Source organism: Anas platyrhynchos, chromosome 3 (genome assembly GCF_047663525.1).
Source record: "Anas platyrhynchos isolate ZD024472 breed Pekin duck chromosome 3, IASCAAS_PekinDuck_T2T, whole genome shotgun sequence".
Taxonomy (NCBI): domain Eukaryota; kingdom Metazoa; phylum Chordata; class Aves; order Anseriformes; family Anatidae; genus Anas; species Anas platyrhynchos.
Window position 1 is genome coordinate 121,392,334 of NC_092589.1, and position 55,167 is coordinate 121,447,500.

General features: G+C 56.9%; 2 protein-coding genes and 1 long non-coding RNA gene across 3 annotated transcripts; all 3 read left to right on the forward strand.

The window, feature by feature from the left end:
* Positions 1–638: 638 nt before the first annotated feature.
* Positions 639–9,463, forward strand: LOC140002309 (maestro heat-like repeat-containing protein family member 7). The gene is made up of 19 exons (XM_072036731.1): positions 639–1,525; positions 2,139–2,209; positions 2,352–2,480; positions 2,622–2,701; positions 2,861–2,984; positions 3,260–3,349; positions 3,436–3,540; positions 3,762–3,933; positions 4,746–4,852; positions 5,212–5,361; positions 5,583–5,737; positions 6,099–6,237; positions 6,512–6,649; positions 6,828–7,004; positions 7,361–7,516; positions 7,858–7,959; positions 8,169–8,271; positions 8,465–8,524; positions 9,184–9,463. Exons 1-19 carry the CDS (start codon positions 913–915, stop codon positions 9,309–9,311), a joined length of 2,799 nt encoding a protein of 932 aa, XP_071892832.1. The 5' UTR covers positions 639–912; the 3' UTR covers positions 9,312–9,463.
* Positions 9,464–22,832: 13,369 nt separating this feature from the next.
* Positions 22,833–24,106, forward strand: LOC140002310 (uncharacterized). The gene is made up of 3 exons (XR_011808660.1): positions 22,833–22,914; positions 23,108–23,167; positions 23,827–24,106. It is a non-coding gene; the product is annotated as an uncharacterized lncRNA (long non-coding RNA).
* Positions 24,107–29,924: 5,818 nt separating this feature from the next.
* Positions 29,925–38,759, forward strand: LOC140002311 (maestro heat-like repeat-containing protein family member 7). The gene is made up of 19 exons (XM_072036732.1): positions 29,925–30,821; positions 31,435–31,505; positions 31,648–31,776; positions 31,918–31,997; positions 32,157–32,280; positions 32,556–32,645; positions 32,732–32,836; positions 33,058–33,229; positions 34,042–34,148; positions 34,508–34,657; positions 34,879–35,033; positions 35,395–35,533; positions 35,808–35,945; positions 36,124–36,300; positions 36,657–36,812; positions 37,154–37,255; positions 37,465–37,567; positions 37,761–37,820; positions 38,480–38,759. Exons 1-19 carry the CDS (start codon positions 30,209–30,211, stop codon positions 38,605–38,607), a joined length of 2,799 nt encoding a protein of 932 aa, XP_071892833.1. The 5' UTR covers positions 29,925–30,208; the 3' UTR covers positions 38,608–38,759.
* The last annotated feature ends 16,408 nt before the right edge of the window (positions 38,760–55,167 follow it).

A 55,167-nucleotide genomic window follows, 5' to 3' on the forward strand; every position in this document is an offset into this window, starting at 1 on the left:
GAGGTCACCCAAAGAGCGTCTGTGATCAGAGCATGGCTTTGTGTGAGAAGGAGCAGCTGGGGAGGGTTGATGAGACACTGGTGAAATGATGGAAATGCTGGGATGAGAGCAAGGTGGTGAACAGAGACGGGTGTCTACAGTCCTCAAAGAAATAGGTGAAAGTCATCAAAGTCAACAAAGTGCTCTGCCGGGCACTGCCCAGCCCAGCCCGGCCCCTGCCCACCTCTCCCCACCACCCTGCCCTCTCTCCAGCCCAGCCCAGCCCAGCAGCCCAGGCTGGGCTGGCCCCAGGGCAATGCCCTCCACAGGCTGCTGCAGGGCTCTGGGCACGGCCACCCCAGCCCCAGCCCCTCACAAGGCACCGCAGCTGCTGGGACAAAGTGTGGTGGTTTTACTCAGGTGGGCAGCCGAGCTCCACCACAACCGCTCTCTCACTCCCCCTCTCCTCAAAGAGGAAGGGGGAGAAAATACAACACAGAGAACTCGAGGTTTGAGATGAGAAAGGTTTAATTAAATGGAAAGGGAATGGGGAGGAAAAAAAAAAGAAACAAAAGAAACAATCAGTCCGCGCGGGAGCACGGAGAGAGGGAAAAAAAAATTATTCTCTACTTCCCATCAACGAGCGGTGTTCAGCCACGTCCTGGGAAGCAGGGCCTGAGGGTCCGAGCCACGGCTGCGCTCGCGTCAGGCAGCACCCTGGGGTGTCACCAAGTGACGTCACAATGGGTGCCCACCCAGCCCAGGCACGTGTCACAGTGGCACCCATTGTGACGTCACTTGGTGACACCCCAGGGCTCCGCCTTATAAGAGCGCAGCCGTGGCTCGGACCCTCAGTGTCGGTGCACGGCAGTGACGGACAGGGCAGGAGCACAGGGCCTTCGAGGAGTCCCCGAGCATAGCCCACGTCCCACAATGCCACAACCGCCCGCCCAGAGGAGCCGCCGGTTTCTATCTGAGAACTCTCCCACTCCAGAGGCTGCTTCTGAAGGGGATGAGGAGGGAGGCATGCCCCCCAGGCAGCCCAGGCTGGCCTGGCAGGAGACCTGGTCTTCTAGGGGCAGCAACCGGCCAGCAGAGGACAGCTTGCTGGCAGTGGACAGAACCCCAGTCGAGGCCTTTTTGCCATCAGAGGACAGCAGGCCGGCAGAAGACAGCTTGCTGGCAGAGGACAGCACCTCGGTAGAGGACATTTTGCCGGCAGAGGACAGAAGCCCAGCAGAGGACAGCTTGCTGGCAGAGTACAGAACCCCAGTCGAGGCCTTTTTGCCATCAGAGGACAGCAGCCCGGCAGAAGACAGCTTGCTGTCAGAGGACAGCACCTCGGTAGAGGACATTTTGCCATCAGAGGACAGCAGCCCGGCAGAAGACAGCTTGCTGTCAGAGGACAGCACCTCGGTAGAGGACATTTTGCCGGCAGAGGACAGCAGCCCGGTAGAGGACAGGAGACCGGCAGAGGACATTGCTCAGGCAGCGGGCAGCAGCCAGGTAGAGGAGAGCCAGGACGACGTACAGTGGCTGGATCCCAGTGAGTCAGGGTCTTCGGGATGGGGTGGGGAGGGTTGGGGACACAGAGACCCCTGCCTGACTCCAGGACTCCTTCCCTGGGTAAAGCGGCGCTTGGGCTGACGGGGCCGAGCTTCCTCCGCAGCACCACAGAATCCCAGGACGCTTTGGGCTGGGGGGGACCTCGGCGATCACGATGCTTCCCCCCAGCCCAGGCTGCCCAAAGCCCACCCAGCCTGGCCGTGGGCAGTGCCAGGGAGGGGGCACCGCAGCCTGCGCCAAGGCCTCACTGCCCTGGGCGTGAAGGAGAGAAATCCCTGCCTGTCCGAAAGAAACCTGCCCTCTTTGAGGTTAAGGCCGTCACCCCTTGTCCTGTCGCTGCAGTCCATGATGAAGATCCCCCCCCAGCTTTCCTGGAGGCCCCTTTGGGCACGGGGAGGCCGCAGCGAGGTCCCCCCGCAGCCTTCTCCAGGCTCCACAAGCCCAGCTCCCTCAGCCTCTCTTCCCAGCGGAGCTGCTGCAGCCTCTGGGCATCCCCGCGGCCTCCCCACATCCTTCTGGGGCTGGGGCCCTTCCTCTCCTCACCCCTGCATTCAGCCCCTCTCTGCAGCACTCTTTGCTTTCCTCCTTTCCAGATAAGGCATGGAAACTGAGCGCAGACTCGGCCATGGAATTCATCGTGAAGTATATCAGTGGCACAGAAAAGGTAATGGCAGCCGCTTGCATCACAGCTGTGCTCCTGGCGCTGCCCTCCAGGGGTCCCACACAGCCCCAGACCCCTCAAGGCTTTGGTCCTGCTGGCCGTGGGTGTCCCCCTAATGCTCTGTTGGTGTCTTTGTGGCTGCCAGGACGACGAGGAGCAGAAGATGCTGTTCCTCAGCAAAATCTGCGATCTGTGCAGAACTGTCACAGAGAGGGGTGTGCTGATGAACTTGCGTGGCTTCTGCTGCAAACATAAGCTGGTGGAGAACATCATGGTGAGAGGATGCGCAGCGGGTTGGAGAAGGGGCAAGGCCCCCCGGCACCAGCCCCCTGGGAGGCGAGGGCTGGGGCAGCGCTGGCTCTGCTGCTGCTGTGTGCCGGCGGCTCCAAGGTCTCATCCTGCTTGTGCTCTGCAGGCGCTGCTGGAAAAGGAGCCCGTGGACAGCTTGCGCACAGCATTCCGGCAGAAGGCCATGGAGACTGTCGCCCTCCTCAGGTGCGTGCCCAGCCCCTGGTGGCAATGTCCTGGTGGCCCTGAAGCTGGCAGGGAGGCTGCCCGTCCCTCCCAGGGATGCCTGGCCAAGGGAGGTCCGTGTCCTCCTTCATAAGCCTCGAGGCACTGCGTCCAACAGGCTCCTCTCTCTCTTTTCTTCAGCAAGACCGTGCCAATAGTACTGCATGGCAAAATGGAGAGACTCCTGCATGTGTGCTGCAAGAGCATCTTCTTTCTGCCTCCCGAGTCAGATGTGCCAGAGACAGAAAGAGCGCTCTTCACTGAGGTATGTGCTGGGTGAGGTACCAGCACCCCCAGTCCTGCTGAGCTGCTGCCTTGCTTCCCCGTGCTGACACAACCAGAGACCAGTGCAGGGCCGGGGCCCAGATTTGCTTTCCCAGTCTCGCCCCTTCCCCGACCTGATCTTGTGCTGCAGGAGGTCTGCACGCAGAGGCTTTTTAGCCCCAAAGCCACCCCTGAACTCCTGAGGGGCTCAGAGCCAGCTCCTGGGGGTGAGGAGGGCCACAGAAATAATTCGATGCTCTTCTGTCCTCCCTGCAGACTATGAAAGCCATGGACACCATGCTGGCGGCCTTCATACGCAACTTCCCCATCGCCAGTTTCAACACAGAGTTGGAGAATATGTTGAAGGTTTGGCATTTGCAAAGAATTTCCAAAGAATCCTCTCAGGTCACATTTGCAGACCACTGTCAACCCAGCAACTTCTCTCCTCGCAGGCGCTGCTGCACTTTGCCCACTCCAAAAACCCAGCTGTGCGTGAGAGAGCTGTGAGGATGATTGAGAGGCTGGGTGATTTCATCCTCTTGTATTTTGAGGCCGAGGTAAGGCACAAGGAACCCTCCACCCTTTCCTGCATCCCAGAGCATCCTGCCACTCAGGGGTGCCTGTGAGGCAAGCCTCGATGCACGTGAGTGCCTCAGAACCGTGAATCGAGGGTCTTCGTCCCTTCTTCGCCCCTGCTCTCCCCTTCCCAGGCCGTGCTCTCTCAGGGACCGGCTCTGCCTCCACTAAGCCCTTTGTCTCTCGTCCCTTCCTCACCCAGATCACAGATGACTATGAAAACTATAGCGATGATGAGCCCACAGAGCCCTACATCCCCATCCTGGGACAGCTGCTGGGCATCCTCTTCATTTTCACCGGTGACAAAGATTCCATCAGATTCACAGCTTTAGAAACTCTTTCTCACATATACAAAATCATCAGAAAAGGAAGAGGTAAGAAGGTGTGGTGGGCAGCGTCCGTCTGCACACAAACATCTACTGATTTGTCTACTTGTTTTCCCCGAGTTTAGTGGGGACTGTTAGTGTTAGGTTAGAGGTTGGACTCAATGATCTTGAGGTCTCTTCCAACCTAGAAATTCTGTGATTCTGTGAGTATTGTGAAGGATTGTTTTTGTGCTTGGTGGAGGCTGCCCACGGAATTCTGCCAGGTTCCCTGGCCTCCTCTGCTCCTCACAGCAGCTTCCCGCAGCATTCTGGCTATCGTTTTCCGCAGAAGCTAGGCGCTCACCTGCCGTCCAGGAGCAGTTCTCTGCTGCTGTGCTTCCCAACCCTCCCCAGATCACCTACCACGCTGTTTTGTGGTGTCCCCCAGTCTAAGCCATCGATCGATGAGCACTTCCCAAACCGCATCTTCCCCGAGGAGTGAACAGCAGAGCCAGCCGTGCATCACCAGGGATGGTGACGCCCTCCAGAATGCTCCCTGACTGTTTGCTCCCTGCCGTCTTAAAGGCAGGTGTCAGGGGGCTTCCTGCACATCCTGACCCCAAGCAGAAGGGGGTCTGTGACACGCTGCTACCCCCACGGCACCCAACGCCATTGCTTCTCGTCCTTCTGCATCATCCCTGATGTCCCTTTTGCTCCCAGCACTCCTCACCTTGTGCTTCACATCCCTGCCCACCACTCTCCTCGCCGTGGGTCTGAGCCTCCCTCCTCAGCCATTCCTAGTGAAAGTGCTTTTCACCATTTGGCAAGCTTGTTGGCAAAGATGCTCTTCCCTACTGACTCTTCGCTGTTTCCCCGTTTAGAATGCATATTGACAGCGGACATGGTAAAATATGCAGAGAGACACAAGAAATTGAAGTATGCAAAACTTCCATTTTCTATAATATCAACTCCGTGTGAAATTGCCAAGGTAATGAGCTCTGGCCTTGCTGGGGATCTTGTCCGCAGCATCAGCAGGCATCTCGTGTGAGCAAAGGGGTCCAGAACCAGTGGGGCTGGCACGGCCTCACTCGCCCTGCTGAGAGGGTTCCTCTTGTCCCCAGGCTGGGGCTATGCGAAGGCTGCTCCCCTGTGTCCCGGCAGCAGCTCCAGCCCTCCTGGCCACCAGCAAGCCCTGGTTACCTGCAGGGCCAGCACTCTGGCCCCATATGCCCCATCCTCACCCCTTCCCCCGAGGGCCCTCTCTCCGGAGCTGCCCTTGCTGCTCAGCTAAGCAGCACCCTTGGGACACTCAGGGAGGCATGTCTTCGCTCCTCCTTCTTCCCACAGGGGTTTGGAGGACATCTCTTCCCTGCTGAGAGGCTGGACATCATCCTCACAGCCCTTGAAGCTTTACAAGACTCCAGCATCCATGACAAGCAGGGGGCCTGCAGCGTGCTCGACGCAGCCTTGGAGGACCCTTTCTACTGGCTGAGAGATGTAAGTGGCCTGTGGCCATGGCCCTGCCCTTGAGCTCTTCCAGGCGTGGTTCCTCTCTCCTTCCCTGCCTCCCTCCCTGCCTCCCTCGCACATCGGGGTCTCTTGGGCTCCAGAAGCCACCTGAAGCCAGCAGAGAGCAATGGAAGGGGCCAAAGTTTGAGTGGCAGCTGTGGCAATGGCTGCGGTCTGCTGGCAACACCATTCCCACTTTGTCCCCCAAGGTGCCAACAATCATGGAGTGCATCAGGAGAAACCTGGGCAGCATCCACACGGCATCGGCGCGGCAGTGCCTGGACTCCCTGCTTCTCCGGCTGACCAACATGATGCCCAGGGAAGAAGCCAAGAACCTGCTGCAGTTCTCTCCGCCACGTGACAGGTCCTGGCCTTAACATCCTTGAGGGCTTGTTCCGCGTCGGGAGATGCACCTGGAGACTCTCTGCTTGCCACACCAATGGCAAAGGGCAGGACATCCCCAAGGAGCACAGCCCTCCTTCCCACCAATGTGTTCCAGCCCTACTGGGCCAGCCAGGGCTGCAGCAGCCCAGCTGTCCAAGGCAGCCCAGAGTCCCCCTGCCCCCAGGGAACACCAGCTCAGCCCCCTCCTGCCTGCCCAGGCTGGGCCCTCAGTGCTCCCCAAGTCACAGGGGCTGCAGGACAGCCTGGGTCCTCCGGGGCTGGCCCAGTTTGTGGCCCTGCGGCTGAGGCAGCCTCACTGACAGAGTATTCTGGGCTTGCAGCACTGACCTGGCCATGTGGGAGGTGATCCTGGCCATGCCGAGGACCTTGGAGAATGTTTTAAACATCGTGTTGCTAGGCATCTCGCTGTGCCAGTGGTGCAAGGAAGTCACCGAAGACACCTGCATCCGTCGCTTGGCTGTGAGTTCCCAGATGAAACCTTGCTCCCAGCAGGGCTACGTGTGCCCCTTCAGGCACACAGGCACAGCCCTGTGCCCATCTACCCCCAAACTGCCAGCTCCCGCAGGACGTACGGACACATGGTCCCTGGGGCCGGGAAGCCCCCGTAGCTCCCCGCGCCTGGTGCCTCTTTGGTGCCAGCTGGCGCTGCCCCATCCCTGCCCAAAGGTGGGAGAAGAAGAGGCTGCAGGGAGCCCTGCAGGCCCTGCCAGGCTCTCACTGCTCTTTCTTGCAGATGCTGGGCCGGAATCACATTTTTTTGGAGGACTGTGTTAACCCAGTGCACCTCCAGAGCTACCTGAGGCACCCAAGACCAGAGATGCGCTTTTTGGTTCTGAAAGGGCTCTGCACCGTGTCAGAGAGCCCTAAGAAGGTGAGCGGGCCATCGTCAAGCAAAGCCATGTTGGCAGCCTGGGGCTTTGCTCTTCTGCCCTCCCATCCCTCCCCGCTGCCAGGAAGCAAGGCAGGAGGCTGGTGCTCAGGAACCAGAGCCCTTTGCCCAGGGTGGTCTCTCACTGCCTCACGGAAGGGAAATGGTGTCTTTCCTACAGGCAAGGAAAATTCAGGTCTTGCTGCCAGACATTGTGGAGGCCCTGCAGGACACCAACACAGACATGGTGCTGAAGGCCCTGCTTGTGCTGAGAAACGTGATGGCTCATGTGGAGAGGTGGAAGGACAGTGGCCTGGCTCTGCAGCTGGCTGAGAAGCTCCTGCCACTCTTTGACCACGTAAGTGTGCTGCGGGAGCCCGAGCCCTCAGCTGGGCCCCCTGTAACGAGGGCTGCCCTTCAGCCCGGCCCTGTGGGCAGCACTCAGGCAGGGCCTTCCCAGTCTCCTCGTCAGCCCAGGCGCTGGGGAGCTCTGCTTGGGCATGGCTGGTGCGGCTGGTGGCGAAAATGGGGTGGCTGGCGGGCAGCCTGCGATGGCAACCGATTGCGTTGCCCTTCACGGGCACCAGGCCTTGCAGCTGCCCCTGAGCAGCTCCTCTGGGAAGGATCCAGCGCTGAAGCATCTCACAGTGCTGGGAGCTCCCTTCACATCGGCCACGCTAATGCTGAAATTCCTCCTGTCCTCCTCCCTGCCAGGCGTCCAGCCAGGTGCGGGAGCACTCCATCTGCCTCTTCCAAGCCGTGGTGGAGGCTGTGCTGCGGCAAAGGACGAAGAAAATGAAGAGGACAGTTCACAGGAGCCTTCTCCCACTCTACGTTCATATGAGAGACCAGAGTGAGAGCGTAGCAAAGGTACAGATCTCAGAGCTGAGCAGTTATGTGGGCAAGGGTGTGCTGATGCCACAGGGTTGCTCTGGGGGATCACAGAATTTCTAGGTTGGAAGAGACCTCAAGTTCATCGAGTCCAGCCTCTGATCTCTTGCTGTGATCTCTGGGATCTCTCTCATTGTGAGCTGCCTCCGATGGTGGCTGTCCCGTGGCCTTGCCTTGGCCACTGAACCCAGTGCACGCTGCCCCCCACCACAGCCTCCCATAACGCGCTGGGAAAGGCTCGCAGCCCTGCCAAGAGGAGGGGACAGAGGGTCTCCTTCCCAAGGCTGTGCTGCTACCTCCCAAACTCTGTTGCTCCGCAGGCCTCTGGGGAAGCTCTCGCCGTGGCTGCAAAGTTTCTGCGACGCAAGGAGCTGAAGCGCTTCGTCCAGACAAAACAGACGTGGAGGATCGGGGAGTGCTTGGTAAGGACCCAACTTGGTTTGCCCCAGCTGGGCAAACGCGCCCGGCCAGAGCCCGCTGCCTGCAGCTGCATCCTCGCTCCCTTCCTGCCAGCACAGAGCCCCAGGGGGCTCTTCTGCAGGCCCCTCTGCCCTCCCTGCCCCCAGGATGCTGGAGGAGACCCTGGAGAGGGTGTGCAAGCCCCGTGACCCTGCGTTCTCTCTCTCTCCAGCTGCAGCAGGACAGAGGCAGAGTAGAAGAATACCTGCAGCAGAGCCAGCCCTACCTGAAGGCCACTCAGACCGACTTGCGACTTGAGGCCGTCAGATTCATTGGTGAGCCCAGCCCCTGGGTCCCTCTTGGGGCAGCCTTTGGCAGCCCCAGGCACTGCCCTGTTGCCCCCAGAGCCCCCCGACTGGGCCCTTGCTCCAGGGTGCAGGAGGGGGCACAGCCTGGCTGGCCAGGCCAGGGGCTGTGCTGCTGGGAGCGTGCTGGGGAGCGGGGCTCTGATGGGGTCTCTGTGTCTAGGTCTTGCTGCGCGCTACTGCAAGGACCAGAGCGAGGAGAAGCTGAATGAAATCCTCAGCGGTGAGTGAGGGCAGTGGGGGGTGTGCTAGGGCTGGGGGGACAGCGGCAGAGGCCCCCGTGCCTTGCCCTGCTCCAGGGAAATGCTTCGGGGCGGAGGAGCAATGCAGCCATAGGAACGAGGGAGAGGAGACGGGGTAGCCTGTGGTGTCAGGGAATGGCCTCCCAGCCTGGAGCTGGGCAGTGCCGCTGAAAGGGTTGAGTGTCCCTGAGGAAGAGTCAGGGGAAAGGGCAGTAAGGCTGACAGAAGGTGGGAGCCTGTTGTAGAGCACGCAACCAGGACGAAGAGGGAGATGAGACAGCCTACAAGCAGCTAGGAGCAGGGTCACGATTGCTAGCCCTTGCTCTCATGGGGAAGCACAATAGCGAGAGGAAAGAGTCCAGGAGATTCCTGGAGTGTGTGAATCCTCCCAAGGGATGGAGGCAGGTGGTGAGGGAACCAGCTTGTGAAGGTGCCCCACTTGACCTGTGGTGCGCAGGTGGGGAAGGACTGGTGGCTGCATTTGGGACATTGCTGAGCAGCAGCTTTCAATGGATTCCTTTGTCCCTCCTGCTCCTCCTGGCCTGGGGAAGAGTCGAGTGGGGCTGGCATGGTCTGCAGGGGATGCCTGGGGATCTCTGCAAGGAGTGGGTTTTCATCTCTGCTCTTCTTTCTTTTGCAGTCCTCCAGCCTTCATATAAAGACCCGGAACCCATGGTCCATTCCCTGGCAGTTCAAACCACCCTGATCCTGACGTCAAGGCATAAGGCAATGTCAGGACGGAGATTTCCACTGCTGTGGTGCCGCTAGCCCCGCAGCAGTCCTCAAAAGAGCAATATATATTTTAATAGAACTAGGTTGTTGTCTCGTTATTCCAGCAGCTCCTTCACAGTGACTCGGTGCCATGACGCTGAGCTAACTTGTAGGCCACCAAGGACCCTGAGAAGTTCCCTCTGTTCCCCTGAGAAGGCAACTTCCTTGTGAGGGGAACAGAGGGCCCTATTTGTTAGCCTGACCCTACCCGTAGGGAAGTCTGCTGCCTCCCTGGGGCTAGGGTCATGGACGTTGCCAGAAAGCTTCCCAACCGGGTTTTCCCCTCTGATTACTATCGTCTTTTGATAGTCCAGGCCGGCAGTGATAATACTGAAGATAGAAGCCTGAAGACTATCAAGCGGGACTTTAGGGGACTGGGACGGGTAGTGGATGGAGTGGGAGTTCAGGTGGTGTTTTTGTCCACCCCTACAGTGGCAGGGAGGGGTACAGAGAGGAGTCACGACTCACTGGGATCCAGCAACTGCAACTCCTTCTTGCTGTCCTCTGTCAAACCTCTGTTCTCTACCACTAAGCTGTCCTCTGCTGGTCTCCTGTCCTCTACCGGGCTGCTGCCCTTTGACAGCAAGCTGTCCTCTGCTGGGCTTCTGTCCTCTGCCGGCAAAATGTCCTCTACCGGGGTGCTGTCTTCTGCCAGCAAGCTGTCCTCTGCTGGCCGGTTGCTGCCCTCAGAAGACCAGGTCTCCTGCCAGGCCAGCCTGGGCTGCCTGGGGGGCATGCCTCCCTCCTCATCAGATTCAGAAGGAGCCTCTGGAGTGGGAGAGTTCTCAAATAGAAAACGGAGGCTCCTTCGGGCAGGCGTGGGCTATGCTCGGGGACTCCTCGAAGGCCCAGTGCTCCTGCCCTGTCCGTCACTGCCGTGCACCGACGCTGAGGGTCCGAGCCACAGCTGCAGTCATATAAGGCGGACCCCTGGGGTGTCACCAAGGGAGGTCACCAAGGGAGGTCCCATGTGACACGTGCCTGGGCTGGGTGGGCCCCACTGGGCGCTGTAAGTTCGTGGGCGACACCAAGCTGGGCAAGGGGATCTGGATCAGTCCCCCTGAGGGGGGACTCTGCTGGCACTGACACAGCCTCCCTTGGAGCTCATTAGAGCAGAACACTGGAGGCAGTGAGGACAGGTAGACAAATGTGAAGGTGACACTGATGTATTGAAAAACAGGCTTTGACCCCAGGCTCCTGGGAAGGGAGATCCTTTCCCTTCACACAGGAGCTCAGGGCTCTTCCTGGGCAGTAGGAGATGGGGATGTCCATGGCCCAGTGCAGGAGAAGGGTACGACTCCTGCCTGGTTCATGGCTGGTGAGGAGGCAATGAGACCCTGGTGCTTTAACAAGAAGCTGCCTCCTCATAGGCCTCGCTGTCGGAGACAAGAGCCCTAGCCATTGACACACAGACCTCAGGCCTGTTGGGACTTTCAGCCTTTCCAGTGTGCTTGCTCCTCTCCACACCAGGCTGTCCAAGAGATTCACAGACCTGCACCTCTTTCCCTGCTGGCTGTGTGGTGTCTCATCAGATCGGAGCCGAGCATGGTAACTTACATTTTCTTGGTGGCCATGCTCCTCATAAGGCAGCTCTGTAGGAAGTTGGCCTGGTTCCTGGTGAGCTCCTGGTGAGCTCGTTTGGCATCCCTCGTGGTGCCCAGGCCCTCCTCCTCCTGGGCACTGCTCACTCAGCAGGGTCCCAGTCTGCCCTGATGTGTGGGGTTCCTCTTCCTCTGGTGCAGGATGAGGCTTTTCTTCTTGTAAATGTCAAGAGGTTTCTGTAGGCAAAATCCTGCAGTTTCTCAAGGTTCCCCTGGACAGATGCTCCATTCTGTCAGCCTTTCATGTCTGCAGGCAGACGTTTCAACCTTCGTGTGATTGTGCTATCTGTGACAAGTTAGCAGTATCAGGAGTTGCAGGAGAGTTTGGATAATAAAGGAGTAACCAGTTGAACGGAATTGCAGTACAGAGTCACAGAAGGCTAGCGGATGGAAAGCTGTCTGTTTCCACAAGTTATGATATCTCCCCTCCCCTCCCCTCCCCTCCCCTCCCCTCCCCTCCCCTCCCCTCCCCTCCCCTTTCCTTCCTTAATAAACTGTCTCTATCTCAACCCACAGGATTCACTTTCTCATTTCTTTCCCCCATTCCAGAGAGGGAGGAGGGAGGGTGAGCAAAAAGCTGTGTGGTGCTTACCTGCTGGCCACGTTAAACCACAACACAGCCCCAGCAAAGGAGTCTGGCGAGTGATTCCTTGCGGCCCTGGGGCAATGGCAGTGACCCCATGAGCTGGGTCTGCCTCCCAGCCTGCCCAGCATGGCCCTGCAGAGTGTCCCTGTGCCCTGGGCACCACAGCCCCCTCACTCCGCAGAGCAGCACCGCCAGCTCGGGCTGGGGCTGGGGCTGGGGCTGGGAGGGCCCTTCCCTGAGTGTGTTCTAGGCCAGCTTCAGGCACATGGCTTCTGGATTTGAGCGTTATCTTTGCTGTGCACAAGGAGCTGAGAGACCGCCAACAGGCACGGGCCTTGAAGATTGCCTGCAAGGTCCCTCCTGGCCTAGCACCTGACTGGACTGGTACAGAACTGGCTCCCATGCATCAGAGAGGCTGGGAGTTGAGCAGCAGTGCCTTGGGCTGGAAGAGTCACAACCAGATCACTGCCTGGGCAGGTCCAGGGCCAAAAAGAGAATGTTTTGTAGGTATGTTAATAAGGGGTCAGTCGTGCCTCAGAAATTTCTAATCTAGTTGGAAGCAAATGGCTGTTTAATGGCGTGTGAAGTGACTTCTTTCTGAAGTAGCTGACAGGTCATCGCTTGACTCCTGGCTGGGAGCAGTGCCATTAAGCTCATCTCTCTGAATGTACCTGAAAGGCAAGTGCAGGTTACCTGCTTTGCATGTAGTTCATGCAATTCACTCTTCCTAAGTACCTGGTAGGCCCCAAAGAGGAAGAGGTCTTGGATCGGGGTTGTCATGTCAGAGGTGTCAGCATTTGCCTGAAGTCATCCTTCAGGGCTGTTTTCAGTTTTCTGTACAGAGGGAGCCACTGCCAAGATGCCTGGGGGAAAATGAACCATGTATAAGGGCCTGGGAAAAAGTTACCTTGGATCCAAAGCAGCCATTTGGGGACCAAAATTTGTAGGCAGCACACTTCTATGGTGGTGCTGGGCACTTTGTGTAGGGTGCTCCATGCTGGCTTAGGAGCTGCTTCTTTCTCAGTAACAGAGTAGCCAGCAGAGGTGAGACAGGTACCCTGAGATCATGAATGTCATGAGAATCCTGCTCCCAAACAGATGACCGATATGGGGAGGTTAGGAGAAGGCTGGCCAGGAGAGATGTGAGATCTGGGGGCGGGAAGAGGAGTTTGGGCAGCAGAAACTAATGATTTTGAAAGAAAGTATGTGTTTTGTAGGTGTTGTATCACAAAGTCGGTGGTGCTTCAGAAATTCCTAATCCATTCCTAAGGGAATATTTGTAAAGTGGATTGTGAGTTGAGCTCTTTCTGAAGTAGCCAACAGGTCATCCCTTGACTCTTGACTGGGATACGTGCCTTTAGGCTCACATCTGCCAGTGTCAGTGATAGACCAGAAGAAGGCACCTGCTATGCATACAGGTTGTGAGTTCCACTCTTCCTAAGTACTGGGTAGGCCCCATAAAGGAAGAGGTCTTGGATAGGGGTTATGTCAGAAGTGTCAGCTTTTGCCTAAAGTCATCCTTCAGGGCTGCTTTCAGTTTTCTACACAGAGGCAGCTACTGCCTTCAAGATGCCTGGGGGAAACTGAAGCATACATAAGGGCCTGGGAAGTTACCCTGGATCCATAGGAGCCATTCTGGAACCAAAACTTGTAGGCAGGATGTGCGCTTTTGTGGTGGTGCAGAACTGCTGGGCACATTGTGCAAGGTGCTCCTACAGACCCTTTGTGTCCTTCTCCATGCTGGCTTAGAAGCTGCTTCATTCTCAGGAACAGAGTAGCCAGCAGAGGTAAGACAGATACTCTGTGTTCATGAAAGTCATCAGAAAGCTGCCTCTAAGAAGATGACTGATACAGTGAATTCAGGATAAGCCTAGACAGGAGAGATGTGAGATTTTGGGGAGGGAAGAGGAGCTTGGACAGCAGAAGCTAATGGTTTTGAAGATGTAAGAATGATCAGGTAGTTTTCATCTCACTTTAAAGCTGACTTAAAGCAGTCACGTGAGGCCATTACCGTATTTTAGCCAGTAACCTGAATTCCATAAAACTAAAGGCTTCTCCACACACTGACAGGAATACTCTGCTCTAATATTTGACCGCAATATCCCTCGAAGCAAAAAGTCAGCCCATAGCCCCTTTCCCCTACCTTTACTGTCTTGCTCACCCTGATCCCTGCCCTTAACGCGATCATTAAAATGTTCTATTTAGCCCTTGCAGACCTAAAAAAAACCCTCAACCAAAGACCTTTCACATACCCTAAGCAGAACACATCCTAAGAAGAATACCCTACCCTCCAGCTACACATTTGATTAATCTCTAACCTACAAAGGGAAACCTTAATCCCATACACGAACACCTAACACTGAAAGCCCCTATTCCCGTACATTAACCTTCTCACTTTTAACCCTTTTCCTAACCTTTAGGTGCTTTGCCCTTTTGGGCAGGGCAGGGATCGTGATCTTACTGGGCAGTCACATGGCATTCAAAGATGAATGCGAAGGGCCATGGATCTGATCAGCTAGTAGGTCACAAGGGGGAGACGGAGGAGGATGCTCTGATGAGCTCAGCTCTGCCTGAGGATCTCCTGCACCAGCAGGGGAGTGTGACTGTGCTGGTCACTGTGGGGTCACTTCTGTCTCTGCAGTTGATAGGGAAGCAGCAGGATCATGTCACAGAAAGGGATTGAGAGGTCACTTCTGTAGGTGGCAGGTCACCCTTGACTTAGAGCTGGGATCGGTACTTTTCGGCTGACATCTGCCAGTGGCCCTGGTAGGCCAGCAAAAGGCACCTGGCTGGCATGCTGACTGTGGGATCCCCTCTGCCTACATACCCAGGAGGACCCATGCAGAAAGAAGGCCCACATATGGGTTGTCCTGTCCCTTCTGCTTGAGTCCATGACTGGACAGCAGCAGGCCCATGGCTTGGAAGATGCTGGTGCGGTGACTTCTGTCTGGTTGGCTGACAGGCCGCAAGGAGCCTGATGGATTGGGATGCCTACTTTAGGAGGGGGTTCCACCCTGATGGAGCTTTCTTTTGTAGTAGAAAAGAGTAGGAGAGAAAAAACTGCCACAAAGTGCACTTTGGAATGTTGGTGCTGGCCACGAGGAGGAAGAACTGTCCCTCAGAGTGTTGTGCTGCGTTGCCAGAGGTCACCCAAAGAGCGTCTGTGATCAGAGCATGGCTTTGTGTGAGAAGGAGCAGCTGGGGAGGGTTGATGAGACACTGGTGAAATGATGGAAATGCTGGGATGAGAGCAAGGTGGTGAACAGAGACGGGTGTCTACAGTCCTCAAAGAAATAGGTGAAAGTCATCAAAGTCAACAAAGTGCTCTGCCGGGCACTGCCCAGCCCAGCCCGGCCCCTGCCCACCTCTCCCCACCACCCTGCCCTCTCTCCAGCCCAGCCCAGCCCAGCAGCCCAGGCTGGGCTGGCCCCAGGGCAATGCCCTCCACAGGCTGCTGCAGGGCTCTGGGCACGGCCACCCCAGCCCCAGCCCCTCACAAGGCACCGCAGCTGCTGGGACAAAGTGTGGTGGTTTTACTCAGGTGGGCAGCCGAGCTCCACCACAACCGCTCTCTCACTCCCCCTCTCCTCAAAGAGGAAGGGGGAGAAAATACAACACAGAGAACTCGAGGTTTGAGATGAGAAAGGTTTAATTAAATGGAAAGGGAATGGGGAGGAAAAAAAAAAGAAACAAAAGAAACAATCAGTCCGCGCGGGAGCACGGAGAGAGGGAAAAAAAAATTATTCTCTACTTCCCATCAACGAGCGGTGTTCAGCCACGTCCTGGGAAGCAGGGCCTGAGGGTCCGAGCCACGGCTGCGCTCGCGTCAGGCAGCACCCTGGGGTGTCACCAAGTGACGTCACAATGGGTGCCCACCCAGCCCAGGCACGTGTCACAGTGGCACCCATTGTGACGTCACTTGGTGACACCCCAGGGCTCCGCCTTATAAGAGCGCAGCCGTGGCTCGGACCCTCAGTGTCGGTGCACGGCAGTGACGGACAGGGCAGGAGCACAGGGCCTTCGAGGAGTCCCCGAGCATAGCCCACGTCCCACAATGCCACAACCGCCCGCCCAGAGGAGCCGCCGGTTTCTATCTGAGAACTCTCCCACTCCAGAGGCTGCTTCTGAAGGGGATGAGGAGGGAGGCATGCCCCCCAGGCAGCCCAGGCTGGCCTGGCAGGAGACCTGGTCTTCTGAGGGCAGCAACCGGCCAGCAGAGGACAGCTTGCTGGCAGTGGACAGAACCCCAGTCGAGGCCTTTTTGCCATCAGAGGACAGCAGGCCGGCAGAAGACAGCTTGCTGGCAGAGGACAGCACCTCGGTAGAGGACATTTTGCCGGCAGAGGACAGAAGCCCAGCAGAGGACAGCTTGCTGGCAGAGTACAGAACCCCAGTCGAGGCCTTTTTGCCATCAGAGGACAGCAGCCCGGCAGAAGACAGCTTGCTGTCAGAGGACAGCACCTCGGTAGAGGACATTTTGCCATCAGAGGACAGCAGCCCGGCAGAAGACAGCTTGCTGTCAGAGGACAGCACCTCGGTAGAGGACATTTTGCCGGCAGAGGACAGCAGCCCGGTAGAGGACAGGAGACCGGCAGAGGACATTGCTCAGGCAGCGGGCAGCAGCCAGGTAGAGGAGAGCCAGGACGACGTACAGTGGCTGGATCCCAGTGAGTCAGGGTCTTCGGGATGGGGTGGGGAGGGTTGGGGACACAGAGACCCCTGCCTGACTCCAGGACTCCTTCCCTGGGTAAAGCGGCGCTTGGGCTGACGGGGCCGAGCTTCCTCCGCAGCACCACAGAATCCCAGGACGCTTTGGGCTGGGGGGGACCTCGGCGATCACGATGCTTCCCCCCAGCCCAGGCTGCCCAAAGCCCACCCAGCCTGGCCGTGGGCAGTGCCAGGGAGGGGGCACCGCAGCCTGCGCCAAGGCCTCACTGCCCTGGGCGTGAAGGAGAGAAATCCCTGCCTGTCCGAAAGAAACCTGCCCTCTTTGAGGTTAAGGCCGTCACCCCTTGTCCTGTCGCTGCAGTCCATGATGAAGATCCCCCCCCAGCTTTCCTGGAGGCCCCTTTGGGCACGGGGAGGCCGCAGCGAGGTCCCCCCGCAGCCTTCTCCAGGCTCCACAAGCCCAGCTCCCTCAGCCTCTCTTCCCAGCGGAGCTGCTGCAGCCTCTGGGCATCCCCGCGGCCTCCCCACATCCTTCTGGGGCTGGGGCCCTTCCTCTCCTCACCCCTGCATTCAGCCCCTCTCTGCAGCACTCTTTGCTTTCCTCCTTTCCAGATAAGGCATGGAAACTGAGCGCAGACTCGGCCATGGAATTCATCGTGAAGTATATCAGTGGCACAGAAAAGGTAATGGCAGCCGCTTGCATCACAGCTGTGCTCCTGGCGCTGCCCTCCAGGGGTCCCACACAGCCCCAGACCCCTCAAGGCTTTGGTCCTGCTGGCCGTGGGTGTCCCCCTAATGCTCTGTTGGTGTCTTTGTGGCTGCCAGGACGACGAGGAGCAGAAGATGCTGTTCCTCAGCAAAATCTGCGATCTGTGCAGAACTGTCACAGAGAGGGGTGTGCTGATGAACTTGCGTGGCTTCTGCAGCAAACATAAGCTGGTGGAGAACATCATGGTGAGAGGATGCGCAGCGGGTTGGAGAAGGGGCAAGGCCCCCCGGCACCAGCCCCCTGGGAGGCGAGGGCTGGGGCAGCGCTGGCTCTGCTGCTGCTGTGTGCCGGCGGCTCCAAGGTCTCATCCTGCTTGTGCTCTGCAGGCGCTGCTGGAAAAGGAGCCCGTGGACAGCTTGCGCACAGCATTCCGGCAGAAGGCCATGGAGACTGTCGCCCTCCTCAGGTGCGTGCCCAGCCCCTGGTGGCAATGTCCTGGTGGCCCTGAAGCTGGCAGGGAGGCTGCCCGTCCCTCCCAGGGATGCCTGGCCAAGGGAGGTCCGTGTCCTCCTTCATAAGCCTCGAGGCACTGCGTCCAACAGGCTCCTCTCTCTCTTTTCTTCAGCAAGACCGTGCCAATAGTACTGCATGGCAAAATGGAGAGACTCCTGCATGTGTGCTGCAAGAGCATCTTCTTTCTGCCTCCCGAGTCAGATGTGCCAGAGACAGAAAGAGCGCTCTTCACTGAGGTATGTGCTGGGTGAGGTACCAGCACCCCCAGTCCTGCTGAGCTGCTGCCTTGCTTCCCCGTGCTGACACAACCAGAGACCAGTGCAGGGCCGGGGCCCAGATTTGCTTTCCCAGTCTCGCCCCTTCCCCGACCTGATCTTGTGCTGCAGGAGGTCTGCACGCAGAGGCTTTTTAGCCCCAAAGCCACCCCTGAACTCCTGAGGGGCTCAGAGCCAGCTCCTGGGGGTGAGGAGGGCCACAGAAATAATTCGATGCTCTTCTGTCCTCCCTGCAGACTATGAAAGCCATGGACACCATGCTGGCGGCCTTCATACGCAACTTCCCCATCGCCAGTTTCAACACAGAGTTGGAGAATATGTTGAAGGTTTGGCATTTGCAAAGAATTTCCAAAGAATCCTCTCAGGTCACATTTGCAGACCACTGTCAACCCAGCAACTTCTCTCCTCGCAGGCGCTGCTGCACTTTGCCCACTCCAAAAACCCAGCTGTGCGTGAGAGAGCTGTGAGGATGATTGAGAGGCTGGGTGATTTCATCCTCTTGTATTTTGAGGCCGAGGTAAGGCACAAGGAACCCTCCACCCTTTCCTGCATCCCAGAGCATCCTGCCACTCAGGGGTGCCTGTGAGGCAAGCCTCGATGCACGTGAGTGCCTCAGAACCGTGAATCGAGGGTCTTCGTCCCTTCTTCGCCCCTGCTCTCCCCTTCCCAGGCCGTGCTCTCTCAGGGACCGGCTCTGCCTCCACTAAGCCCTTTGTCTCTCGTCCCTTCCTCACCCAGATCACAGATGACTATGAAAACTATAGCGATGATGAGCCCACAGAGCCCTACATCCCCATCCTGGGACAGCTGCTGGGCATCCTCTTCATTTTCACCGGTGACAAAGATTCCATCAGATTCACAGCTTTAGAAACTCTTTCTCACATATACAAAATCATCAGAAAAGGAAGAGGTAAGAAGGTGTGGTGGGCAGCGTCCGTCTGCACACAAACATCTACTGATTTGTCTACTTGTTTTCCCCGAGTTTAGTGGGGACTGTTAGTGTTAGGTTAGAGGTTGGACTCGATGATCTTGAGGTCTCTTCCAACCTAGAAATTCTGTGATTCTGTGAGTATTGTGAAGGATTGTTTTTGTGCTTGGTGGAGGCTGCCCACGGAATTCTGCCAGGTTCCCTGGCCTCCTCTGCTCCTCACAGCAGCTTCCCGCAGCATTCTGGCTATCGTTTTCCGCAGAAGCTAGGCGCTCACCTGCCGTCCAGGAGCAGTTCTCTGCTGCTGTGCTTCCCAACCCTCCCCAGATCACCTACCACGCTGTTTTGTGGTGTCCCCCAGTCTAAGCCATCGATCGATGAGCACTTCCCAAACCGCATCTTCCCCGAGGAGTGAACAGCAGAGCCAGCCGTGCATCACCAGGGATGGTGACGCCCTCCAGAATGCTCCCTGACTGTTTGCTCCCTGCCGTCTTAAAGGCAGGTGTCAGGGGGCTTCCTGCACATCCTGACCCCAAGCAGAAGGGGGTCTGTGACACGCTGCTACCCCCACGGCACCCAACGCCATTGCTTCTCGTCCTTCTGCATCATCCCTGATGTCCCTTTTGCTCCCAGCACTCCTCACCTTGTGCTTCACATCCCTGCCCACCACTCTCCTCGCCGTGGGTCTGAGCCTCCCTCCTCAGCCATTCCTAGTGAAAGTGCTTTTCACCATTTGGCAAGCTTGTTGGCAAAGATGCTCTTCCCTACTGACTCTTCGCTGTTTCCCCGTTTAGAATGCATATTGACAGCGGACATGGTAAAATATGCAGAGAGACACAAGAAATTGAAGTATGCAAAACTTCCATTTTCTATAATATCAACTCCGTGTGAAATTGCCAAGGTAATGAGCTCTGGCCTTGCTGGGGATCTTGTCCGCAGCATCAGCAGGCATCTCGTGTGAGCAAAGGGGTCCAGAACCAGTGGGGCTGGCACGGCCTCACTCGCCCTGCTGAGAGGGTTCCTCTTGTCCCCAGGCTGGGGCTATGCGAAGGCTGCTCCCCTGTGTCCCGGCAGCAGCTCCAGCCCTCCTGGCCACCAGCAAGCCCTGGTTACCTGCAGGGCCAGCACTCTGGCCCCATATGCCCCATCCTCACCCCTTCCCCCGAGGGCCCTCTCTCCGGAGCTGCCCTTGCTGCTCAGCTAAGCAGCACCCTTGGGACACTCAGGGAGGCATGTCTTCGCTCCTCCTTCTTCCCACAGGGGTTTGGAGGACATCTCTTCCCTGCTGAGAGGCTGGACATCATCCTCACAGCCCTTGAAGCTTTACAAGACTCCAGCATCCATGACAAGCAGGGGGCCTGCAGCGTGCTCGACGCAGCCTTGGAGGACCCTTTCTACTGGCTGAGAGATGTAAGTGGCCTGTGGCCATGGCCCTGCCCTTGAGCTCTTCCAGGCGTGGTTCCTCTCTCCTTCCCTGCCTCCCTCCCTGCCTCCCTCGCACATCGGGGTCTCTTGGGCTCCAGAAGCCACCTGAAGCCAGCAGAGAGCAATGGAAGGGGCCAAAGTTTGAGTGGCAGCTGTGGCAATGGCTGCGGTCTGCTGGCAACACCATTCCCACTTTGTCCCCCAAGGTGCCAACAATCATGGAGTGCATCAGGAGAAACCTGGGCAGCATCCACACGGCATCGGCGCGGCAGTGCCTGGACTCCCTGCTTCTCCGGCTGACCAACATGATGCCCAGGGAAGAAGCCAAGAACCTGCTGCAGTTCTCTCCGCCACGTGACAGGTCCTGGCCTTAACATCCTTGAGGGCTTGTTCCGCGTCGGGAGATGCACCTGGAGACTCTCTGCTTGCCACACCAATGGCAAAGGGCAGGACATCCCCAAGGAGCACAGCCCTCCTTCCCACCAATGTGTTCCAGCCCTACTGGGCCAGCCAGGGCTGCAGCAGCCCAGCTGTCCAAGGCAGCCCAGAGTCCCCCTGCCCCCAGGGAACACCAGCTCAGCCCCCTCCTGCCTGCCCAGGCTGGGCCCTCAGTGCTCCCCAAGTCACAGGGGCTGCAGGACAGCCTGGGTCCTCCGGGGCTGGCCCAGTTTGTGGCCCTGCGGCTGAGGCAGCCTCACTGACAGAGTATTCTGGGCTTGCAGCACTGACCTGGCCATGTGGGAGGTGATCCTGGCCATGCCGAGGACCTTGGAGAATGTTTTAAACATCGTGTTGCTAGGCATCTCGCTGTGCCAGTGGTGCAAGGAAGTCACCGAAGACACCTGCATCCGTCGCTTGGCTGTGAGTTCCCAGATGAAACCTTGCTCCCAGCAGGGCTACGTGTGCCCCTTCAGGCACACAGGCACAGCCCTGTGCCCATCTACCCCCAAACTGCCAGCTCCCGCAGGACGTACGGACACATGGTCCCTGGGGCCGGGAAGCCCCCGTAGCTCCCCGCGCCTGGTGCCTCTTTGGTGCCAGCTGGCGCTGCCCCATCCCTGCCCAAAGGTGGGAGAAGAAGAGGCTGCAGGGAGCCCTGCAGGCCCTGCCAGGCTCTCACTGCTCTTTCTTGCAGATGCTGGGCCGGAATCACATTTTTTTGGAGGACTGTGTTAACCCAGTGCACCTCCAGAGCTACCTGAGGCACCCAAGACCAGAGATGCGCTTTTTGGTTCTGAAAGGGCTCTGCACCGTGTCAGAGAGCCCTAAGAAGGTGAGCGGGCCATCGTCAAGCAAAGCCATGTTGGCAGCCTGGGGCTTTGCTCTTCTGCCCTCCCATCCCTCCCCGCTGCCAGGAAGCAAGGCAGGAGGCTGGTGCTCAGGAACCAGAGCCCTTTGCCCAGGGTGGTCTCTCACTGCCTCACGGAAGGGAAATGGTGTCTTTCCTACAGGCAAGGAAAATTCAGGTCTTGCTGCCAGACATTGTGGAGGCCCTGCAGGACACCAACACAGACATGGTGCTGAAGGCCCTGCTTGTGCTGAGAAACGTGATGGCTCATGTGGAGAGGTGGAAGGACAGTGGCCTGGCTCTGCAGCTGGCTGAGAAGCTCCTGCCACTCTTTGACCACGTAAGTGTGCTGCGGGAGCCCGAGCCCTCAGCTGGGCCCCCTGTAACGAGGGCTGCCCTTCAGCCCGGCCCTGTGGGCAGCACTCAGGCAGGGCCTTCCCAGTCTCCTCGTCAGCCCAGGCGCTGGGGAGCTCTGCTTGGGCATGGCTGGTGCGGCTGGTGGCGAAAATGGGGTGGCTGGCGGGCAGCCTGCGATGGCAACCGATTGCGTTGCCCTTCACGGGCACCAGGCCTTGCAGCTGCCCCTGAGCAGCTCCTCTGGGAAGGATCCAGCGCTGAAGCATCTCACAGTGCTGGGAGCTCCCTTCACATCGGCCACGCTAATGCTGAAATTCCTCCTGTCCTCCTCCCTGCCAGGCGTCCAGCCAGGTGCGGGAGCACTCCATCTGCCTCTTCCAAGCCGTGGTGGAGGCTGTGCTGCGGCAAAGGACGAAGAAAATGAAGAGGACAGTTCACAGGAGCCTTCTCCCACTCTACGTTCATATGAGAGACCAGAGTGAGAGCGTAGCAAAGGTACAGATCTCAGAGCTGAGCAGTTATGTGGGCAAGGGTGTGCTGATGCCACAGGGTTGCTCTGGGGGATCACAGAATTTCTAGGTTGGAAGAGACCTCAAGTTCATCGAGTCCAGCCTCTGATCTCTTGCTGTGATCTCTGGGATCTCTCTCATTGTGAGCTGCCTCCGATGGTGGCTGTCCCGTGGCCTTGCCTTGGCCACTGAACCCAGTGCACGCTGCCCCCCACCACAGCCTCCCATAACGCGCTGGGAAAGGCTCGCAGCCCTGCCAAGAGGAGGGGACAGAGGGTCTCCTTCCCAAGGCTGTGCTGCTACCTCCCAAACTCTGTTGCTCCGCAGGCCTCTGGGGAAGCTCTCGCCGTGGCTGCAAAGTTTCTGCGACGCAAGGAGCTGAAGCGCTTCGTCCAGACAAAACAGACGTGGAGGATCGGGGAGTGCTTGGTAAGGACCCAACTTGGTTTGCCCCAGCTGGGCAAACGCGCCCGGCCAGAGCCCGCTGCCTGCAGCTGCATCCTCGCTCCCTTCCTGCCAGCACAGAGCCCCAGGGGGCTCTTCTGCAGGCCCCTCTGCCCTCCCTGCCCCCAGGATGCTGGAGGAGACCCTGGAGAGGGTGTGCAAGCCCCGTGACCCTGCGTTCTCTCTCTCTCCAGCTGCAGCAGGACAGAGGCAGAGTAGAAGAATACCTACAGCAGAGCCAGCCCTACCTGAAGGCCACTCAGACCGACTTGCGACTTGAGGCCGTCAGATTCATTGGTGAGCCCAGCCCCTGGGTCCCTCTTGGGGCAGCCTTTGGCAGCCCCAGGCACTGCCCTGTTGCCCCCAGAGCCCCCCGACTGGGCCCTTGCTCCAGGGTGCAGGAGGGGGCACAGCCTGGCTGGCCAGGCCAGGGGCTGTGCTGCTGGGAGCGTGCTGGGGAGCGGGGCTCTGATGGGGTCTCTGTGTCTAGGTCTTGCTGCGCGCTACTGCAAGGACCAGAGCGAGGAGAAGCTGAATGAAATCCTCAGCGGTGAGTGAGGGCAGTGGGGGGTGTGCTAGGGCTGGGGGGACAGCGGCAGAGGCCCCCGTGCCTTGCCCTGCTCCAGGGAAATGCTTCGGGGCGGAGGAGCAATGCAGCCATAGGAACGAGGGAGAGGAGACGGGGTAGCCTGTGGTGTCAGGGAATGGCCTCCCAGCCTGGAGCTGGGCAGTGCCGCTGAAAGGGTTGAGTGTCCCTGAGGAAGAGTCAGGGGAAAGGGCAGTAAGGCTGACAGAAGGTGGGAGCCTGTTGTAGAGCACGCAACCAGGACGAAGAGGGAGATGAGACAGCCTACAAGCAGCTAGGAGCAGGGTCACGATTGCTAGCCCTTGCTCTCATGGGGAAGCACAATAGCGAGAGGAAAGAGTCCAGGAGATTCCTGGAGTGTGTGAATCCTCCCAAGGGATGGAGGCAGGTGGTGAGGGAACCAGCTTGTGAAGGTGCCCCACTTGACCTGTGGTGCGCAGGTGGGGAAGGACTGGTGGCTGCATTTGGGACATTGCTGAGCAGCAGCTTTCAATGGATTCCTTTGTCCCTCCTGCTCCTCCTGGCCTGGGGAAGAGTCGAGTGGGGCTGGCATGGTCTGCAGGGGATGCCTGGGGATCTCTGCAAGGAGTGGGTTTTCATCTCTGCTCTTCTTTCTTTTGCAGTCCTCCAGCCTTCATATAAAGACCCGGAACCCATGGTCCATTCCCTGGCAGTTCAAACCACCCTGATCCTGACGTCAAGGCATAAGGCAATGTCAGGACGGAGATTTCCACTGCTGTGGTGCCGCTAGCCCCGCAGCAGTCCTCAAAAGAGCAATATATATTTTAATAGAACTAGGTTGTTGTCTCGTTATTCCAGCAGCTCCTTCACAGTGACTCGGTGCCATGACGCTGAGCTAACTTGTAGGCCACCAAGGACCCTGAGAAGTTCCCTCTGTTCCCCTGAGAAGGCAACTTCCTTGTGAGGGGAACAGAGGGCCCTATTTGTTAGCCTGACCCTACCCGTAGGGAAGTCTGCTGCCTCCCTGGGGCTAGGGTCATGGACGTTGCCAGAAAGCTTCCCAACCGGGTTTTCCCCTCTGATTACTATCGTCTTTTGATAGTCCAGGCCGGCAGTGATAATACTGAAGATAGAAGCCTGAAGACTATCAAGCGGGACTTTAGGGGACTGGGACGGGTAGTGGATGGAGTGGGAGTTCAGGTGGTGTTTTTGTCCACCCCTACAGTGGCAGGGAGGGGTACAGAGAGGAGTCACGACTCACTGGGATCCAGCAACTGCAACTCCTTCTTGCTGTCCTCTGTCAAACCTCTGTTCTCTACCACTAAGCTGTCCTCTGCTGGTCTCCTGTCCTCTACCGGGCTGCTGCCCTTTGACAGCAAGCTGTCCTCTGCTGGGCTTCTGTCCTCTGCCGGCAAAATGTCCTCTACCGGGGTGCTGTCTTCTGCCAGCAAGCTGTCCTCTGCTGGCCGGTTGCTGCCCTCAGAAGACCAGGTCTCCTGCCAGGCCAGCCTGGGCTGCCTGGGGGGCATGCCTCCCTCCTCATCAGATTCAGAAGGAGCCTCTGGAGTGGGAGAGTTCTCAAATAGAAAACGGAGGCTCCTTCGGGCAGGCGTGGGCTATGCTCGGGGACTCCTCGAAGGCCCAGTGCTCCTGCCCTGTCCGTCACTGCCGTGCACCGACGCTGAGGGTCCGAGCCACAGCTGCAGTCATATAAGGCGGACCCCTGGGGTGTCACCAAGGGAGGTCACCAAGGGAGGTCCCATGTGACACGTGCCTGGGCTGGGTGGGCCCCACTGGGCGCTGTAAGTTCGTGGGCGACACCAAGCTGGGCAAGGGGATCTGGATCAGTCCCCCTGAGGGGGGACTCTGCTGGCACTGACACAGCCTCCCTTGGAGCTCATTAGAGCAGAACACTGGAGGCAGTGAGGACAGGTAGACAAATGTGAAGGTGACACTGATGTATTGAAAAACAGGCTTTGACCCCAGGCTCCTGGGAAGGGAGATCCTTTCCCTTCACACAGGAGCTCAGGGCTCTTCCTGGGCAGTAGGAGATGGGGATGTCCATGGCCCAGTGCAGGAGAAGGGTACGACTCCTGCCTGGTTCATGGCTGGTGAGGAGGCAATGAGACCCTGGTGCTTTAACAAGAAGCTGCCTCCTCATAGGCCTCGCTGTCGGAGACAAGAGCCCTAGCCATTGACACACAGACCTCAGGCCTGTTGGGACTTTCAGCCTTTCCAGTGTGCTTGCTCCTCTCCACACCAGGCTGTCCAAGAGATTCACAGACCTGCACCTCTTTCCCTGCTGGCTGTGTGGTGTCTCATCAGATCGGAGCCGAGCATGGTAACTTACATTTTCTTGGTGGCCATGCTCCTCATAAGGCAGCTCTGTAGGAAGTTGGCCTGGTTCCTGGTGAGCTCCTGGTGAGCTCGTTTGGCATCCCTCGTGGTGCCCAGGCCCTCCTCCTCCTGGGCACTGCTCACTCAGCAGGGTCCCAGTCTGCCCTGATGTGTGGGGTTCCTCTTCCTCTGGTGCAGGATGAGGCTTTTCTTCTTGTAAATGTCAAGAGGTTTCTGTAGGCAAAATCCTGCAGTTTCTCAAGGTTCCCCTGGACAGATGCTCCATTCTGTCAGCCTTTCATGTCTGCAGGCAGACGTTTCAACCTTCGTGTGATTGTGCTATCTGTGACAAGTTAGCAGTATCAGGAGTTGCAGGAGAGTTTGGATAATAAAGGAGTAACCAGTTGAACGGAATTGCAGTACAGAGTCACAGAAGGCTAGCGGATGGAAAGCTGTCTGTTTCCACAAGTTATGATATCTCCCCTCCCCTCCCCTCCCCTCCCCTCCCCTCCCCTCCCCTCCCCTCCCCTCCCCTCCCCTCCCCTTTCCTTCCTTAATAAACTGTCTCTATCTCAACCCACAGGATTCACTTTCTCATTTCTTTCCCCCATTCCAGAGAGGGAGGAGGGAGGGTGAGCAAAAAGCTGTGTGGTGCTTACCTGCTGGCCACGTTAAACCACAACACAGCCCCAGCAAAGGAGTCTGGCGAGTGATTCCTTGCGGCCCTGGGGCAATGGCAGTGACCCCATGAGCTGGGTCTGCCTCCCAGCCTGCCCAGCATGGCCCTGCAGAGTGTCCCTGTGCCCTGGGCACCACAGCCCCCTCACTCCGCAGAGCAGCACCGCCAGCTCGGGCTGGGGCTGGGGCTGGGGCTGGGAGGGCCCTTCCCTGAGTGTGTTCTAGGCCAGCTTCAGGCACATGGCTTCTGGATTTGAGCGTTATCTTTGCTGTGCACAAGGAGCTGAGAGACCGCCAACAGGCACGGGCCTTGAAGATTGCCTGCAAGGTCCCTCCTGGCCTAGCACCTGACTGGACTGGTACAGAACTGGCTCCCATGCATCAGAGAGGCTGGGAGTTGAGCAGCAGTGCCTTGGGCTGGAAGAGTCACAACCAGATCACTGCCTGGGCAGGTCCAGGGCCAAAAAGAGAATGTTTTGTAGGTATGTTAATAAGGGGTCAGTCGTGCCTCAGAAATTTCTAATCTAGTTGGAAGCAAATGGCTGTTTAATGGCGTGTGAAGTGACTTCTTTCTGAAGTAGCTGACAGGTCATCGCTTGACTCCTGGCTGGGAGCAGTGCCATTAAGCTCATCTCTCTGAATGTACCTGAAAGGCAAGTGCAGGTTACCTGCTTTGCATGTAGTTCATGCAATTCACTCTTCCTAAGTACCTGGTAGGCCCCAAAGAGGAAGAGGTCTTGGATCGGGGTTGTCATGTCAGAGGTGTCAGCATTTGCCTGAAGTCATCCTTCAGGGCTGTTTTCAGTTTTCTGTACAGAGGGAGCCACTGCCAAGATGCCTGGGGGAAAATGAACCATGTATAAGGGCCTGGGAAAAAGTTACCTTGGATCCAAAGCAGCCATTTGGGGACCAAAATTTGTAGGCAGCACACTTCTATGGTGGTGCTGGGCACTTTGTGTAGGGTGCTCCATGCTGGCTTAGGAGCTGCTTCTTTCTCAGTAACAGAGTAGCCAGCAGAGGTGAGACAGGTACCCTGAGATCATGAATGTCATGAGAATCCTGCTCCCAAACAGATGACCGATATGGGGAGGTTAGGAGAAGGCTGGCCAGGAGAGATGTGAGATCTGGGGGCGGGAAGAGGAGTTTGGGCAGCAGAAACTAATGATTTTGAAAGAAAGTATGTGTTTTGTAGGTGTTGTATCACAAAGTCGGTGGTGCTTCAGAAATTCCTAATCCATTCCTAAGGGAATATTTGTAAAGTGGATTGTGAGTTGAGCTCTTTCTGAAGTAGCCAACAGGTCATCCCTTGACTCTTGACTGGGATACGTGCCTTTAGGCTCACATCTGCCAGTGTCAGTGATAGACCAGAAGAAGGCACCTGCTATGCATACAGGTTGTGAGTTCCACTCTTCCTAAGTACTGGGTAGGCCCCATAAAGGAAGAGGTCTTGGATAGGGGTTATGTCAGAAGTGTCAGCTTTTGCCTAAAGTCATCCTTCAGGGCTGCTTTCAGTTTTCTACACAGAGGCAGCTACTGCCTTCAAGATGCCTGGGGGAAACTGAAGCATACATAAGGGCCTGGGAAGTTACCCTGGATCCATAGGAGCCATTCTGGAACCAAAACTTGTAGGCAGGATGTGCGCTTTTGTGGTGGTGCAGAACTGCTGGGCACATTGTGCAAGGTGCTCCTACAGACCCTTTGTGTCCTTCTCCATGCTGGCTTAGAAGCTGCTTCATTCTCAGGAACAGAGTAGCCAGCAGAGGTAAGACAGATACTCTGTGTTCATGAAAGTCATCAGAAAGCTGCCTCTAAGAAGATGACTGATACAGTGAATTCAGGATAAGCCTAGACAGGAGAGATGTGAGATTTTGGGGAGGGAAGAGGAGCTTGGACAGCAGAAGCTAATGGTTTTGAAGATGTAAGAATGATCAGGTAGTTTTCATCTCACTTTAAAGCTGACTTAAAGCAGTCACGTGAGGCCATTACCGTATTTTAGCCAGTAACCTGAATTCCATAAAACTAAAGGCTTCTCCACACACTGACAGGAATACTCTGCTCTAATATTTGACCGCAATATCCCTCGAAGCAAAAAGTCAGCCCATAGCCCCTTTCCCCTACCTTTACTGTCTTGCTCACCCTGATCCCTGCCCTTAACGCGATCATTAAAATGTTCTATTTAGCCCTTGCAGACCTAAAAAAAACCCTCAACCAAAGACCTTTCACATACCCTAAGCAGAACACATCCTAAGAAGAATACCCTACCCTCCAGCTACACATTTGATTAATCTCTAACCTACAAAGGGAAACCTTAATCCCATACACGAACACCTAACACTGAAAGCCCCTATTCCCGTACATTAACCTTCTCACTTTTAACCCTTTTCCTAACCTTTAGGTGCTTTGCCCTTTTGGGCAGGGCAGGGATCGTGATCTTACTGGGCAGTCACATGGCATTCAAAGATGAATGCGAAGGGCCATGGATCTGATCAGCTAGTAGGTCACAAGGGGGAGACGGAGGAGGATGCTCTGATGAGCTCAGCTCTGCCTGAGGATCTCCTGCACCAGCAGGGGAGTGTGACTGTGCTGGTCACTGTGGGGTCACTTCTGTCTCTGCAGTTGATAGGGAAGCAGCAGGATCATGTCACAGAAAGGGATTGAGAGGTCACTTCTGTAGGTGGCAGGTCACCCTTGACTTAGAGCTGGGATCGGTACTTTTCGGCTGACATCTGCCAGTGGCCCTGGTAGGCCAGCAAAAGGCACCTGGCTGGCATGCTGACTGTGGGATCCCCTCTGCCTACATACCCAGGAGGACCCATGCAGAAAGAAGGCCCACATATGGGTTGTCCTGTCCCTTCTGCTTGAGTCCATGACTGGACAGCAGCAGGCCCATGGCTTGGAAGATGCTGGTGCGGTGACTTCTGTCTGGTTGGCTGACAGGCCGCAAGGAGCCTGATGGATTGGGATGCCTACTTTAGGAGGGGGTTCCACCCTGATGGAGCTTTCTTTTGTAGTAGAAAAGAGTAGGAGAGAAAAAACTGCCACAAAGTGCACTTTGGAATGTTGGTGCTGGCCACGAGGAGGAAGAACTGTCCCTCAGAGTGTTGTGCTGCGTTGCCAGAGGTCACCCAAAGAGCGTCTGTGATCAGAGCATGGCTTTGTGTGAGAAGGAGCAGCTGGGGAGGGTTGATGAGACACTGGTGAAATGATGGAAATGCTGGGATGAGAGCAAGGTGGTGAACAGAGACGGGTGTCTACAGTCCTCAAAGAAATAGGTGAAAGTCATCAAAGTCAACAAAGTGCTCTGCCGGGCACTGCCCAGCCCAGCCCGGCCCCTGCCCACCTCTCCCCACCACCCTGCCCTCTCTCCAGCCCAGCCCAGCCCAGCAGCCCAGGCTGGGCTGGCCCCAGGGCAATGCCCTCCACAGGCTGCTGCAGGGCTCTGGGCACGGCCACCCCAGCCCCAGCCCCTCACAAGGCACCGCAGCTGCTGGGACAAAGTGTGGTGGTTTTACTCAGGTGGGCAGCCGAGCTCCACCACAACCGCTCTCTCACTCCCCCTCTCCTCAAAGAGGAAGGGGGAGAAAATACAACACAGAGAACTCGAGGTTTGAGATGAGAAAGGTTTAATTAAATGGAAAGGGAATGGGGAGGAAAAAAAAAAGAAACAAAAGAAACAATCAGTCCGCGTGGGAGCACGGAGAGAGGGAAAAAAAAATTATTCTCTACTTCCCATCAACGAGCGGTGTTCAGCCACGTCCTGGGAAGCAGGGCCTGAGGGTCCGAGCCACGGCTGCGCTCGCGTCAGGCAGCACCCTGGGGTGTCACCAAGTGACGTCACAATGGGTGCCCACCCAGCCCAGGCACGTGTCACAGTGGCACCCATTGTGACGTCACTTGGTGACACCCCAGGGCTCCGCCTTATAAGAGCGCAGCCGTGGCTCGGACCCTCAGTGTCGGTGCACGGCAGTGACGGACAGGGCAGGAGCACAGGGCCTTCGAGGAGTCCCCGAGCATAGCCCACGTCCCACAATGCCACAACCGCCCGCCCAGAGGAGCCGCCGGTTTCTATCTGAGAACTCTCCCACTCCAGAGGCTGCTTCTGAAGGGGATGAGGAGGGAGGCATGCCCCCCAGGCAGCCCAGGCTGGCCTGGCAGGAGACCTGGTCTTCTAGGGGCAGCAACCGGCCAGCAGAGGACAGCTTGCTGGCAGTGGACAGAACCCCAGTCGAGGCCTTTTTGCCATCAGAGGACAGCAGGCCGGCAGAAGACAGCTTGCTGGCAGAGGACAGCACCTCGGTAGAGGACATTTTGCCGGCAGAGGACAGAAGCCCAGCAGAGGACAGCTTGCTGGCAGAGTACAGAACCCCAGTCGAGGCCTTTTTGCCATCAGAGGACAGCAGCCCGGCAGAAGACAGCTTGCTGTCAGAGGACAGCACCTCGGTAGAGGACATTTTGCCATCAGAGGACAGCAGCCCGGCAGAAGACAGCTTGCTGTCAGAGGACAGCACCTCGGTAGAGGACATTTTGCCGGCAGAGGACAGCAGCCCGGTAGAGGACAGGAGACCGGCAGAGGACATTGCTCAGGCAGCGGGCAGCAGCCAGGTAGAGGAGAGCCAGGACGACGTACAGTGGCTGGATCCCAGTGAGTCAGGGTCTTCGGGATGGGGTGGGGAGGGTTGGGGACACAGAGACCCCTGCCTGACTCCAGGACTCCTTCCCTGGGTAAAGCGGCGCTTGGGCTGACGGGGCCGAGCTTCCTCCGCAGCACCACAGAATCCCAGGACGCTTTGGGCTGGGGGGGACCTCGGCGATCACGATGCTTCCCCCCAGCCCAGGCTGCCCAAAGCCCACCCAGCCTGGCCGTGGGCAGTGCCAGGGAGGGGGCACCGCAGCCTGCGCCAAGGCCTCACTGCCCTGGGCGTGAAGGAGAGAAATCCCTGCCTGTCCGAAAGAAACCTGCCCTCTTTGAGGTTAAGGCCGTCACCCCTTGTCCTGTCGCTGCAGTCCATGATGAAGATCCCCCCCCAGCTTTCCTGGAGGCCCCTTTGGGCACGGGGAGGCCGCAGCGAGGTCCCCCCGCAGCCTTCTCCAGGCTCCACAAGCCCAGCTCCCTCAGCCTCTCTTCCCAGCGGAGCTGCTGCAGCCTCTGGGCATCCCCGCGGCCTCCCCACATCCTTCTGGGGCTGGGGCCCTTCCTCTCCTCACCCCTGCATTCAGCCCCTCTCTGCAGCACTCTTTGCTTTCCTCCTTTCCAGATAAGGCATGGAAACTGAGCGCAGACTCGGCCATGGAATTCATCGTGAAGTATATCAGTGGCACAGAAAAGGTAATGGCAGCCGCTTGCATCACAGCTGTGCTCCTGGCGCTGCCCTCCAGGGGTCCCACACAGCCCCAGACCCCTCAAGGCTTTGGTCCTGCTGGCCGTGGGTGTCCCCCTAATGCTCTGTTGGTGTCTTTGTGGCTGCCAGGACGACGAGGAGCAGAAGATGCTGTTCCTCAGCAAAATCTGCGATCTGTGCAGAACTGTCACAGAGAGGGGTGTGCTGATGAACTTGCGTGGCTTCTGCTGCAAACATAAGCTGGTGGAGAACATCATGGTGAGAGGATGCGCAGCGGGTTGGAGAAGGGGCAAGGCCCCCCGGCACCAGCCCCCTGGGAGGCGAGGGCTGGGGCAGCGCTGGCTCTGCTGCTGCTGTGTGCCGGCGGCTCCAAGGTCTCATCCTGCTTGTGCTCTGCAGGCGCTGCTGGAAAAGGAGCCCGTGGACAGCTTGCGCACAGCATTCCGGCAGAAGGCCATGGAGACTGTCGCCCTCCTCAGGTGCGTGCCCAGCCCCTGGTGGCAATGTCCTGGTGGCCCTGAAGCTGGCAGGGAGGCTGCCCGTCCCTCCCAGGGATGCCTGGCCAAGGGAGGTCCGTGTCCTCCTTCATAAGCCTCGAGGCACTGCGTCCAACAGGCTCCTCTCTCTCTTTTCTTCAGCAAGACCGTGCCAATAGTACTGCATGGCAAAATGGAGAGACTCCTGCATGTGTGCTGCAAGAGCATCTTCTTTCTGCCTCCCGAGTCAGATGTGCCAGAGACAGAAAGAGCGCTCTTCACTGAGGTATGTGCTGGGTGAGGTACCAGCACCCCCAGTCCTGCTGAGCTGCTGCCTTGCTTCCCCGTGCTGACACAACCAGAGACCAGTGCAGGGCCGGGGCCCAGATTTGCTTTCCCAGTCTCGCCCCTTCCCCGACCTGATCTTGTGCTGCAGGAGGTCTGCACGCAGAGGCTTTTTAGCCCCAAAGCCACCCCTGAACTCCTGAGGGGCTCAGAGCCAGCTCCTGGGGGTGAGGAGGGCCACAGAAATAATTCGATGCTCTTCTGTCCTCCCTGCAGACTATGAAAGCCATGGACACCATGCTGGCGGCCTTCATACGCAACTTCCCCATCGCCAGTTTCAACACAGAGTTGGAGAATATGTTGAAGGTTTGGCATTTGCAAAGAATTTCCAAAGAATCCTCTCAGGTCACATTTGCAGACCACTGTCAACCCAGCAACTTCTCTCCTCGCAGGCGCTGCTGCACTTTGCCCACTCCAAAAACCCAGCTGTGCGTGAGAGAGCTGTGAGGATGATTGAGAGGCTGGGTGATTTCATCCTCTTGTATTTTGAGGCCGAGGTAAGGCACAAGGAACCCTCCACCCTTTCCTGCATCCCAGAGCATCCTGCCACTCAGGGGTGCCTGTGAGGCAAGCCTCGATGCACGTGAGTGCCTCAGAACCGTGAATCGAGGGTCTTCGTCCCTTCTTCGCCCCTGCTCTCCCCTTCCCAGGCCGTGCTCTCTCAGGGACCGGCTCTGCCTCCACTAAGCCCTTTGTCTCTCGTCCCTTCCTCACCCAGATCACAGATGACTATGAAAACTATAGCGATGATGAGCCCACAGAGCCCTACATCCCCATCCTGGGACAGCTGCTGGGCATCCTCTTCATTTTCACCGGTGACAAAGATTCCATCAGATTCACAGCTTTAGAAACTCTTTCTCACATATACAAAATCATCAGAAAAGGAAGAGGTAAGAAGGTGTGGTGGGCAGCGTCCGTCTGCACACAAACATCTACTGATTTGTCTACTTGTTTTCCCCGAGTTTAGTGGGGACTGTTAGTGTTAGGTTAGAGGTTGGACTCAATGATCTTGAGGTCTCTTCCAACCTAGAAATTCTGTGATTCTGTGAGTATTGTGAAGGATTGTTTTTGTGCTTGGTGGAGGCTGCCCACGGAATTCTGCCAGGTTCCCTGGCCTCCTCTGCTCCTCACAGCAGCTTCCCGCAGCATTCTGGCTATCGTTTTCCGCAGAAGCTAGGCGCTCACCTGCCGTCCAGGAGCAGTTCTCTGCTGCTGTGCTTCCCAACCCTCCCCAGATCACCTACCACGCTGTTTTGTGGTGTCCCCCAGTCTAAGCCATCGATCGATGAGCACTTCCCAAACCGCATCTTCCCCGAGGAGTGAACAGCAGAGCCAGCCGTGCATCACCAGGGATGGTGACGCCCTCCAGAATGCTCCCTGACTGTTTGCTCCCTGCCGTCTTAAAGGCAGGTGTCAGGGGGCTTCCTGCACATCCTGACCCCAAGCAGAAGGGGGTCTGTGACACGCTGCTACCCCCACGGCACCCAACGCCATTGCTTCTCGTCCTTCTGCATCATCCCTGATGTCCCTTTTGCTCCCAGCACTCCTCACCTTGTGCTTCACATCCCTGCCCACCACTCTCCTCGCCGTGGGTCTGAGCCTCCCTCCTCAGCCATTCCTAGTGAAAGTGCTTTTCACCATTTGGCAAGCTTGTTGGCAAAGATGCTCTTCCCTACTGACTCTTCGCTGTTTCCCCGTTTAGAATGCATATTGACAGCGGACATGGTAAAATATGCAGAGAGACACAAGAAATTGAAGTATGCAAAACTTCCATTTTCTATAATATCAACTCCGTGTGAAATTGCCAAGGTAATGAGCTCTGGCCTTGCTGGGGATCTTGTCCGCAGCATCAGCAGGCATCTCGTGTGAGCAAAGGGGTCCAGAACCAGTGGGGCTGGCACGGCCTCACTCGCCCTGCTGAGAGGGTTCCTCTTGTCCCCAGGCTGGGGCTATGCGAAGGCTGCTCCCCTGTGTCCCGGCAGCAGCTCCAGCCCTCCTGGCCACCAGCAAGCCCTGGTTACCTGCAGGGCCAGCACTCTGGCCCCATATGCCCCATCCTCACCCCTTCCCCCGAGGGCCCTCTCTCCGGAGCTGCCCTTGCTGCTCAGCTAAGCAGCACCCTTGGGACACTCAGGGAGGCATGTCTTCGCTCCTCCTTCTTCCCACAGGGGTTTGGAGGACATCTCTTCCCTGCTGAGAGGCTGGACATCATCCTCACAGCCCTTGAAGCTTTACAAGACTCCAGCATCCATGACAAGCAGGGGGCCTGCAGCGTGCTCGACGCAGCCTTGGAGGACCCTTTCTACTGGCTGAGAGATGTAAGTGGCCTGTGGCCATGGCCCTGCCCTTGAGCTCTTCCAGGCGTGGTTCCTCTCTCCTTCCCTGCCTCCCTCCCTGCCTCCCTCGCACATCGGGGTCTCTTGGGCTCCAGAAGCCACCTGAAGCCAGCAGAGAGCAATGGAAGGGGCCAAAGTTTGAGTGGCAGCTGTGGCAATGGCTGCGGTCTGCTGGCAACACCATTCCCACTTTGTCCCCCAAGGTGCCAACAATCATGGAGTGCATCAGGAGAAACCTGGGCAGCATCCACACGGCATCGGCGCGGCAGTGCCTGGACTCCCTGCTTCTCCGGCTGACCAACATGATGCCCAGGGAAGAAGCCAAGAACCTGCTGCAGTTCTCTCCGCCACGTGACAGGTCCTGGCCTTAACATCCTTGAGGGCTTGTTCCGCGTCGGGAGATGCACCTGGAGACTCTCTGCTTGCCACACCAATGGCAAAGGGCAGGACATCCCCAAGGAGCACAGCCCTCCTTCCCACCAATGTGTTCCAGCCCTACTGGGCCAGCCAGGGCTGCAGCAGCCCAGCTGTCCAAGGCAGCCCAGAGTCCCCCTGCCCCCAGGGAACACCAGCTCAGCCCCCTCCTGCCTGCCCAGGCTGGGCCCTCAGTGCTCCCCAAGTCACAGGGGCTGCAGGACAGCCTGGGTCCTCCGGGGCTGGCCCAGTTTGTGGCCCTGCGGCTGAGGCAGCCTCACTGACAGAGTATTCTGGGCTTGCAGCACTGACCTGGCCATGTGGGAGGTGATCCTGGCCATGCCGAGGACCTTGGAGAATGTTTTAAACATCGTGTTGCTAGGCATCTCGCTGTGCCAGTGGTGCAAGGAAGTCACCGAAGACACCTGCATCCGTCGCTTGGCTGTGAGTTCCCAGATGAAACCTTGCTCCCAGCAGGGCTACGTGTGCCCCTTCAGGCACACAGGCACAGCCCTGTGCCCATCTACCCCCAAACTGCCAGCTCCCGCAGGACGTACGGACACATGGTCCCTGGGGCCGGGAAGCCCCCGTAGCTCCCCGCGCCTGGTGCCTCTTTGGTGCCAGCTGGCGCTGCCCCATCCCTGCCCAAAGGTGGGAGAAGAAGAGGCTGCAGGGAGCCCTGCAGGCCCTGCCAGGCTCTCACTGCTCTTTCTTGCAGATGCTGGGCCGGAATCACATTTTTTTGGAGGACTGTGTTAACCCAGTGCACCTCCAGAGCTACCTGAGGCACCCAAGACCAGAGATGCGCTTTTTGGTTCTGAAAGGGCTCTGCACCGTGTCAGAGAGCCCTAAGAAGGTGAGCGGGCCATCGTCAAGCAAAGCCATGTTGGCAGCCTGGGGCTTTGCTCTTCTGCCCTCCCATCCCTCCCCGCTGCCAGGAAGCAAGGCAGGAGGCTGGTGCTCAGGAACCAGAGCCCTTTGCCCAGGGTGGTCTCTCACTGCCTCACGGAAGGGAAATGGTGTCTTTCCTACAGGCAAGGAAAATTCAGGTCTTGCTGCCAGACATTGTGGAGGCCCTGCAGGACACCAACACAGACATGGTGCTGAAGGCCCTGCTTGTGCTGAGAAACGTGATGGCTCATGTGGAGAGGTGGAAGGACAGTGGCCTGGCTCTGCAGCTGGCTGAGAAGCTCCTGCCACTCTTTGACCACGTAAGTGTGCTGCGGGAGCCCGAGCCCTCAGCTGGGCCCCCTGTAACGAGGGCTGCCCTTCAGCCCGGCCCTGTGGGCAGCACTCAGGCAGGGCCTTCCCAGTCTCCTCGTCAGCCCAGGCGCTGGGGAGCTCTGCTTGGGCATGGCTGGTGCGGCTGGTGGCGAAAATGGGGTGGCTGGCGGGCAGCCTGCGATGGCAACCGATTGCGTTGCCCTTCACGGGCACCAGGCCTTGCAGCTGCCCCTGAGCAGCTCCTCTGGGAAGGATCCAGCGCTGAAGCATCTCACAGTGCTGGGAGCTCCCTTCACATCGGCCACGCTAATGCTGAAATTCCTCCTGTCCTCCTCCCTGCCAGGCGTCCAGCCAGGTGCGGGAGCACTCCATCTGCCTCTTCCAAGCCGTGGTGGAGGCTGTGCTGCGGCAAAGGACGAAGAAAATGAAGAGGACAGTTCACAGGAGCCTTCTCCCACTCTACGTTCATATGAGAGACCAGAGTGAGAGCGTAGCAAAGGTACAGATCTCAGAGCTGAGCAGTTATGTGGGCAAGGGTGTGCTGATGCCACAGGGTTGCTCTGGGGGATCACAGAATTTCTAGGTTGGAAGAGACCTCAAGTTCATCGAGTCCAGCCTCTGATCTCTTGCTGTGATCTCTGGGATCTCTCTCATTGTGAGCTGCCTCCGATGGTGGCTGTCCCGTGGCCTTGCCTTGGCCACTGAACCCAGTGCACGCTGCCCCCCACCACAGCCTCCCATAACGCGCTGGGAAAGGCTCGCAGCCCTGCCAAGAGGAGGGGACAGAGGGTCTCCTTCCCAAGGCTGTGCTGCTACCTCCCAAACTCTGTTGCTCCGCAGGCCTCTGGGGAAGCTCTCGCCGTGGCTGCAAAGTTTCTGCGACGCAAGGAGCTGAAGCGCTTCGTCCAGACAAAACAGACGTGGAGGATCGGGGAGTGCTTGGTAAGGACCCAACTTGGTTTGCCCCAGCTGGGCAAACGCGCCCGGCCAGAGCCCGCTGCCTGCAGCTGCATCCTCGCTCCCTTCCTGCCAGCACAGAGCCCCAGGGGGCTCTTCTGCAGGCCCCTCTGCCCTCCCTGCCCCCAGGATGCTGGAGGAGACCCTGGAGAGGGTGTGCAAGCCCCGTGACCCTGCGTTCTCTCTCTCTCCAGCTGCAGCAGGACAGAGGCAGAGTAGAAGAATACCTGCAGCAGAGCCAGCCCTACCTGAAGGCCACTCAGACCGACTTGCGACTTGAGGCCGTCAGATTCATTGGTGAGCCCAGCCCCTGGGTCCCTCTTGGGGCAGCCTTTGGCAGCCCCAGGCACTGCCCTGTTGCCCCCAGAGCCCCCCGACTGGGCCCTTGCTCCAGGGTGCAGGAGGGGGCACAGCCTGGCTGGCCAGGCCAGGGGCTGTGCTGCTGGGAGCGTGCTGGGGAGCGGGGCTCTGATGGGGTCTCTGTGTCTAGGTCTTGCTGCGCGCTACTGCAAGGACCAGAGCGAGGAGAAGCTGAATGAAATCCTCAGCGGTGAGTGAGGGCAGTGGGGGGTGTGCTAGGGCTGGGGGGACAGCGGCAGAGGCCCCCGTGCCTTGCCCTGCTCCAGGGAAATGCTTCGGGGCGGAGGAGCAATGCAGCCATAGGAACGAGGGAGAGGAGACGGGGTAGCCTGTGGTGTCAGGGAATGGCCTCCCAGCCTGGAGCTGGGCAGTGCCGCTGAAAGGGTTGAGTGTCCCTGAGGAAGAGTCAGGGGAAAGGGCAGTAAGGCTGACAGAAGGTGGGAGCCTGTTGTAGAGCACGCAACCAGGACGAAGAGGGAGATGAGACAGCCTACAAGCAGCTAGGAGCAGGGTCACGATTGCTAGCCCTTGCTCTCATGGGGAAGCACAATAGCGAGAGGAAAGAGTCCAGGAGATTCCTGGAGTGTGTGAATCCTCCCAAGGGATGGAGGCAGGTGGTGAGGGAACCAGCTTGTGAAGGTGCCCCACTTGACCTGTGGTGCGCAGGTGGGGAAGGACTGGTGGCTGCATTTGGGACATTGCTGAGCAGCAGCTTTCAATGGATTCCTTTGTCCCTCCTGCTCCTCCTGGCCTGGGGAAGAGTCGAGTGGGGCTGGCATGGTCTGCAGGGGATGCCTGGGGATCTCTGCAAGGAGTGGGTTTTCATCTCTGCTCTTCTTTCTTTTGCAGTCCTCCAGCCTTCATATAAAGACCCGGAACCCATGGTCCATTCCCTGGCAGTTCAAACCACCCTGATCCTGACGTCAAGGCATAAGGCAATGTCAGGACGGAGATTTCCACTGCTGTGGTGCCGCTAGCCCCGCAGCAGTCCTCAAAAGAGCAATATATATTTTAATAGAACTAGGTTGTTGTCTCGTTATTCCAGCAGCTCCTTCACAGTGACTCGGTGCCATGACGCTGAGCTAACTTGTAGGCCACCAAGGACCCTGAGAAGTTCCCTCTGTTCCCCTGAGAAGGCAACTTCCTTGTGAGGGGAACAGAGGGCCCTATTTGTTAGCCTGACCCTACCCGTAGGGAAGTCTGCTGCCTCCCTGGGGCTAGGGTCATGGACGTTGCCAGAAAGCTTCCCAACCGGGTTTTCCCCTCTGATTACTATCGTCTTTTGATAGTCCAGGCCGGCAGTGATAATACTGAAGATAGAAGCCTGAAGACTATCAAGCGGGACTTTAGGGGACTGGGACGGGTAGTGGATGGAGTGGGAGTTCAGGTGGTGTTTTTGTCCACCCCTACAGTGGCAGGGAGGGGTACAGAGAGGAGTCACGACTCACTGGGATCCAGCAACTGCAACTCCTTCTTGCTGTCCTCTGTCAAACCTCTGTTCTCTACCACTAAGCTGTCCTCTGCTGGTCTCCTGTCCTCTACCGGGCTGCTGCCCTTTGACAGCAAGCTGTCCTCTGCTGGGCTTCTGTCCTCTGCCGGCAAAATGTCCTCTACCGGGGTGCTGTCTTCTGCCAGCAAGCTGTCCTCTGCTGGCCGGTTGCTGCCCTCAGAAGACCAGGTCTCCTGCCAGGCCAGCCTGGGCTGCCTGGGGGGCATGCCTCCCTCCTCATCAGATTCAGAAGGAGCCTCTGGAGTGGGAGAGTTCTCAAATAGAAAACGGAGGCTCCTTCGGGCAGGCGTGGGCTATGCTCGGGGACTCCTCGAAGGCCCAGTGCTCCTGCCCTGTCCGTCACTGCCGTGCACCGACGCTGAGGGTCCGAGCCACAGCTGCAGTCATATAAGGCGGACCCCTGGGGTGTCACCAAGGGAGGTCACCAAGGGAGGTCCCATGTGACACGTGCCTGGGCTGGGTGGGCCCCACTGGGCGCTGTAAGTTCGTGGGCGACACCAAGCTGGGCAAGGGGATCTGGACAGGCTGGATCAACGGGCCGCATCCAGCTGCGTGGCATTCAAGGCCAAATGCTGGGTTCCACACTTGGAATCATAGAATATCCTGAGTTGGAAGGGGGCAGACCTGAAGGGATGAAAGACACGGTCTCCCGATGCCTCTTGAGCAGAAGGCCTTTATTGCCATTTTTCTCTGCTACATATACTTTCCCCGTAACCACTTGCGCTGTCCACGCGCCTGAATCAGTCATACAATTCATTAGAGACCCTCAGCCACGCGCCTCAAGCCAGCCAGCAATTGACCACTGCGCAAAGCTCATCTTTAATGCTGTAGCCAAGTTAATTTATCTCCACCTTGTTCAAGTTTTTGTTACTAATGCCTAGTAAAAAAAGGGGCTTTAGGGCTTTGGGGCGACTACTTAAAGGATCAGGGGCACAGGTTGTGTTTTCCTCTGTCCTTCCGATAGGGGGGATCGATGCTGACAAGCAGACTCCACATTAACTTGTAGCTTCGGGACTGGTGCAACTGGTAGAACTTTGGGCTTGCTGATCATGGGAGGGTCTATGTGACACTGGCCTGCTACCACCAGATGAGATGCGCCTCCCTGTAGTGGTTTTACCTGGCAAGGTTTTGGTAGCACGGGGCCATAGGAGTGGCTTTTGTGAGAAGGATCTGGAAGCTGCCCCATGTTTGCTAAGGGCCCCTCTGCTGACCAGAGCTGAGCCAATAAGTCACAGAATCACAGAATCACAGAATTTCTAGGTTGGAAGAGACCTCAAGATCATCGAGTCCAACCTCTGACCTAATGCCAACAGTCCCCACTAAACCATATCCCTAAGCTCTACATCTAAACGTCTTTTAAAGACTTCCAGGGATGGTGACTCCACCACTTCCCTGGGCAGCCTGTTCCAGTGCCTAACAACCCTTTCGGTACAGAAGTTCTTCCTAACATCTAACCTAAAACTCCCCTGGCGCAACTTTAGCCCATTCCTCCTCATCCTGTCATCAGGCACGTGGGAGAACAGGCCAACCCCCACCTCACTACAGCCTCCTTTAAGGTATCTGTAAAGAGCGATAAGGTCGCCCCTGAGCCTCCTCTTCTCCAGGCTGAACAAGCCCAGCTCCCTCAGCCGCTCCTCGTAGGACTTGTTCTCCAGGCCCCTCACCAGCTTCGTCGCCCTTCTCTGGACTCTCTCTAGCACCTCAATGTCCTTCTTGTAGCGACGGGCCCAAATTGAACAGAGTACTTGAGGTGCGGCCTCACCAGAGCCGAGTACAGGGGGACGATCACATCCCTAGCCCTGCTGGTCCCACGATTTGCGCCTCTGTGAAAGCATATTTAAGACAGGGAAAAAAAACGCTGCGCCACACAGCAGCTGGGAGAGTGAGAGGAGTGAGGAACGGCCTTGCAGGCGCCAAGGTCAGTGAAGAAGGAGGGGGAGAGGTGCTCCAGGCGCCGGAGCAGAAGTCCCCTGCGGCCTGTGGTGAGGACCATGGTGAAGCAGGTTGTCTCCCTGCAGCCTCATGGAGCACCACGGTGGAGCAGGGTTCCACGCTGCAGCGCGTGGAGGAGACCACGGTGGAGCAGGTGGCCCTGCACCGATGGAGGCTGCGGCCTGTGGAAGACCCCTGCCGGAGCAGATTCTGGGTCGGACCTGTAGCCCGTGGAGAGGAGCCCACGCAGGAGCAGGGGGTCTGGCAGGAGCTGCTGCCCATGGGGGACCCAGGTTGGAGCAGTTTGCTCCTGAGGGATGGACCCCGTGCTACGGACCCATATCTGGAGTAGTTCTGGAAGAGCTGCTGCCTGTGGGAAGCCCACGCCGGATCAGTTCAGCAAGGACTGCATCCCGTGGGAGGGATCCCACAGCACAGGGGACAAGAGTGACCGAGAAGGAGCGGCGGAGAAGAAGCACTGTAGACTGACCATAACCCCCGTTCCTTCGTTCCCCTGCACTGCTCGGGGGGAGGAGGTGGAAGAGGGTAGACTGGGGAGAAGGTGCTTTTGGCTTCTCTCCTTTGTTTCTCACTTCTCTAGCTTGTTAGTAATAAGCAATAAATCTTACCATCTCCCTATGCTGAGTCTGTTTTGTCCGTCACGATAATTCCTGTGCCATCTCCTCGTCCTTATCTCAACCCTTGAGCCCTTTTCATCGTATTTTCTCCCCATTCCTCTTTGAGGAGGGGTGAAGCTCGGCTGCCCACCCAAGTAAAACCACCACACTCTCTCAGAGAGGGGTAAGGATTTTTGCTCAGGACTTGGCAGGGCTGATAGATAGGGCTTTAAACTAGAGTTGAAGGAGGAAGGGGATAAAACCAGACACACCGCTGATAAGCTGAGGGATGGTGCGCTAGAATCAGAGGGACGGTGTGCTAGTGAGGTCCTGCGGTCAGCTCCACAAGGCGCTGTGTGTAGGGAGGCGCATTTGAAGTGCTTCTACACAAACGCAGGCACTATGAGGAATCAAATGGATGAGCTAGAAGTCTTGGCCCTGTCCCACAGCTACGACATCATCGGCATAAGTGAAACCTGGTGGGATGAGTCCTGTGGCTGGTGTGTGGTGGAATTTTCTCCCAACAGAGGCAAACAGCACCTCTGTAGCCCTGCCATGTCACACGACCTCGCTTCCAGTGGCCACACACTTTATTTTTCTGACACGTATTCAACTTGCTGTCGACCAAAACCCCCAGATCCCTTTCTGCAAGGCTGCTCTCCAGCCTCTTCTGCTGGCCCTAAGTGGAACCCTGGGGAACCCCACTAGGGACTGGTCAACAGCCTGATGCAACCCCATTTCTGTAACCCCTTGAGCCCAACCCATCAGCCAACTTTTCACCCTAAACAGCATGTATTTATCTAGCTGTACAATGGACATTTTGTCCAGAAGGATACTGAGAGAAACAGTACTGAAAACTTGATGGAAATCCAAAACCTGGCATCCCTTGCTCAACTAGACGGGTGATGTTGTCATAAAAGGAAATTAAGTTTGTTAAACAGGACTTTCCCCTCATGAACCTGGGTGGGCTGTGATCAACGACTGCGTTGTCTTTCCGGTGTTCTTCAGTAATGCCCAGAACAGTTTCTCCGTATTTTTACTAGGCTCTGAAGAGAGACTGGCGGGTCTGTAATTATTGGGCTCTTCTTTCTTGCCCTGCTTGAAACCTGTCACAATGATTGCCAGCCTACAGTCAACTTGGACCTCTCTGGCCTCCCAAGACCATTGAAAAATAATTGAGAGAGGTCTCACAAGGACATTAGTCGGCCCTCTGAGAACCCTGGAATGAATCCCCTCAGGCCCCGTAGACTCCTATGCATCCAGTGTGGGTTTGGCTAGGAGGTTTTTGTTACCGCACTCATGGCCCCCCAACTCTGGGCCCCTTGGGTCCCAGAGCCCAACATTGCTCTTGAAGACAGAGGCAAAAAAGGCATTAAATGGCTCTGCTTCGCCTATGTCTGTGTTTGTGAGGTGACCATCCTCAGCAAGTAACGGACCAATGTTTCCTCTAGCCCTCCTTTAGCAGTTCACATCTTCAATACACATATTAATGTATATATCTGCGTTGTTGCCCACACTACTAGCCAGCGTCACCCCTGAGCTTTGCCTGCACGAATTTTCTCCCGACAGAGGCAAACAGCACCTCTGTAGCCCTGCCATGTCACACGACCTCGCTTCCAGTGGCCACACGCTTTCTTTTTCCACTTAAGCTCTAGAAGAAGATCCCTGCTCAGCCAAGCTGGCCTCCTGCCCCGCCTGCTTGACTTCCAACATTTTGGAATCGCCTGCTCCTGTGCTCTTAGGAGGTCGTGCTTAAAAAGATGGACCCCGATACCTTCCAAAACAGCTTCTCAGGGGATCTTCCTAACTAGTTCCCTGAGCAGCCTGAACTCTGCCCTCCCCATGTCCAAAGTTCACAGAATTGGAGGCGTTGGAAGGGACCTCAAGAGATCATCGGGTCCAACCCCCCTGCCAAAAGCAGGCGTACTGGCAGTTTTCCTCCAATCGCCAAAGATTTTTAAATGTGAAGTGTCAATAGAGAGCTATTTGTGTTTGTATGTTCTTTCTTTGAAGTCTCTGATGTCTGGGGGTTTCAGAACAACTGCTAACAACTAGTAACTGTTATGACTTCCGAATGGGACACTATGCAAGCCCCTGATATCTGGCCAGGCGGCCAGGAGATTAAGGAGAAGAAAGAAGCTGAAGGATGGCTAGAAGACAAAACTTGCAGGGAACGCTGTGTAAGCTTTTGACATGCTGCCAAGGAGTACAAAGGGGAAGGACAAGAAAAAAAACCTGAGAGGAAGACTACGAGCCTTCAGCATGAAAGACACCCAGAGACCCCCAGGGGGACCACCAGAGACTGATGCGCATGCTCCAGTAGGAGGGTTTGGATCCCGGAAGCTAATTATAATAACCCATTTTTTTTAGAAGTAGTAATGAATATGTATCAGCCTAGGAGCATAAAAATCAGCTGCTTGATGTAACTGGTGTGCGTCCTGGTGGAGCAGAGACTCCCGGCGCACCCAGCGCTGTTTGCTTACCTCTATTCCTTTAATAAATTGTAAACTTTGATTATAATCCTATTTTGAAGACTGAGCCATTTATAACACAAGCAACAGGTCTAGGATGGCACCTTTCCTTGTTGTCTCCCTCAGTAGCTGTACCAAGGAGTTGTCATCAAGGTGTGTGAGGAATCTCCTGGACCTGCTTGTATCAGCTGTGTGGTCTTCCCAGTTAACGTCTGGCAAGTTGAAGTCCCCCATCAGGACAAGGGCAGTTGAGCTAAGAGAGGTCTCTCTTAGTTCCTTAGCGAATAATTCATTGGTATCGCAAACTCCCACTGCAACATCCAAGTGATTGGTTTCTCCCTTAATCCTTACCCAGAAGCTCTCGGCCACGTCCTTGTGCCAGCCCCTTGCCTCGCCTGCCCTGCCTATCCTTCCTGAAAAGCCCATACCCGTCCATCACAGCACACCAAGTCTCGCTTGTTCTGGGATGGAGCTGAAGCTTCCAGCTCCTCCTGCTTGTCCCTCATGCTGGGTGCATCGGTGCAGAAACATTCCAAATGTGCTCCAGTGTACCCAGCGTGGCATGGAGCAGGCCGAAGGATCTCGCTAGCGCACACTCCCTCCCATTTTGGTGTGCCACTTAGAAGATTCTGTCAGGACAGAACAATAATGGATGATGCTCAGAGGGCCTTACGGGGCGAGCGAGCTTTCTAGAAACATCATTTACCCTGATCTCCTGGGAGGCAGCAGACTTCTCCATGGGTTGGGTCAGGCCGGCATATGCGGCCCTCTGTTCTGCTCAGAAGGGAGTCACTTATGACAGTAACCCTTCTCTTCTTCTTGATGGAGGTGGTCGTGATACTGGGGAAGGCTGACTTGCCCTAGAAAACCCCTCCAACCTGGATGGACCTTCATGCACATCATCGTTTGTGTGTCCATTACTTCCAGAGTCTGTTGTTTCAGGGCACCTGAAAGGAAGGTGAGGTAGGCAAGGAGGGGTTCGCCTGCTGCCCCGAGCAGATCTAAACTTCCATCCCTTCGTCACTGAGATGCACTCCTTCTGCCTGATGGCCAGAGGGTAGGGGATCCTCCATTTCCTCTGCTGTGTCTGCCTGACGCATCTGTCCCAGGGCTGGCACAGTACAGTTCAACCTTCTCCGACTCCCTGGTGCTCCTCAGCCTGCCCACCTCCTCCCGAAGCTCTGCCAGGAGGCTGAGCAGTTCTTCTACCTGGGCGCACCTACCACAGGTGGACTCACAGGATGGGATGTCAGGAAGAATTTCTTCATGCAAAGGGTGGAACCGGCTGCCCAGGGCACTGCTGGAGTCCCAGGCCTGGAGCTATTAAAGAAATGCGTGGACTTGGCGCTAAGGGCCGTGGTTTTGTGGTGGGCCTGGTGGTGTTAGCTGACGCTTGGACTTGAGCTGAAGGCCCTTTTCCAAGCGCAAGGGTTCTGTGACTCTTTCACTGGTTGAGTAGGCGCCATGCAGTCACCGGGCCCAGGGAAAAGACGTCCTTGGTGGCCTACAAGTTAGCTCAGCGTCATGGCACCGAGTCACTGTGAAGGAGCTGCTGGAATAACGAGACAACAACCTAGTTCTATTAAAATATATATTGCTCTTTTGAGGACTGCTGCGGGGCTAGCAGCAGCAGCAACACAGCAGTGGAAATCTCCGTCCTGACATTGCCTTATGCCTTGACGTCAGGATCATGGTGGTTTCAACTGCCAGGGAATGGACCATGGGTTCCGGGGCGTTCTCTGAAGGCTGGAGGACTGCAAAAAAAAGAAGAGCAGAGATGAAAACCCACTCCTTGCAGAGATCCCCAGGCATCCCCTGCAGACCATGCCAGCCCCACTCAACTCTTCCCCAGGCCAGGAGGAGCAGGAGGGACAAAGGAATCCATTGAAAGCTGCTGCTCAGCAATGTCCCAAATGCAGCCACCAGTCCTTCCCCACCTGCGCACCACAGGTCAAGTGGGGCACCTTCACAAGCTGGTTCCCTCACCACCTGCCTCCATCCCTTGGGAGGATTCACACACTCCAGGAATCTCCTGGACTCTTTCCTCTCGCTATTGTGCTTCCCCATGAGAGCAAGGGCTAGCAATCGTGACCCTGCTCCTAGCTGCTTGTAGGCTGTCTCATCTCCCTCTTCGTCCTGGTTGCGTGCTCTACAACAGGCTCCCACCTTCTGTCAGCCTTACTGCCCTTTCCCCTGATTCTTCCTCAGGGACACTCAACCCTTTCAGCGGCACTGCCCAGCTCCAGGCTGGGAGGCCATTCCCTGACACCACAGGCTACCCCGTCTCCTCTCCCTCGTTCCTATGGCTGCATTGCTCCTCCGCCCCGAAGCATTTCCCTGGAGCAGGGCAAGGCACGGGGGCCTCTGCCGCTGTCCCCCCAGCCCTAGCACACGCCCCACTGCCCTCACTCACCTCTGAGGATTTCATTCAGCTTCTCCTCGCTCTGGTCCTTGCAGTAGCACGCAGCAAGACCTAGACACAGAGATCCCATCAGAGCCCCGCTCCCCAGCACGCTCCCAGCAGCACAGCCCCTGGCCTGGCCAGCCAGGCTGTGCCCCCTCCTGCACCCTGGAGCAAGGGCCCAGTCGGGGGGCTCTGGGGGCAACAGGGCTGTGCCTGGGGCTGCCAAAGGCTGCCCCAAGAGGGACCCAGGGGCTGGGCTCACCAATGAATCTGACGGCCTCAAGTCGCAAGTCGGTCTGAGTGGCCTTCAGGTAGGGCTGGCTCTGCTGCAGGTATTCTTCTACTCTGCCTCTGTCCTGCTGCAGCTGGAGAGAGAGAGAACGCAGGGTCACGGGGCTTGCACACCCTCTCCAGGGTCTCCTCCAGCATCCTGGGGGCAGGGAGGGCAGAGGGGCCTGCAGAAGAGCCCCCTGGGGCTCTGTGCTGGCAGGAAGGGAGCGAGGATGCGGCTGCAGGCAGCGGGCTCTGGCCGGGCGCGTTTGCCCAGCTGGGGCAAACCAAGTTGGGTCCTTACCAAGCACTCCCCGATCCTCCACGTCTGTTCTGTCTGGGCCAAGCGCTTCAGCTCCTTGCATCGCAGAAACTCTGCAGCCACGGCGAGAGCTTCCCCAGAGGCCTGCGGAGCAGCAGAGGCTGGGAGGTAGCAGCACAGCCTTGGGAAGGAGACCCTCTGTCCCCTCCTCTTGGCAGGGCTGCGAGCCTTTCCCAGCGCGTTATGGGAGGCTGTGGTGGGGGGCAGCGTGCACTGGGTTCAGTGGCCAAGGCAAGGCCACGGGACAGCCACCATCGGAGGCAGCTCATGCTGCCGGCCAGAGATCCCCCAGAGCAACCCTGTGGCATCAGCACACCCTTGCCCACATAACTGCTCAGCTCTGAGATCTGTACCTTTGCTACGCTCTCACTCTGGTCTCTCATGTGAAAGTAGAGTGGGAGAAGGCTCCTGTGCACTCTCCTCTTCATTTTCTTCGTCCTTTGCCGCAGCACAGCCTCCACCACGGCTTGGAAGAGGCAGATGGAGTGCTCCCGCACCTGGCTGGACGCCTGGCAGGGAGGAGGACAGGAGGAATTTCAGCATTAGCGTGGCCGATGTGAAGGGAGCTCCCAGCACTGTGAGATGCTTCAGCGCTGGATCCTTCCCAGAGGAGCTGCTCAGGGGCAGCTGCAAGGCCTGGTGCCCGTGAAGGGCAACGCAATCGGTTGCCATCGCAGGCTGCCCGCCAGCCACCCCACTTTCGCCACCAGCCGCACCAGCCATGCCCAAGCAGAGCTCCCCAGCGCCTGGGCTGATGAGGAGACTGGGAAGGCCCTGCCTGAGTGCTGCCCACAGGGCCGGGCTGAAGGGCAGCCCTCGTTACAGGGGGCCCAGCTGAGGGCTCGGGCTCCCGCAGCACACTTACGTGGTCAAAGAGTGGCAGGAGCTTCTCAGCCAGCTGCAGAGCCAGGCCACTGGCCTTCCTCCTCTCCACATGAGCCATCACGTTTCTCAGCACAAGCAGGGCCTTCAGCACCATGTCTGTGTTGGTGTCCTGCAGAGCCTCCAGGATGTCTGGCAGCAAGACCTGAATTTCCCTTGCCTGTAGGAAAGACACCATTTCCCTTCCGTGAGGCAGTGAGAGACCACCCTGGGCAAAGGGCTCTGGTTCCTGAGCACCAGCCTCCTGCCTTGCTTCCTGGCAGCGGGGAGGGACGGGAGGGCAGAAGAGCAAAGCCCCAGGCTGCCAACATGGCTTTGCTTGACGATGGCCCGCTCACCTTCTCAGGGCTCTCTGACACGGTGCAGAGCCCTTTCAGAACCAAAAAGCGCATCATTGGTCTTGGGTGCCTCAGGTAGCTCTGGAGGTGCACTGGGTTACCAAAGTCCTCCTCAGAAATGTGATTCTGGGCCAGCATCTGCAAGAAAGAGCAGTGAGAGCCTGGCAGGGCCCCCTGCAGCCTCTTCTTCTCCCACCTTTGGGCAGGGATGGGGCAGCGCCAGCTGGCACCAAAGAGGCACCAGGCGCGGGGAGCTACGGGGGCTTCCCGGCCCCAGGGACCATGTGTCCGTACGTCCTGCGGGAGCTGGCAGTTTGGGGGTAGATGGGCACAGGGCTGTGCCTGTGTGCCTGAAGGGGCACACGTAGCCCTGCTGGGAGCAAGGTTTCATCTGGGAACTCACAGCCAAGCGACGGATGCAGGTGTCCTTGGTGTCTGCGATGCACCAGTAGCGCAGCGGCAAGTCTTCCATCATGACGTTTAAAACCCTCTCCAAGGTCTTCGGCATGGCCAGGATCACCTCCCACATGGCCAGGTCAGTGCTGCAAGCCCAGAATACTCTGTCAGTGAGGCTGCCTCAGCCGCAGGGCCACAAACTGGGCCAGCCCCAGAGGACCCAGGCTGTCCTGCAGCCCCTGTGACTTGGGGAGCACTGAGGGCCCAGCCTGGGCAGGCAGGAGGGGGCTGAGCTGGTGTTCCCTGGGGGCAGGGGGACTCTGGGCTGCCTTGGACAGCTGGGCTGCTGCAGCCCTGGCTGGCCCAGTAGGGCTGGAACGCATTGGTGGGAAGGAGGGCTGTGCTCCTTGGGGATGTCCTGCCCTTTGCCATTGGTGTGGCAAGCAGAGAGTCTCCAGGTGCATCTCCCGATGCGGAACAAGCCCTCAAGGATGTTAAGGCCAGGACCTGTCACATGGCGGAGAGAACTGCAGCAGATTCTTGACTTCTTCCCTGGACATCACTTTGGTCATCTGGAGAAGCAGGGAGTCCAGGCACTGCCGCGCCGATGCCGTGTGGATGCTGCCCAGGTTTCTCCTGATGCACTCCACGATCGTTGGCACCTTGGGGGACAAAGTGGGAATGGTGTTGCCAGCAGACCGCAGCCATTGCCACAGCTGCCACTCAAACTTTGGCCCCTTCCATTGCTCTCTGCTGGCTTCAGGTGGCTTCTGGAGCCCAAGAGACCCCGATGTGCGAGGGAGGCAGGGAGGGAGGCAGGGAAGGAGAGAGGAACCACGCCTGGAAGAGCTCAAGGGCAGGGCCATGGCCACAGGCCACTTACATCTCTCAGCCAGTAGAAAGGGTCCTCCAAGGCTGCGTCGAGCACGCTGCAGGCCCCCTGCTTGTCATGGATGCTGGAGTCTTGTAAAGCTTCAAGGGCTGTGAGGATGATGTCCAGCCTCTCAGCAGGGAAGAGATGTCCTCCAAACCCCTGTGGGAAGAAGGAGGAGCGAAGACATGCCTCCCTGAGTGTCCCAAGGGTGCTGCTTAGCTGAGCAGCAAGGGCAGCTCTGGAGAGAGGGCCCTCGGGGGAAGGGGTGAGGATGGGGCATATGGGGCCAGAGTGCTGGCCCTGCAGGTAACCAGGGCTTGCTGGTGGCCAGGAGGGCTGGAGCTGCTGCCGGGACACAGGGGAGCAGCCTTCGCATAGCCCCAGCCTGGGGACAAGAGGAACCCTCTCAGCAGGGCGAGTGAGGCCGTGCCAGCCCCACTGGTTCTGGACCCCTTTGCTCACACGAGATGCCTGCTGATGCTGCGGACAAGATCCCCAGCAAGGCCAGAGCTCATTACCTTGGCAATCTCACAGGGAACTGATGTTATAGAATATGGAAATCTTTTATCCTTCGATATCACGCAGTGCAGCCAATAATTTTTCATGTCCTTTGTCTGTGTGCTTTCTAAACAGGGATAAACACCAAAGAGTCAGTAGGGAAGAGCATCTTTGCCAACAAGCTTGCCAAATGGTGAAAAGCACTTTCACTAGGAATGGCTGAGGAGGGAGGCTCAGACCCACGGCGAGGAGAGTGGTGGGCAGGGATGTAAAGCACAAGGTGAGGAGTGCTGGGAGCAAGAGGGACCTCAGGGATGATGCAGAAGGAGGAGAAGCAATGGCGTTGGGTGCCGTGGGGGTAGCAGCGTGTCACAGACCCCCTTCTGCTCGGGGTCAGGATGTGCAGGAAGCCCCCTGACACCTGCCTTTAAGACGGCAGGGAGCAAACAGTCAGGGAGCATTCTGGAGGGCGTCACCATCCCTGGTGATGCACGGCTGGCTCTGCTGTTCACTCCTCGGGTGTGGGTAGTTAGGGTCTGGCGGCCGGAAGATGTCGTGCTGTACGGAAAGGTGGAGCCCCTCCCTTGGTGGACAGTAGCGTGTGGCCTGTGATGTAAGCAAGCGGAAGTGACGCTATGGGCCTCGGGTATATAAGCCCATGTGACTCGACAATAAACGCCATTTGCCATCCACCACATTGGTGTCTGTGAGCCGATGGACCGAGCGGCCTGGGGTTGGCCGCCGTGCCGTTCCTGAACCAGGTCGCCACTGCCCCCTGAAGGCAACAAGTGGTGCCGAAACCCGGGAAAACTCCTGGATTCGGGTGAACGGCGGCCGGAGCGGCGGGACCAGCCCGGCGGGGAGGAAGCTCCCGGACCAACAAGGAAGATGGAAACCCTTGTGAAGGTCGTATCAAAGTTGTGGAAGCTATGGGGTGGCTCAGCTGAGGAAGCCAGGGGTGCCGGTGGGGAACCAGAGCCTGGGGAAATCTGGGAGAGACCACGGCCATGTGCGCCCCAGTACGGTGCTGAACTAGAAGACGAAGAATTGGGTGAAGAAGCCTCCGGCGGGAACGGGGATGAAGCGTTAGGTTTTACTAACAAGTGGAAACGCGAAAAAGAGAACGGTTGCGGGGACGACCGGGGAGGAGGTAGAAGCGTGAGAGAGGAGCAGAGAGCCGATCGGAACGGCTATCCGAAAACACGCTCCTGTGGTGCAAACGCCTCGCTGAGCAGGCGGCGGGGCGAGCCACGAGGCAGGGAGCGGCCCGCCCGCAGCGGTGGGGGGCGGGGCCGGAACTCGATGGGAGGGTACCGGAACTCGGAGGTGAGCAGTCAGTCAAGCTCTGACTCCGGATCAGATACCAATTCAAATTCGGAGGAGGAAATGGGGACAGATAGCAAAAATATCCCCATCCGAAATAAAGCTGCACCGCGAGGCAGAGAAATTCCTCTCACAGATTGGAGGAAAATTAAGATTGCGTGCACCATCTTGGCTCTATCGGCCATGCTAGCGTTCCCGGTCTGGGTGACAGACGGGGGGCAGAGGGTTCACTCACCAACAAACCCTAAGGATGTACAAGCGATTGTTAAAGCTATTGTGGATAAAGGACTTCATTCTGCAATGGTCTCCACCCTCATAGATGGTGTTTTCAGGGGAGGCGACATGCTCCCGTTTGATATCAAACAAACTTGTAGACTGATCTTTGACGGGGGTGGGATGATCATTTTTAAACGAGAATGGGGGGACAATTGTAAGAGACAACTGGCCCAAGTAACTGGGACGGATCACACACTGTATGGCTCTAGCCTGCAGCGGCGAATGGGTACGGACCCAACAGTGATCACCCCCCAGGCGCAAGTCCAGGGCCTGAGGGCCCACGAAGGTATGGCAACTCGTGCGGCCAGAGAAGCTCCAAACAGCCAACGCCCCAACTTCAGAACAAAACTAATGAAAACTGAGTTTCTGTTCACAGGAACGGATCATCGGGCACCCCTGTAATCTGTATACCCCGGCGATATGAGAAGACAATAAGTCAGCAAGCGTCCTGTTTAAGCCTGAGAGTTCCACACTGGCAGAATCCAGACACCAGCGAAGCGGCCTCCTTGGGTGGGGGGCTGCAATGCGTTTGTGTGATCTTATCTTTGGACCTTGTATACTAAATATGCTTGTGTTGTTTGTTAAAAGTTGGTTAGAGAAAGTTAACATTATGTTGGTAGAACACCAACAACTACTTTAAGAGTGTATTTACTCAGGGTTACCAGTTACCTCTTAGTTTTCTCCTGGTTATTGTGCCTTTTGTTTTTTAGTTAAGTTATGATGTCTACATCTTAAGATTGTTATATTTTAGCTAATTTGGTTGTGCATAGGGAGGGGGGAGATGTGGGTAGTTAGGGTCTGGTGGCCGGAAGATGTCGCGCTGTACGGAAAGGTGGAGCCCCTCCCTTGATGGACAGTAGCGTGTGGCCTGTGATGTAAGCAAGCGGAAGTGACGCTATGGGCCTCGGGTATATAAGCCCATGTGACTCGACAATAAACGCCATTTGCCATCCACCACATTGGTGTCTGTGAGCCGATGGACCGAGCGGCCTGGGGTTGGCCGCCGTGCCGTTCCTGAACCAGGTCGCCACTGCCCCCTGAAGGCAACACTCGGGGAAGATGCGGTTTGGGAAGTGCTCATCGATCGATGGCTTAGACTGGGGGACACCACAAAACAGCGTGGTAGGTGATCTGGGGAGGGTTGGGAAGGACAGCAGCAGAGAACTGCTCCTGGACGGCAGGTGCTCCTGGACGTCTAGCTTCTGCAGAAAACGATAGCCAGAATGCTGCGGGAAGCTGCTGTGAGGAGCAGAGGAGGCCAGGGAACCTGGCAGAATTCCGTGGGCAGCTTCCACCAAGCACAAAAGTAATCCTTCACAATACTCAGGGAGAACAGGCAGACAAACCAGCAGATATCTGTGTGCAGATGGACATTACCCACCACACCTTCTTACCTCTTCCTTCTCTGACGACTGTGTACATGCGATGAAGACTTTCCAAAGCTGAGTGTCTCATGGAATCATCGCCACTGCTGAAAAGCAAGAGGTGGCCCAGCAGCTTGCCCAGGATGGGGATGCGCAGGTTGAAATCTGTGGGCTCATCGTTGCCATAGTTTTCAAAGTTCCCTAAGATCTGTTTGAGGAAGGGAGGAGAGACAAAGGGCTTAGTGGAGGCAGAGCCAGCCCCTGAGAGAGCACGGCCTGGGGAGGGAAGAGCAGGGGCAAAGGAGGGACAAAGACCCTCGATTCACAGTGCTGAGGCACTCACGTGCGTTGAGGGTTGCCTCGTAGGCACCCTTGCATGGCAGGATGCTCTGGGATGCAGGAAAGGGTGGAAAATTCCTTGTGCCTTACCTTGATCACCAAATACCAGCGGATGAAAGTAATCAGCCTCTCAATCACCTTCACAGCGCTCTCACGCACAGCTGAGTTTTCGGAGACAGCAAAGTCCAGCATCACCTGCGAGGAGAGAAGTTGCTGGGGGTTGACAGTGGTCTGCAAATGTGACCTGAGAGGATTCTTTGGAAATTCTTTGCAAATGCCAAACCTTCAACATATTCTGCATCTGTATGTTGAAACTGGCGATGGGACAGTTGAGTACGAAGCCCTCCAGGGTTTCGTACTCAACCTTACCCTATACCTAACCCTAACCTTAACCTAACCCTAGGGTTAGGGTTAGGGTTAGGGTTAGAATTAGGGTTCGGTTTAGGGTTAGGGTTAGGGTTAGGGTTAGGGTTAGGGTTAGGGTTAGATCCGTTAGGGTTAGGGTTAGGGTTAGGGTTTGGGTTAGGGTTAGGGTTAGGGTTAGGGTTAGGGTTAGGGTTAGGGTTAGGGTTAGGTTTTGGGTTAGTGTTAGGGTTAGGGTTAGAGGGTTAGGCTTAGGGTTAGGGGTAGGGTTAGGGTTAGGGTCAGGGTCAGAGTCAGAGTCAGGGTAAGCGTAGTGAGATCCTCTCCTGAGCCTATGTTATTTTCCAAAGATTGATTCACGCTTTTAAGGTTTCAGGGGTAGGGCACTAGGGTTGGGTTTCAGGGTAAGTATTCTCAGGGTTTATGTTTAGGATTTTAAGTTGTTTAGGTTTGGATTTTTAACGGTTAGTATTTTAGGGATTTGGGGGTTAAGGTTTTAAGTTTTTCAGGGTTAGTGTGTTAGGGTTTTAGAGTTTATGGGTTGTAGTGTTGAAAGGTTTTTTAGGGTTAGGGTCTTAGGGTTTTCTTTTTGGTCAATTATTTAGGGTTAGGGTTTTAAAATTTTATTTTTATTTATTTATTTATTTATTTTTTCAGGTTAGGTTCTCCAGGGTTAGGGTTTTGAGTGTCCTAATTTTTTGGGTTAGGTTTTGGAGCATCTTAATTTTTTGCGTTAGAGTTTTGAGCATCTTAATATTTTGTGTTAGTGCTTTGAGTGTCTTATTTTTTTGGATTAGTGTTTGGAGCGTTTTTGGGTTTAGGTTTTTGGGTTTTTAGGTTTTAGTTTTTGGGTTTAGGTTTTGAGAGTCCTATTTTGTGGGCTTGGGATTTGAACGTCTTAATTTATTGGGTTAGGAGTTTTAGGCATAGGTCTTCAGGTGTTTAGTGTGGTAAATATTTTGGGTTACGTCTGTAGGGGTTTCGAGGATTTTTAGGGTTAGGGCTTGAGGCTTTTTTGTAAAGGCGGTAAGGGCTAGGGTTACAGTGCGTGCTGGTAAATGTAATTCTCGAAAACTCGGCCCGTGATTGGCTGTGCCGGCTGTCCAAGGAATGCTGGTAAATATAGTTTTCCGGCACCAGGCTTCCGGGAGGCCATGTTGGGTGCCCAGAGCATGCCTGGAAATGCAGGGTTAGGGTTAGGGCTAGGGTTAGGGTTAGGGTTAGGGCACATTTTAGCGCGACGCCGCCCAGACACATTTTAGCGCGGCGCCGCCCGGACACATTTAAGCGCGGCGCCGCCCGGGCACATTTAAGCACGGCGCCGCCCGGACACATTGTACTTGTGGGGCTGGGAGGTT

What these genes read in the sequence shown, in the direction of transcription:
- LOC140002309 (XM_072036731.1), top strand. Translation starts at nt 913, where the DNA reads ATGCCACAACCGCCCGCCCAGAGGAGCCGCCGGTTTCTATCTGAGAAC. An exon ending in AGTTGGAGAATATGTTGAAG is followed by an intron (nt 3,350 to 3,435) that starts GTTTGGCATTTG and finishes CTCTCCTCGCAG; the next exon opens with GCGCTGCTGCACTTTGCCCA. An exon ending in AATCATCAGAAAAGGAAGAG is followed by an intron (nt 3,934 to 4,745) that starts GTAAGAAGGTGT and finishes TTCCCCGTTTAG; the next exon opens with AATGCATATTGACAGCGGAC.
- LOC140002311 (XM_072036732.1), top strand. Translation starts at nt 30,209, where the DNA reads ATGCCACAACCGCCCGCCCAGAGGAGCCGCCGGTTTCTATCTGAGAAC. An exon ending in AGTTGGAGAATATGTTGAAG is followed by an intron (nt 32,646 to 32,731) that starts GTTTGGCATTTG and finishes CTCTCCTCGCAG; the next exon opens with GCGCTGCTGCACTTTGCCCA. An exon ending in AGAGTGAGAGCGTAGCAAAG is followed by an intron (nt 36,813 to 37,153) that starts GTACAGATCTCA and finishes GTTGCTCCGCAG; the next exon opens with GCCTCTGGGGAAGCTCTCGC.